Genomic DNA, 72,089 nt, shown 5'->3' on the forward strand with positions numbered 1-72,089 from the left:
GTCTCGGCTCACAGCAACCTCCACCTCCCGGGTTCAAGCGATTCTCCTGCCTCAGTTTCCCGAGTAGTTGGAAATGCAGGTGTGCACCACCACATCTGGCTAATTTTTGTGTTTTTAGTAGAGAAGGGATTTCACCATGTTGGCCAGGATGGTCTCGATTTTTTGACCTCATGATCCACCCACCTCAGCCTCCCAAAGTGCTGGGATTACCCGTGTGAGCCACCATGCCTGGCCCTTGTTACAGCTTTTCTAATATATGAAACCAAAAGACACCTCTTTACTACTTGTATTCTTGGGTTCCTTGGAAAAATCCACAAGTGGATTGCCTTCTCCATGTCTGGTGGCGCCAGTGTATTCCTTCTGTGTTCTTTCCTAAAGACTTAACATTGTGTATACAGTTTCTTAGTTTCTTTAACTATTTCTCATAGGACATTGTTTTTAAATATTTTGGAATTCTAGTCACCCTCCAGCTTGTACCAGTTTGTTTGTTTGTTTGTTTGTTTTTTGAGACGGAGTTTCGCTCTTGTTACCCAGGCTGGAGTGCAATGGTGCGATCTCGGCTCACCGCAGCCTCCACCTCCTGGGTTCAGGCAATTCTCCTGCCTCAGCCTCCTGAGTAGCTGGGATTACAGGCACGTGCCACCATGCCCAGCTGATTTTTTGTATTTTTAGTAGAGACAGGGTTTCACCATGTTGGCCAGGATGGTCTCGATCTCTTGACCTCGTGATCCACCTGCCTCGGCCTCCCAAAGTTTTGGGATTACAGGCATGAGCCACCGCACCCGGCCCTTGTTTGTTTTTTTTAATGCTTTCTAGAAATGAACACAACAGCCAGGTAAGTCCAGCCAGGACATGGTAAACTCGGATGACTTAGCTTAATCTAAGGAATGTCATCAAATATCTAAATCATGCTTTCAAGTCTGTAATCTGGTGAGTTCCTTCCTCTCTTGTACTCATGAAACAGACACTGTACTTTTAAACTTAAATGCAATTTTTTTCCAGATAAAATTTGTTTGGTTTTCATTCATGCTCTAGCCTTTGAAATCTTTGTGAGCCTTGCTTCTGTTAATCCATCATATCATCCCTCCCAGCTTTTTGACACTAACTTATTAAATAAGCATGTCTAATTGCACTTCTTCCAAGTCCTTGATTAAAACATAAAACAAGGGCCCCAAGGTATATCATCGGAAACCTGTCTTCGGTTTGACACGAATCAGTTAATATTCTTTGGTACAATTAAGAATTTAGGGGACTGTTGGGAAGGCACGATTGTGTTTTGAAGTGTGAGAAGGACACGAGATTTGGGAGAGGCCAGGGGTGGAATGATATGGTGTGGCTGTGTCCCCAGTCAAATCTCATGCTGAATTGTAATTCTCGTTATTGGAGGTAGAGCCTGGTGGGAAGTGATGGGATCATGGGAGTAGTTTCTAATGGTTTAGCACTATCCCCCTAGCGCTGTCTCATGATAGAGCTCTCACCAGATCTGCTTGCTAAAAGGTATGTAGCACCTCTTCCCTCTCCCTCTCTTTCCTCCCAACCATGTGAAGATGTGTCTGTTTCCCCTTCACCTTCCACCATGATTGTAGGTTTCCTGAGGCATGCCCAGAAGCAGAAGCCTGAACAGCTTGAAGAACCATGAGCCAATTAAACCTCTTTTCTTCATACATTAAAAATATATATATTTGATACAATCAGCTGAAGTAACATAGAGGATCATTAGCTGAGTGTAATTAGCACTAAAAAAAGGTCACAAAAAATTCATTGAAAACAGAAAAATGTCTAGTAAATATTAGAAATAATGTTTGATTGGAGCTCATTGGAAAAATAAAACAAAAAAATTTGCAAATGAATTTATTTTGCCCCAAAGTTAGCAAAATTTCAACTGTGATTTTAATCATACATCAATCCTAAGAATAAAAAAGAATAAATAAAGTTCTCTTGTTTTGGGGTGGGGGAAGAATTTTTCTGGCAAAACTGTACAATGGTAAGATACAACAGTCTTCATCTTACTTTTGAGTTTCAGATCGTAATCATAGAGTGTCACTTCTGCAAAAATTTTAGAAGACTTTATTAATTTTCTCAAGGTCCTCATTATGGCTTTTATACTCAAATAATTCACTTTTGTGGTCCTTTGATGTCTTCATCAATTTTGTTTTCTTTCTCATTTAACGAGTCTACTTCCAGATCCTCTTTTCTTTCTGATTTTGGGTCTCATTCAAGCAATTCTCTGAAAGACTTCTTGAACTTCTACACATTTTTCAAGACTTATAATTTTACTTTTCTATTGATTTGAATTCCTGCAAATAAGATCACTATTAAAATGAGTTCTAGATCCAGATTGTCCAGGTCCAAATCCTACTTCATTGCTCACTTAATCTTGAGCCTCAATTTCCTTATCTGTAGAATGTGTTAATAATAATATTTACCTCATAGGGTTATAATGAGGATTAATAGGTTCATATGGGTAAAGCACATGGAAAAGTGCCTGGCACATAGAAAATGTTCAATAATATGGTACCCATTTTTATTATTGTATTGTACATCAGTATCAGCAAGCAGCTAACAAAGAAACTGACACCTCGGGTTGGCACAGGTGCTGGTATTAAGTGATGGCATGGGCTGAATTGTGTTCCTTCCAAAATTCATATGGTGAAGCCTTAACCTCCAGTACTTCAGAATATGACTGTATTTGGAGACAGGGTCTTTAAACCTGCAATTAAAATAAAATGCAGTTATTAAGGTGGGCTCTAATTCAATATGACTAATGTCCTTAAAGAAGAGGAGAACAGGACACACACGGCCACAGAGGGAAGTCCATGCAAAGACAAAGGAAGAAGACAGCCATCTGTAAGCCAAAGAGGGAGGCCTCAGGAGAAATCGACCCTGCTGACACCTTGATCTTGAACTTCCAGCCTCCAGAACTATGAGAAAATAAACGTTTGTTGTGTAAGCCACCCAACTGGTGTTATTTTGTTATGGCTGCCCTAACAAATTAATACATACACAAATGAATATTTAAGTGTTAATATCTTACTTTTTTTTTTTTTTTGAGATGGAGTTTCGCTCTTGTTACCCAGGCTGGAGTGCAATGGTGCGATCTCGGCTCACCGCAACCTCCGCCTCCTGGGTTCAGGCAATTCTCCTGCCTCAACCTTCTCAGTAGCTGGGATTACAGGCACGCGCCACCATGCCCAGCTAATGTTTTTGTATTTTTAGTAGAGACGGGGTTTCACCATGTTGGCCAGGATGGTCTCGATCTCTTGACCTCGTGATCCACCCGCCTCGGCCTCCCAAAGTGCTGGGATTACAGGCTTGAGCCACCGCGCCCGGCCTAATATCTTACTTTAAAAAGCCATTAGTAATTAGGAAGTTAAACCAAAGAAGTGAAAGATCTGTACACAGAAAACTATAAAACATTGATGAAAGAAACCGAAGACACAATAAATAGAAAAATATCTCATGTCTACGAATGGAAAGATTTAATATTATTAAAATAGCCCTACTGCCCAAAGTGATCTATAGATTCAGTGCCGTCTCTATCAAAATTCCAATGACTTTTTTTTTTTTAACAGATATTGAAAAAAAATCCTAAAATGCATATAGAACCATCAAAGACCGTAGATAGCCTTGGCAAGCCTGAGCAAAAAGATGCTGGAGGCATCACAAACTGTATGGTACTTCCATAAAAAACAGACACATAGATCAATGGAACGCAATACAGAGCCCAGAAATAAACTGAAGCACACACAGTCAACACATTTTCAACAAAGGCAGAAGAAGACACCATGAGGAAGGCACTGTCTCTTTAATAAATGGTGTTGAGAAAAACCGGGTGTCTACATGCAAAATAAATTGGACCCTTATCCTACACCATCTACAAAAATCAACTCGAAATGGATTAAATATTTAAACAGAAGCTCTGAAACCGTAAAAACTCCTACAAAACGATTTGTAGAAAATCTCCTTGACATTGATCTTGACAACGATTTTTTTGATAGGATACAAAAAGCATAGGACATAAAAGCAAAAATAAGACTGCATCAAACTGAAAAGCTTCTGCATAGCAAAGGAAACAGCGTACGAAATGAAAAGTCAGTCTACAGATTGTGAAAAAATATTTGTGACCCACATATCTGATAAGGGGTTAATATCCAAAATGCATAAGAACTCACACAACTCTGGGCAAAAGACTTGAATGGAGATTTCTCCAAAGAATATATAGAAACAGCCAACAGGTGAACTGAAAAGTGCTCAGTATCACTAGTCATTAGGGAAATACAAATCGAAACCACAATGAGATATTATCTCACACCTGTTAGGATGGCTTTTACCAAAAAATCATTATTCCTCATTACAAAGAAATGGTAAAGGTGTGGAGAAAAGAGAACTCTTGTACACTGTTGGTGGGAATGTAGATTGGTATAGCCACTGTGGAAAACAGTATGGGGGTTTCCTAAAGCAAGTAAAAGTATAATTACCATATAACCCAACAAATCCCTCTTCTGGGTATATACCCAGAAGGAAATGAAATCACTACCTAGTAAAAATATCTGCACTTCTGTGTTTATTGCAGCATTATTCACAATTACCAAGATATAGAAACAGTCGAAGAGTCAATTGACAGATGACTAGATGAAGAAATTGTGGCATAGATACACAATGGAATACTATTCAGCCTTAGAAAAGCAGATCCTGCCGTCTGTGACAACATGGATGAGCTTAGAGGACATCATGCTAACTGAAATAAGCCATACACAGACAGAAAAATACTGCACGATCTTACTTGTAAGTGGCATCTAAAAAACTAAATTCAATAAATTGAATATATAGAACAAAAGACTAAAAGAGTGGATACCAGAGGTGAAGGGGGCCCAGATGGGGAGGTAGAAATGGGAAAATATAGGTCCAAAGGTACAAAGTTGCATAACTGTTGGATGAGTAAGTCTAGAAATCTGATGTACAACATGAGGACTACAGTTAATAATATTCTATTTCATGTTGGTAATTTGATAAGAGAGTAGATTTTAGGTACTCTGAACACACACACACACACACACACACACACACACACACACACACAGAGGAAAAGTAGCTCAATGAGATAATGTACTAGTACATCAATTTACTTGATTATAGTGACCACCTCATCTTGCATCTGCATATCAAGATAAGTCTGTTGGCCAAGCACAGTGGCTCATGCCTGAAATCCCAGCATTTTGGGAGGCAAAGGCAGAGGATTGTTTGAGCCCAGGAGCTCAAGACTACTCTGGGAAATATAGTGAGACCCCATCTCTAAAAAAAAATTAAAAATTAGCTGAGCATGGTGGTGCGTGCCTGTCGTCCCAGCTACTTGGGAAGCTGAGGCAGCACTAAGGCAGGAGGATCACTTGAGCCCAGGAGTTGGAGGCAGCGGTAAGCCATGGTTGCCCCACAGGGCTCCAGCCTGGGCAACAGAGTGAGGCTCTGTCTCTCATGAAAAAAAAAGATAAGTATGTGAAAATATGCTGTACACCTTAAATATATTCCATAAAAAAGGAGTAAGAAAGTAAGAAGTAGCGATTTTTTCCATTTTGCATAGTTAAAACATTGAGAATAAATTTAGTTCTATTGAGAAAAAAAGAAACACTTTTTAAAAATAAGTCATTCGTTTTTTAAAATTTCATTACCAATTGTCTCTGTGACAGTCATTTTATTTCACTTGTACCTTTGTGGCTGAGCTTTTGTGTAGTGACACGGGCATAAGGTGGGCCCTGCGTGGGTCCCCTGAAACTTAGACACAAAGCAACCACCAGGCCACATTCCTCAGTCCACAAGGATGTCACGTGAGACTTTTGCTAAGTGTGTTGCTAAAATAAGTCATTGCTTACTATGATATGCTCCTGCTTGTCCAGTGGAGTGCTACGGCATGGCATGGAAACAAGCTTGTCTGGCGCGAGCTCAGATTTCAGGGAACTCATGAGAGTGCCTAGCAGTCATTACTTTTTTTAATAAATACGCACAAAGCCCCTTTAATCATCTGTTCCAGAGTTTTGCTGAAGCTCGACATTAAATTTAACCAGCATACAGACCCAAAAGTCACCTTTCCTGTTGTGTTGGAAAATCTGGAAGTCATTTACTCATCTCCGGTCTTTTGCCGGCTCTCCATTCCCCCGCTTTCTCCGGTTCAGATGGTCCGTGATCACATCTGCAAGTTCTTTCGGGACCCTGGGGTGCCATCTATCTAAGCCAACAGCCATCCCTGCTCTCATTTTAAGCAGTTAGATGCTCTCTTTGCCGGTGTCTTTGGTTGAAGGTGTCTCATGCTCTGCTTGAGAGAGAACACAAAAGCTTTACCTTTTGTGCTGTTTTATCGTATACTTTACAATTTTTTCATTTACATTGATGATCTTTCTTTTTGTCTCACCTGGTTCTATCAGGGCAAAATTTTATTTGCTGTCCCAAATATCCTTGACACTACAAAATCTCATTAAATAGATATCAGGTTAATTCAAGATATACTATTCAGAGCTGGAAGGGTTCGCTTGCTGACTATAGGATCCATTAATATGATAGATTATTTTGTATTATGATAAATATACTAAAAGATTCCACGTGTAGTTCTATTTTTTCCTATTCCTTTGAGTTTTGAATTAATCTTGAGTCTTTGTCATATACTACAAACAATAATGAGTAAGTATCAAAAGTAACACACATCATGTACTGAATCACACCATCCTGTTCTCCATAAATGATGTCAGTATCGGAAGGTACATAATTCCTTCTCTCCATGCTTCCTGTCCAGTGAACATGTTTACATGCTCATTCACAGCTGATCTATCAGATCTCTAGACACCAGAGAAGGTCTGAAAAACCTTACACATTGGCCTCTTCGAGGACCAAACCAACTGAAAACCTGTACTGGCCGCGTGAGTCCCAATTCCCATAAGAGATGCCATCCAATCACTTGGTTCTATCAGGGCAAAATTTTATTCGCTGCCCTTTACACTGCAAAATCTCATTAAGTAGATAGCAATTTAATTCAAGATATTCTATCCAGAGCTGCTAGGATTCACATCAGGTGCCGATGGTGTGAATCCTTGCAGGGGAGGCCCCTGCTTCCCCAAAGCTGGTCAACACTCACTGTAGGATTTCCACTGAGGGGCATGGCAGGACTCCTAGAGGGTTACAGAAATAACCCAAGAAACTCCCCCCTTTCCTCACATTGCAGCATGTTCTTCAGTGCATTTTACATTTGGCTGTGGCGTCTCAGCCATTGCAGGAAAGGGAGTCTGGGAGAAGGTTAATGGGAGAGAGGTCCCTTATAGTGGCTTCAACTTGAGCAGATTTATTCCTGTTTTCAAAACGTATATTTGTTTTGAAAAATATATGTTTCTCAGAGTTGCTCAGGGAAACAAAATTAATAGATGATAGCTAGGTAGATGGATAGAGAGATAGATAGATGAGAAAGGACATGTTAGAGGAGTTGGCTCACTGGATGATGGAGGCTAAGGAGTCCCTTGACAGCCATCTGCAAGCTGGAGAATTTGGGGTCCCAGTCACATGGCTCAGTCCAAGTCCAAAGGCCTCAGGACCCAAGGGCCACTGGTATAAGTCCTGGAGTACAAAGGCCAGAGAGCCTGGAGTTCTGTCTAAAAGCAGAAGAGCGTTTCCCAGCTCCAGAAGACACAGAGAGACCAATTTGCCTTTCCTCTGTTTTTGTTTTATCTAGGACCCCAGCCAATTGATGGTGCAAATCTTCCCCACTTAGTTCACTCAGACTGACACGCCAGTCTCCTCCGGAAACACCCTCACTGACACACCCCAGAATAATGCTTTACCAGTTCCTTAACTTGACACCTAAAATTAGCCATCATATTTGGCATCCTTGAAAGATTCTGCTTCAAAAAAAAAAATTCTTCAAAAAGGGTTATAGTAATAACTATCTCTGGAGGCTACTCATATCTGCCCCCCGCACACTTAAGGGTGGCAAGTTTAGCAAATAAAAATACATGATGTTCAACTAAATTTGAATTTTGGATATGTAATAACTTTTTTTAGTATAAGTATGTCCTATATTTTGCATGGGACATATCTACACTGAAGAATAATCAGTTGTTTACATGAAATTCCAAGTCAACTGGGTGTCCTGTACTTTAGCTAGAAGCCCTTCCCTATCCCAGTGAGCCAGCAGCCCTTTGTCCCACTCCAGATCCTGACAAAGCGCCGCTTGTTCACTGACCCCTGTTGGTGATGAGCCCTGAGGCCTTCGGCAGCAGAAGTAGGGCCACGCCCCTCAGGCCTGGCCTCTGTCAAGCTCTCTTCTCACTCCTGCCCCAGGCCTCGTGGACCCAGCTCACCTTAACTTTGATTATCAGAACCAGTGCCCCTTTTAGCCTTCCGGGGCAAGCTGACTTTCATTTATCTTTATCGCTGGAAATGACTGCACATCAGCCTTTCCAGCTCTCAGCTGGAAAACAAAATCCCGAAATGGTTTCCCCAGTAGAGGCTTTTAGCCGAGATTGTCGGATCTACAGCTGGCCGGGGTTAGGGGTGAGGATGGCGGGGAGGGGGGCTGACAGATCCTGAGGAAGTGCCCAGAGATTGAGGGAGGTGGGAAGGAGGGAATGTCTTCTGCCATGGCTGTAAAAGGAAAGGAAGGATCTAGAAGATGGCTTCAACAAGGATCCTGTCTAAGACAGCAAAGACGTCTGACTGTGTGCTTCTGGTGTTTCCCGTCTTTTAACTCCTCTCTCAGCAAAGAACGAGGCGCCTCAGAGGTGGAGCTTGAGTGCATTCACGGATCTGCCATTCAGGGGCATCGCGCAGCCCTGGGCCAGCGTGGAACCTTCCTGACGGTTTCCCCCATGGAACAGGTGCTAGCACCTGTCCTGCTGGGGTTGCGTGGGCGTTAAATGAACTAACTCTCACACTTGGATTCCTTTCACTTCCCCTCTCCATTTTCCAAAATGAAATTTCTTTTCTCGCACCAAATAAAAATGAAGTTAAGTCCAGGCGCGGTGGCTCACACCTGTAATCCCAGCATTTTGGAAGACCAAGGCAGGCGGACAACTTGAGGTCAGTAGTTTGAGACCAGCCTGGCCAGCGTGGTGAAACCCCATCTCTACTAAAAATACAAAAATTAGCTGAGGTGGTAGGGCGTGCCTGTAATTCTAGCTACTCGGGAGGCTGAGACACGAGAATCGCATGAACCCAGGAGGCAGAGGTTGCAGTGAGCCGACATCGCGCCCCTGCACTCCAGCCTGGGAGACAGAGCGAGACTCTGACTCATAAAAATAAAAATGAAGTTAAAATAAGATGATGCTTTGGAGAGAATAAAGTCAGGAGAAAAAGGAAAATCATAATCTACAAATATTGATCTTAAAGCAAATTGTGCAACTTAATTTGAAAATATTCCAATCGGCCAGGAGGATATGAGGATTTGTTGATGGACATCGGATTGAACACGCGCATTTACTGCTTCTCCTTCCAGAAACATGACTGAAATTACGGCAACGGGACGAACAAAAGCCATAAACAAAGAGTACAGAGCAAAGAGTACAGGAGGGAAGACGACAGCAAAGGCCGAAAGCAGAAAGAGAGGGGAGCTGACTCAACACCCACCCCGCGACCATAAGGCAGCTCGGATTCCCGCGGGAAGCTCTAGGCAGCCAGGGAGATGGCGCGGCAGTTCCTTCTGGAAGAGAGAGAACGGAGGGAGTGGAACAGAGGGGTTACATCCTTAGGACGCTCCCTCCAAACCTTCAGCTGAGTGAGTCCCACCCTGGTGGTGGGGCGGGGGGGAGAGGGCAAGTTAGTTGCTTCCTGAATGTTGGCTGTCAGGTGTAAACTTCGCAGGCAGGAAATAGAAATTTTTTTTCTTCTGGGGAAGCTGATCAACATGAGAGAAAAATACCTAAAAATTCTGAAACTGAAGTCATGGAATGGTCCTCATTGAAGAAGCTCAGCCTCCAAGCAAGCCCAAGCCCCCTCTATCCCCTTCCATATATACGAAGTATTCAAACAGCTTTTTAGTACTTAAATTGTAGGCAACGGCAGGAAGCCAAGGATGATCAGACATCTGAGTGGGAGTTCCTTATATGAAAGGTGTAGTTTTAAACGTCGGGGGGCGGGGGGAGGTGAAGCAACTCAGAGAAAACCTAGACTATACATAGAAATGAAAAGTTAAAAAAAATCAGGAACATTCCCATAGAGGTGAATAAATATTTTATCCATGAAATAAAAACATGTCACCAAAAAAATTTTCAGGAAAAACCCAACTCTATTTTTTTTTTTTTTTTTTGACAAAGTCTTGCTCTGTTGCCCAGGCTGGAGTGCAGTGGTGCTATCTCAGCTCACTACAACCTCTGCCTCCTGGGTTCAAGCAATTCTCCTGCCTCAGCCTCCCCAATAGCTGGGATTACAGGTGTGTGCCACCACACCCGGCTAATTTTTGTATGTTTTTAGTAGAGATGGGGTTTCACCATGTTGATGAGGCTGGTCTCCAACTCCTGACCTCATGATCTGCCCTCTTCAGCCTCTCAAAATGCTGGGATTACAGGCGTGAGCCACTGCAACCCGGCCAAAACTCAACTCTTAAAAAATTAAAGTACCCACATTTAAGATGACTCTAGCCATAAGACACCCCATTATTTTCTGTACCATTTAAAAAGGAAGGCCAGGCATGGTGGCTCACTCCTATAATCCTAGGATTTTGGGAGGCCAAGGCAGGAGGATTACTTGAGCCTGGGAGTTCAAGACCAGCCTGGGCAACAGAGAAAGAGAAAGACCCCCATCCCATCTCTACAAAAAATAAATAAATAAATAAATAAAAATTAGCCTTGTGTGGTGGTAAACACTTGTAGTGAGCTACGACCATGCCGCTGCATTCCAGCCTGAGCAACAAAGCAAGATCTTGAAAAAAAAGAAAGAAGGAAAGAAAGAAAGAAAGGGAAAAGAGAAAGGAAAAAAATGATAACCAATGTATAACACTGCTTAACATTTACAAATTTTGCCTATTGAAAATGTCTTTTAATGTCAGAGATAAATGTATTAAAAATCACCATTGGCCGGGCGCGGTGGCTCAAGCCTGTAATCCCAGCACTTTGGGAGGCCGAGGCGGGTGGATCACGAGGTTAAGAGATCGAGACCATCCTGGTCAACACGGTGAAACCCCGTCTCTACTAAAGCTACAAAAAATTAGCTGGGCATGGTGGCGCGTGCCTGTAATCCCAGCTGCTCAGGAGGCTGAGGCAGGAGAATTGCCTGAACCCAGGAGGCGGAGGTTGCAGTGAGCCGAGATTGCGCCATTGCACTCCAGCCTGGGAAACAAGAGCGAAACTCCGTCTCAAAAAAAAAAAAAAAAATCACCATTGTGTGTATATATAAAGGAAAAAACTTAGCAAAACATGTTACTTAAGAAATTCATAAACATCTTCACATTTAAAGTGGAGTCCTCTGAAACCAGTTCCCAGCTCAGAATCATGGACATTCTGTTTAATATCTTCCCTGTTTAATATCTTTCTCCACGGCATTAAGAGTATCGATGATATTTTATATTTTAGGCAATCGTTCCACTGGTGTGTCACGGATTTTTTTCTAAGCTATTGATACCAATTTTTTAATTTTGAAGCTAGCACCTAATTTGACTTTATTTAACTTAAATCATCATTTCATCTTTTCTCCATTGAATCACATCACTGAATGCCATGCTGCTTCAGTCCAAGGTCTGTGGAAGCTTCTGACAAACTAAGTTTTGATGCTTCAATGATAAACCTGTACAATGCACAAATCGGTTGTACCAACTCCTTGTTGCTTTGAAAGTTTTCTCATTTATTCCAAAGGCTTTGACATGTTTACTGCCTTCAGGTGTGTTTTCTGACATGTAGTATCAACATGCGTGGCATCAACCATGCATGTAACTCAACTGAGGAGACAGCACGTTTCTGCATACAAAGGCAATGGCAGTAATGCTGTGACTGCTGCTTGGACAATGGTCGTTGTCACGGGTCACGGGTCATTATTTATGCAATACATTCTGGTCACAGAGGCTATAAACTGTGAAAAATATACACCTTAGAATCAATTAAGAATATTTTAAAATAACACTCACAGGCAGGGCACAGTGGCTCACGCCTGTAATCCCAGCACTTTGGGAGACCGAGGTGGGTGGATCACGAGGTCAGGAGATCAAGATCAAACTGGCTAAAACGGTGAAACCCTGTCTCTACTAAAAACACAAAAATTAGCCAGATGTGCTGGCACACGCCTGTAGTCCCAGCTACTTGGGAGGCTGAGGCACAAGAATCGCTTGAACCCAGGAGGCAGAGGTTGCAGTGAGCTGAGATTGTGCCACTGCACCCCAGCCTGGGTGACAGAGTGAGAGACTCCATTTGAACAACAACAACAAAAGGCACTCACTAGAACAGATGAAAGATAAAATTTAAGAAATCTCTCAGAGAGTAGGGAAAAAAAGACACAGAAAAGGAAAACAAAAGAGGAAACATAAGAAAATTAGAGACTCAAACCAGAAAGTCCAACAAATCAATAGCAAGAGTTTGAAAAAGAAGAGCGAACGGAACATAATGGAGAGAGAAAACAACAAAGAAATAATTTGAGAACATTTCCTGAAACTGAACTATAAGAGTTTTCAGGCTTAGCACTGGCTCACACCTGTAATCCCAACACTTTGGGAAGCCAGAGGATCACATCAGCCCAGGAATTTGAGACCAGCCTGAGCAACATAGGGAGACCTCATCTCTGCAAAAAATTTAAAAATTAGCTCGACGTGGTGGCGCATACCTGTAGTCCCAACTACTTGGGAAGCTGAGGTGGGATGATCACTTGAGCCCAAGAGTTTGAGGCCACAGTGAGCCATGACTGCACCACTGCACTCCAGCCTGGGTGACAGAGAAGAGCCTGTCTCAATTAAAAAAAAAAAGAACTTTCAGATGGTAAGAGCACACAAAGTGCCAAGCATAATGGATAGTAATACTAAGACTTTAGGGTATACCATTGTGAAGAATGAAGAACCTAAAAGATCTTAAAAACTTCCAAAGGGGGCTGGGCATGGTGACTCACACCTGTAATCCCAGCATTTTGAGAAGCCAGTGCAGGAGAATTGCTTGAGGCCAGATTTTGAGACCAGCCTAGGCAGCATAGAGAGATCCCATCTCCACAAAAAGATTTTAAGGTGTGCACCTATAGTTGCAGCTACTTGGGAGGCTGTGGTGGGAGGATCACTTGAGCCCAGGAGTTTAAGGCTGCCTCTAGCCTGGGTGACAGAGTAAGACATCATTGCTAAAAACAAAAATGAAACAAAGATACTTCCAAAAAAAAAATCTGATTTCTTAAAAAGGAACAGGTCTTAGAATGGTTCTGGACTTCTTAATGACTACATTGTATGCAAATAAAATAAAATGATATAAAAATTCACAGGAAAATGATATTTGCATTTAGACTTCTCTTTCCAGTCAAATTTTTATTAAATATGAGACTGGAATGAAGCTATCTCCAGATATTCAAGGTCTCAAAAAATCGATCTCTGAGTACCTTCCCCAGGAAGATACTAGAGAAAGTACTCCACCAAAATGAGTGAAAGAACCTAGAAAGAAGACACGGAGTTTAGGGAATCAACAAAAGAGGGATGTGAACAGAATCCTCAGGGAAACAATAAGGAAGACCCAGGAGGACAGCTCTGTTGCAAGCCCAGAGTCACCAGTCCATTGAGGGGCAGGGTGGAACATTCAGGTAGGGACAATTCCATGAAGAGACTAAGAGAAAATCAGATATATTGAGAGGAGATTTAGACCATGGTAAAATTTAGAAATACGCCAATTATTGTATGTTGCTTAGAAAACTAAGCCAAGGAAAACACTTGACATTTACTAACTCCAGCGAAAATACAAAGTTAGCAGTAGTGGAAAAGTAATCATAGTATACTGTATGGCTCAGCTACACAGCAGTAGCTAGCATTTGGAGTCATGGTAATCAGTGAATACTGATAGAGCCAAAACTGGGATATGTAATGGGAGTATGGGAGGAGGTCAAGTAATATGTGTAGGAGATGGGGACGTGGAAGGAGGCAGCGAAGAACTAAGTCCTTACTTTCTGATGTGGGAAGTCAGCAGATGGTACCTAAAAGTGAAAAATCAAGAAATAGCAGTGTAAGTGTGCTACTAGAGATAGGACGATAAAGACCAAAAGGTGTCGCTAAAAGTTTGAGAGTACTTTCCTCCTGCTATGATTCACAGGTTTTTCCTCTCTAAAGCTCATGTTAAAGTTTAATTGTCATTGTAACAGTATTAAGAGGTGGGATCATTAAGAAGTGTTTAGGTCATGAGGTCATGAGGGCTCCAGCCTCATGCATGGACTCATGCTGCACTATTTTGGGAGTGGGTTTACTTGTTTTTGGGCTCTCTTTCTCACCGTCTTTTGACCCTTCCAGTGCGTGGCACCTTCCATCATGTTATGAGGCAACAAGGAGAACATCACCAGATGCTGACATCTGATATTGGACTTTCCAGCTTCCAGAACTGTGAGCCAATAAATGTCTGTTCATTAAAAATTACCCAGTCTGTGGTATTCTATTATTGCCACAGAAAAGAGACTAAGACATTTCTAGACATTTGATAGCCAGAACTAGAATGAAAGGGCAGGGCAAGGGACAGCTCTTTTTCACAGTAAACCTTATAGAATCATTTCATTTATTAAAGTGATATAAATAATAAATAAATAGCAACGAAATATTTGGAGAGTAGAAATAATAAAAGGGGTATTGTAATGAGGTAACTACCAGAATTACCAGAATAGGAGGCTGGGGCCCAAGTCTTTTAACCTCTGTAAGACTCAGTTTCCTCACATATAAAATACAAATTATAGTAGGGAACATAATTTTCTGGGCTGATTGCAAGAGGTAAATAAACTAAGCTATATATAAAGGTTTTGTAAATTTAAAACACCACAGAAATGCAGGAAAGTGTATTTGCTAAATGTATAAGGCAAAAGGCAGAGTAATAAAACTAGTTTAATACAAAGAAACATCTGGCTCTTTGATACTTATTTGCAGTCCTCAGAAATTTGAACTGAAAAATCACTGCCATTCATAGTAGATGACACGGCTAATGTTTATGGAAAAGAAAATGATACCACCTTCCAAGGACACTGAGGCTGCTCTTATGAAACAAAACACTAATGGAGTCTGCAACCAAACTAATGTTTCATGTGTGTTGAGCACATGTCTAATGTGCATCATAAGATGCTTCCCAAGTTTGCTCCTGAGCCATCTTGCCTGCATGCCACAGAAACATGATTGCTTTAGTCCATTCTGGCTGCCATAACAAAATACCTTATAAACAGATATCTATTTCTCACAGTCCTAGAGGCTGAGGAGTCCAAGATCAACGTGCCAACAGACTGAGTGTTGAGTGAGGGCCGTTCCTCAGGCCTTCTTGCTGTGTCCTCACATGATGAAAGAGGAGAAGAAAGGACCTCTTTCATTAAGGGCACTAATCCCATTCACGAGGGCTCCACCTTCATGACTTAATCAACTCATAAAGATCCCATCTAGTCATACTAATGCATTGGAGAAAGATTTCAACATATGAATTTTGGGGGTGACACAAACATTCAGACTACAACAAGGACCATGTCTGTGGTATGGGTAATAATATTGCCCATATTTCAAATTCCTGGTTTTGAAAATATGCTTTGGCTATGTAAGATGTTATCACGGGGGGAAGCAGAGTGATGGGAACACACTGTACTATTTTTACGACTTCTCAAAAGTCTAAAATTAATTCAAAACAAAAAGTTAAAAAATAAGTGTTTTGATCCAACCAATGCCCCAAATTAATGAAAATCCAAACTACAACTGGACCCCACAGGAGCTCTGAACCCTCCGAGAACACCGGACTGTGCTGCAGCAAGTGAAAGGCTGTATCAACACCTAACAGGCTGATCTGTTCTCACCAAGGAAGGGGCTTTACCCGATTTCATTTTCCTGAACCATTTGTTCAATACTTCCTTTCAAGCCACAGTTTCATTTATGCCATTAAGAAAAATTATCAGGTATATTCACCAACCTTGGGGAAAAAAAAGTAATCATTTTGTTTTCTTTCAGACAGCAAAGTAGGAAATCAGAAGCCCTGGGTAACTTGAAATCCCAACTTTGTTTTATTCAAGGGATGCCAAGACTCCTTGTGCCCCTGGCACTGTGGGTGGGGGGATTTCCTGCATGCCAAATTGCTAATGCAACATGCATTAGCCCATAGCTTTAGAAGTTCCAGATTTCTTGGCACCAAAGGGTTATGAATAATCCTCTCCACTCCCCTTGACTGTTGGAGGACTTTCAAAATATTTTCTAGTCCTTGCTTCTACTGTCCTTTGATCTTGTCAGGGAAAATGCAAGAGACCAACTTGTTTATTTCCTAGACTAGCAGCAATGCTTCTCCCTCTTTAATGAACATAGGAATTACCTGGTAAAAATACAGACTCACAGGCCACACTCCTTGAAATTCTGGGGTGGGGCAAGTTGTACCCAATATTGACAATGATTCCAGGTGATCTTATGTGGGGTTGACTGTATATCACACTGTGAAAATCACTGGCAGACAGATATAAAAGATAAAGAACATGCTAAAAAAGGTGCTTTGAAGGTTGGGCACGGTGGCTCATGCCTGTAATCCCAGAACTTTGGGAGGCTGAGGTAGGCAGATCACCTGAGGTCAGGAGTTCAAGACCAGTCTGGCCAACATGGCAAAATCTGGTCTCTATTAAAAATACAAAAATTAGCCAGGTATGGTTGCTGGCACCTGTAATCCCAGCTACTCGGGAGGCTGAGGCAGAAGAATCACTTGAACCCAGGAGGTTGCAGTGAGCTGAGATCATACCACTGTACTCCAAACTCCCGCCTGGGCGACAGAGAGAGACTCTGTCTCAAAAAAAAAAAAAAGCTTTGATGTGGTTTGGATGTCTGTCTGTCCCTTCCAAATCTCATGTTGAAATGGGATTCCCAATGTTGAAAGTGGAGTCTAGTGGGAGGTACTGGATGATGGAGATGGATCTCTCATGAACGACTTAGCGCCATCCCCTTAGTGATGAGTGATTTCTTTCTTACTTAGTTCATACGGGATCTGGTTGTCTAACAGTCTGGGACTTCCCCCTTCTCTCTCTCACTTCCTCTCTCACCATGTGATACAGCAGCTCCCGCTTCACCTTCCAGCATGATTGTAAGCTCCCTGGAGCCCTCACTAAAAGATGCCAGCACCACCCTTCCTCTACAGCCTGTAGAACTGTGAGCCAAAATAAACCACTTTTCTTTATAAATTACTCAGTCTCATATATTCCTTTATAGCAACACAAACAGACTAATACATCTTAAGAAAGAAAAGAAAGAAAGAAAGAAAATGGCTCACTATCCACAAGATTTAGTTAAAGATTATATGAAAATCAAAGGGTTTGGTGAGGTGTGGTGGCTCACACTTATCCCAGCACTTTGGGAGGCCAAGATGGGAGGACTGTTTGGGCCCAGGAGTTTGAGACCAGTCTGGGCAACACAGTGAGACTGTCTCTACAAAAAAATTAAAAATTAGCTGGGGATGGTGGTGTGTGCCTGTGCTTCCAGCTACTCAGAGTGAGGACTCTGCTCACTGACTTAAAGCTTCTATTCTGTCCTATTACATTTTGTGAGGCAAAGTCAGTCATAGGGCCACACCTAATGGTCAATGGGAGTAGAGTAGAGAATTGCATTCCTACCATGTGTCTGGATGGTGGAGAGCAAGAAATATTTGATGAATATCATGAAGGAATCATGCAGAGGGTATTTCAGAACGATCATTCAATTGGGAGGATCAACTGAATCCAGAAGGTTGAGGCTGGGGTGAGCAGTGATCATGCCCCTGCACTCCAGCCTGGGAGACAGAATGAGACCCTATTTCAAAAAAAAAGAAAGAAAAAGAAAGAAAATCAGAGGATTTGACATGAGCATTGAATCATTAGAAATAAAAATGTGATATTGGTTCCTCAACTCATATTTTAGATACAATTGTCCCTTTAGTAATTAATTATTGGCCGGGCGCGATATAATCCCAGCACTTTGGGAGGCCGAGGCGGGTGGATCACAAGGTCAAGAGATCGAGACCATCCTGGTCAACATGGTGAAACCCCATCTCTACTAAAAAACTACAAAAAATTAGCTGGGCATGGTGGCGCGTGCCTGTAATCCCAGCTACTCAGGAGGCTGAGGCAGGAGAATTGCCTGAACCCAGGAGGCGGAGGTTGCGGTGAGCCGAGATCGCGCCATTGCACTCCAGCCTGGGTAACAAGAGCGAAACTCCGTCTCAAAAACAAAACAAAACAAAACAAAAAGTAATTAATTATTGAAGAATAAAATACTAGAATTGTGCAGTTATTTTCACCTCTGAGATATGGCATTGATGTTATTATTTCAATAAGTCTAATTGGGACAAAATGAAGCTGAATTCCGTAGTGTTTTTCCCATGTGGTAAACACTTGCATCTAGAGTTCTTTTTAAAGTAACAAGTAGAGGGTAGAAATGGGTTAACGTATAGACTTGCTGAGGTTACATGAATTGTGATTATTTGCAGGAAAGTTCAAGGAGCAAATTGCATTTAGAGCTGGGATAGTATGGTCTTCAAATAGTCTTTTTTTAAACTACTCCAAGCCAGGTCAGATTTCCCTTTCCTCAACAGCATTCCTATTAGCATCTCATTTACGTTCAAACTTGGCCATTTATCAGCTCTTCTAGCACAAAACTTTTGTCCTCAGCAGGACTCTGGGTTCAGGGCAGAGCACAATCATACCACCCTCCTGCAGAGCTTTGCATACGGTAACCGTGCAATAAATATGAGTTGCATGAATCCATGAATAAATACATTTAGATGAGCAGCCAGTCAAACCACCATCACCAGATAAATTCCCTTTGAGAGGGGAGGAATCTATGCTCCAAAGAGCCCGGAATTTACATTCAGAACAACTAGTCTTTGCTTCCTCAGTCTATAACCAGTAAACCAGTGCTGTCCAAGAGAAATATAGCACAGATTACAAATGCAAGCTACCTATGTGCTTTTCCATTTTTAGTAGCTCTATTCTAAAAAGTAAAAATAAACGGGCAAAATCAATTGTAAGATTATGTTTTATTTAACTCACCCAATGTCTCTAAAATATTATTTCATCATGTAATTAACATATAAACTATTTTTTTAAACAACCAAGAGCAGGTAAAATATAAACTATTAATGAGTTTTTTTTTTTTTTTTTTTTTTTAAGGATACACACATATTTACTCAAACATCCTGGGAACACCTATCAAGTGCTTTATGCGTCCTGTGCCATCCGATAACATGCAGAAAAGTCATCGTTCACTCTCTCCTGGGGTGGAGGCTGAGGATCCCTTTCTGGAATCACTGGGAAGTGGTTTCTGATGTGTTTTCAGGTGACGTTTGAATGTTCCCAACTGACAGAAGACGTTTCCACACATGGGACACTTGTAGGGTTTCTCCCCAGAGTGGGTACGCAGGCGAACGTTCAGGTTCCCCTTGTGGCCGAAGACCTTGCCGCAGTATTTGCATTTGAACGGCTTCTCCCCACTGTGTGCAACTTCATGTGACCTTGCAAGGTGGACTCGTGGGTGAACCTCTTGTTGCAGACATCACACGTGTAGGGCTTCTCGCCAGTGTGGATTCGCTGGTGAACCCGGAGGTCTGAGGCCTGCAAGAAGCGCTTCCCACACTCACATTCAAAGGGTCTCTCTCCTGTGTGTGATCTCTTGTGGAGCTTTAGCTGGGAGAAATACTTAAATGCTTTACTGCACTTGTCACACACAACGGGCGGCAGTGCCACAGCTTCTTGGCCATCGGGGTGACTGCCTGCATCCGCAGGGCCTGGGTAATGAACTGGATTCGTCCCAGCTGGTCCCGGGGATTCTCTGTTGCCCACAGGTGTGGCTCCTCCTTGAGGCTCTTCTTGGGAAATGGAGGCGGCGTCTGGTTTGCTTCTTTTGGGACCTCTCAGATTCAGAGAGTATCCTCTGTCCTCACTGTGAGTCGAGGCTTCTGTCTTCACCGCGCAGGCAGAAGCTGTGTCAGCATCCACATTCTCCACAGAGGCTCTCTTTTGGGGTTCCTTCCCATCCTTTGCTCTCACCAGAGCACTGGGACCCTGTGGAAGCTGAGGCTCTGGGGATGTGAGTCCTGGGTTCTCTTTGCTGTTTTCCTTCAGATCCTTCTCCAGGTTCTGCTTGGGTCTCGGAAGCTTTGGGTCACCTTTCATGACAACACTCTTTTGTAGCAGGAAGTCTTCTCCCTGCCCCCTGGACAATGCAGGGACCTTGGGCAGGGTCTTCAGCTCTCGGCTCGCCTGGCCTTCCCCCAGGTACATGTTGTTCACAGAGGAGGCCTGCTGGCTGGACATGTCTCTCAGATCATCCCTGACGCTGGCGGGGGCTTCAGCCATCTCAGCATCTGAGTCCAGCATAAGATATTCCTTGCCAAGCAAGTTGACCACAGACCATTTCTTGGGTCTTTTGTTTTCCGTAGCAGGTCCTCCAGCTCTTTGCAGCTCTGCACACCGTTCACCTTGACTAAGACCTGGAGCTCCTGGGGCATGGAGATCATGAACTGCTCCATCACCAGCATGTCCAGGATCTGCTGTTTGGTGTGGAGGTCGGGCCTCAGCCACAGATGGCACAGCTCAGTGAGTTTCCTCAGAGCCTGGATGGGGTCCGACTGCTCCGGGCAGTTGAACATCCTGAAGTTCATGTGCCAAGTCTCAGGGTCCCCGTAGTCATTTCTAAGTTGAGTTCCTGGGGATGCCACGGACTGTGGCACCTGTAACCCAGGGCTGTTTTGGGGTTCTCCCTGACGCCATGGGAGTCTGAAATTTGCAGCCATATCTAGTGGAGAATTTTTCAATCAGTCTCTGAGCAAGCTCTTTCAGTAACTAGCATCTAATTGAGACCTGTCTACACGGGCCACCCTGGTTTTTCTCGGTAATGGATTCACTGTTTGTTCAGAAGTCTCCTTCCTGGCTTCTGCCTCCGACCTCCTCGCGTGTGGAATGTGCTCTCCACGTGGCCAGGAGCTGAGCTGCTCTATTATAGAGAACCAGAGGGGCTCCAGGCCGCTTTTCTGGTTCCCTGTGCTGCCCCATGATTCGAGATTTTTACATTCCTTTTTCTTGCCAGTTTTGAATCTGGTATCTGTTTTATTGGACCAGCCACATTTTAAATGCTCGACTGAGGCATGGGGCTGGTGGCCATGGTGTTGAAGGACAGACACAATTCCAGAGTCCTGTTGGTTGTGAATAAACCCTGATTTTTTGGGGGGGATGAACACTGGAATAATACCTACCTCACAGGACTTAAGCGAGGATTAAATGAAACCATGAAGTGTAAGGTGTAGGGTGGCTTCTAACAAGAAGGTTTATTTCTTGCTATCCATTCACTGAGTGGGGACTCTGCCCTCTGACTTAAAGTTTCTATACTATCCTATTACATTTTAGGAGGCAAAGTAAGCCACAGGGCCACACCCAAAGGTCAACGGGAGTAGAGTAGAGAACCGCAATCCTACCACGTGTCTGGAGGGTGGAGAGCAAGTAAAATTTGATGAATATCACAAAGGAGTCATGCAGAGGGTATTTCAAAACAATCATTCTAATAATCATTTTTACTAACTTCCTGAAGAGCTCATTTTTCTAGCCCATTTTAAACACAGTTTTCTTCTCCAAGCACGTTAGTGTAAAAGGGTAAAACGGATGAGGGGACCACATCAAACATCCCAAAATGGTTTTTGGGAGGGGTGTTAATTAATTAATTTATTTATTTTAGAGATGGAGGGGCTCCCGCTATGTTGCCCAGGCAGGTCTGTCTTGAACTCCTGGCCTCAAGCGATTTTCCTGCCTCAGCCTCCCAAGTTGCTGAATTATAGGTGTGAGCCACGGCATTGGGCCCAAAGTGTTCGCATACAGTTCACACAGAAGTCTTGATCCTGCTGTGTCTTTGCACATGCTGGCCCCACCTGGAGCACTGCTCATTTGTCCAGAGTCAAGTCAAATGCCACTTGCTTTATACATAATTTAAATAGATCTTTCCCATGTGCTCTATGAAGCTGTTCCAGGAGCTGGGGATTCCACAATGAAAAAACGTCAAATGTCTGTCCTCCTGGAGTTTACTTGCCTCAGTTTCCTCTACAGAGCTTCATCTTTCCCCTTTAAATGGCACAATTCTGTGACAGCCTATTACAGGACAGTCACTTTTCTGGATGTCTCTCTCTTTCACTTCTGTGGAGAAGGCCGAGAGTCTTACTCATAGTTAGAGCCAGGTTCCTCATATACTTTAGGTTTGGAGACAAGGTTGCTTAAAAGATTAGCCTCTAAAACAAAAATGCAGATGTCGACTAGTACGTCTGTCACAGAAGCAACTCACCCTGGGATAGGGCTGCTGGTGGGTGAATCTCTCCAGGAGAGATTATAAAATCAGCATAAGAGGTACCAGTGCATTTTATGCTTGATAAAAGTGGGACTGGAGAGTAAGAATTAATCATTGAAACACAGGCAAGAGAGCCATAGCATCTGACCGCTCCACTGACACTAGAGATGCGAAACCTATGGTGGAAGAGTTTTCTCTTCTATAAAATGGGGTAGCTACCTAATGGGCAATAGAGATTAAACCAGATAATCTTTGTAAAGGGCAGTGCCAGATACTAGGTAAGAATTCAATATATTATTATTGCTACTGAAATAATTATTTCAGTGATTCTGAATAGTATTTATTATTGTTTTAGATTATTGCTTTCATTGTCACTGGTTTGGGCCACTACCTTCTACACCATGTGTTAGGTGGGTCTGTTTTAGCCACTTGGGGCTCATCTGGCTGAAGGTACTTGTGTTTGTTCTTTTCTGCATTGCTATACAGAAATAGCTGAGACTGGGTAATATATAAAGAAAAGAGGTTGAATTGGTTCATGGTTCTGTGGATATACAGGAAGCATGACACCAGCATCTGCCTGGCTTCCAGTGAGGCCGCAGGGAGCTTTTACTCATGATAGAAAGTGAAATGGGATCAGGCATATCACATGGTGAGAGCAGGAGCAAGAGGGAGAGGAGGTCCCAGACTCTAAATAACCAGATCTCTGAACTCAGTGAGAGAACTCACTTATCACCAAGGGGTTGACTAAACCATTCAGGAGGCATCCACCACCATGATCCAAACACCTTCCACCAGGCCCCACCTCCAACACTGGGAATTGCATTTCAACGTGAGACTTGGAGGGGACAAAATATATCAGTACTTCAGCTGGGCTGAATTGGGATTTTATTCTGTTCTGGTCCCCAAACTGAGAGAAAGTGAATCTGAGGATGTTGGCAGTTGACTTCCCAACCTCATGAGGAGACTATCTACAAGCAGAGGCCCAAGATGGGAGGCATTAAAAACACAAAGACACACGTACACAAACAAAAACACACAAACAAGCAAACAACACATGATGACACTGCCAGGCTCCCAACGTCCAGATTTGCCTGAAGCTGGATCCACTTTTGGATGTTTGAGTTCCAGGAAGTTTTTTTTTTGATAAAATTTGTGTGACTTTAAACCATGGTTTTAAAGCATGTTTGGAGTCATTCCTGCTGCCTGCTGTCCAGGGGTCGGTCACTGGACTTCCTGAATCGTGTTGGTGTCTCCTTGAAACAAAGACCCATCGAGCTGTCCTTGTCCAGGCTCCTTCTTTACCCCTTCAAGCCCTCCCTGAGGACACAGGTATTACCTTTCTCGGGAGTGTTCCTGTGGTTGTAGCTGCTCCAACAGCTCAGCTGGGCAATGAGGAGAGACAGGTGACTCACTCTTGCCTTCTCCAGCTGGGAATGCAGGCTGGGTGGGGGAATACCTGGGGCGCAGAGCTCTGTGTGTGTGTGTGTGTGTGTGTGTGTGTGTGTGTGTGTGTGTGTGGTTGGGGGGGGATACCTTGATGCTGAATTGCTCCCTGCTGGCTCAGAGGTTACACTCCTGTAGCTGTCAGGGCTACACCATGGTCCCCTTCCAAGCCAGGGCTCCTCATTAGGGGGCTATGTCGGACACCAGACATTTACCCTAAAATTCATCTTTTATGACACCTCCTTATCATAGCTGGAGATCCCCAAATGACAAACATAAAATTTGTTATGCCTCTAATTTTAATTTATTGTTGAGGTAGGGGTGGGACGTTTTTTGGAATAAGACAAGGGCATGTAGTCGCCTCTGAGGCTGACTTCATGACAGTCGTCAGATTTAAAGATTGATGCATGTTAGATACCAACTTTTCAAAGTGAGCTTAGACTTTTGATCATTCTTTTACCAATGAGAAAATGTAAAGAGATTTGTTCAAGTTCACAACAGTTTACTTACCTTGAATTTATTTACTTGAATGCTACGATGGGAGCACTGATTTTCCTCTGCCAAGCACCCCTTCCTTTGAAGAAAAGATTTCTCCCTTTACTCAGTGCAGTGATTCTGGGGGTGCCTCAATTGCAGCACCAGATGCTTCCCAGTTGACGCCAGGAGTGGGAAGTGCTCCAATCAGGGTGTCTACCCATCAATAATAGTGACTGCAAAGGGTGGGCATGAGACCATGTCATAGCAGAACTGGGCATAGAAGTAGCTGAACTGAGTTTTAAAGTTTGTTTCTAGTACTTGCCTCTTGCTGTGTTTTAAATCCACATTTCTCTGGTTACCATGAGGCTGAGTATCTTTTTGGGGGAACAATTCATTGTTATTAATATAAAATAAATATCTATTCTAGTTTCAAAATCGTAATACCTGAAGTTGCTAATTTTAAAAATGAATTTAAAATAATTACTTAATAATTCTGCCTTGACTAGGACAATGAAGTGTGACTTTAAGAAGCCATATTTAAATTCAGCATCATTTGCTCACAGATCTTTCCGAATTTGTTCTTAAAGTTTCTGGAACTTTCTCGTCTGTAAACTACAGGAATTACTGAGCCACATGAGAGAGCTTCTCTGGGACAGGCAATGGGAAATTAACAAGGATTTTAACTCTTGAAAGTGAAGGCAGACTTTTCATCACTGTTTTACTAATGAGAAAATCCAGCCCAAAGTTCTAAAGGGATTTGTGTGAATTCAGCACAATTACTTGGACCACATAACAACTCCTTCCCCTCCAGTTTAGCTCAGAAGAAACAGGCTTCTGAGCACTGAGGTATGAGGAGTCAGACTGTTAGTTGCTGTTAGAATTGGTCTTTGCAGCTACTAAAAGTAAACGTCTGGCACAGATGCTATTGGTCCTTAATATCCTGTGATTTTAGGAAAATTCCAAAAATAATTTGAATTTTGTTCAATGTATTCAGAAATTAAGCATGTTTAATAGAGTTTATTACTTTGGCAGAGTAAGGGTCTGCTGATTTAGTATCCCTATAAAATATATATAACATGTGTCGGTAAATCATTGCCTGTTCTTTTTGGAACAGGGTCTCACTCTGTGGTCTAGGCTGGAGTGCAGTGGTGCGATCATATGGCCTCAAACTCCTGGGTTCAAGTGATCATCCCAGCTCAGCCTTGTAGCTGGGACTACAAGTGTAGGCCACCATACCCAGCTATTTTTTAATTTTTTGTAGAGACAGGGTCTCACTATATTGCCCAAACTGGACTCAAGCTCCCGGCCTCAAGCAATTGGCCCATTCTGGCCTTCCAAAGTATTGGGCTAAATCATAGCCTTAAAGCATACTTAGCATGCTACATTATTGGCCAGGCATGGTGGTTCATGCCTGTAATCCCAGCAGTTCGGGAGGCCAAGGCAGGCAGATGACTTGAGGTCAGGAGTTTGAGACCAGCCCGGCCAACATGGTGAAACCCTGTCTCTACTAAAACTCCAAAAATTAGCTGGGTGAGGTGGCACATGCCTGTCATCCCAGCTACTTGGGAGGCTGAGGCAGGAGAATCACTTGAACCCAGGAGGCGGAGTTTGTAGTGAGCCATGATCTGGACTCCAGCCTTGGTGACAAAGCGAGACTGTCTCAACAACAACAACAAAAGAATACTACATTATTTAAACTGATATCTATTTTAACAAAATGTCTATAATTAGAAGCAGCTGATGAAACTAAATCCAAAGTTATGACAAGAGAGACTCGTTCTCAATTGCAGCTGTGTTGCCTAGAGAACTTTTAAAAACATGTTACCAGAAAGTCATTCCAGGAGAGGTAAGGAGGTCCCCTTCTCATTCTTACTGTAGGATTCTTGCAGGGGCTGGGCCAGAAATTAGCACTCCTAAATATTTCAGAAAGGCCAAAAGTGTTAAAAAGTATTTTGTGCCAAAGAATACCTGTTTTCCCAGGTGTGGTGACTCGTGCCTATAATCCCAGCACTTTGGGAGACCGAGGCAGGCAGATCACATGAGGTCAGGAGTTTGAGACTAGCACGGTCAACATGGCAAAACCCCATGTCTACTGAAAACACAAAAATTAGGCAGGCGTGATGGTGTGCACCTGTAATCAGGAGGCTGAGGCAGGAGAATCGCTTGAACTTGGGAGGTGGAGGTTGCAATGAGCTGAAATCGCGCTGCTGCACTGCTGCCTGGGCAACAGAGTGAGACTCTGTCTCAAAAAAAAAAAAAAAAAAAGCGAATGCCCGTCTTTGCATCAGTGAGTGGAACTGCATCATTAGTGGGAAAAACTCAGGACGTTGCATGCATCTTTTGCCTTCAGGAAGGAGCTACAGTAAAGAAACAAACACAGCTGAAGGAAAAGAAGGAAGAAAACATAGCTTTCCTTAGAGATCTTTTTACTTCAGAGAAGTATATCTGGTTGTCTGAAGCCAACCAGAATTTGAAAAGCCATATTATTTGTCAAACTAGGAATAGTATTAGTGGAGGAAGGAAAATGAAGGATTCAGCAGAAGATAAAGTTGGAACTCAGAGCTCAAACCATCTTCCTGCCCATCCTCTTCCCTCTCTTCAGGATCTGCCATGCCCTCCCCACCTCCCACTAGAGTGGCCAGGCTCACTTTAAAGACTCAGTTGAGATGCAGCCAAGAAACAGGAAGTAAATTTTTGATACCTTCCCACCCGAGATTATTGCATTCGTTTTCTATTGTTACTGTGACAAATTACTGTACATTTTCTGACTTAAAACAACACTAATTGGCTGAGTATGGTGGTTCATACCTGTAATCTCGGCACTTTGGGAGGCCGAGGAGTGAGGATCAGTTGAGCCCAGGAGTTTAAGACCAGCCCGGGCAACATAGTGAGACCCCATTTCTACAAAAATAAAAAGATTAGCTCAGAAGGATGAGGTGGGAGGATTGCTCTAGTCCAGGAAATCGAAGCTGCAGTGAGTGGAGATCACACACCAGCCTGGGCGACAGAGCTGGACTTTGCTAACACAAATTTAATATGTTTCAGTTCTGGAGGTTAGAAGTCTCGAATGGGTCTTCTTGAGCTAAAATCAAGAGGCTGGAGGGGCTGCATTCCTTTCTAGATGCTCCAGGAAGAATCTGCTTCCTCACCTCTTCTGGGTTCTAGAGGCTGCCGAGACTCCTTGGCTCATGGTCCCTTCCTCCATCTTCACAGCCAGCTGTGGCCGATCAAGTCTTCTCCCAATGCATCACCCAATATTGGGTCCTCTGCCTCTCTCTTTTACATTAAAGACCCTTGTAATTACATCGGGCCTATCCCTGTAATCCAGGATAATCTCTCTATTTTAAGGTCAGCTCATCAGCAGCCTTAACTCCCTCCTGACACATAACCTGACATACTCACAGGTTCTGGGGATTAGGATGTGGCTATCTTCAGGAGGACATTCATCTGCCTGCTACAATTATTATTTTGAATGTCCTTATTGCTACAAAACACCACTTTTTTTTTTCAATTTTGATTTTTGAGAGGGAGTCTCATTCTGTCACCCAGGCTGGAGTGCAGTGGTATAATCTCTGCTCACTGCAGCCTCCCGGGTTCAAGTGATTCTCCTGCCTCAGCCTCCCGAGTAGCTGGGATTACAGGCGTGTGCCATCATACCCAGCTAATTTTTGTATTTTTAGTACAGACAGGGTTTCACCTTGTTGGCCAGGCCAGTCTTGAACTCCTGACCTCAGGTGATCCGCCCACCTCGGCCTCCCAAAGTGTTGGGATTACAGGCGTGAACCACTGCACTCAGTCCAAAACACTACTTTAAGTAGCTACATCATACTTTATTTAAAATTTTCTTGATACACTCCTGGCATCAGTTTTTCTTTTCCTGTAACAAGTGATACTACAACAGACACCTTTTAGACATCATTTTATCTTTTGGATTTCTCACTGGGATTGTTGGAATAAATCATATAATATTTTATGACTTAACACCTGTAGCTATATTGTTTTCTAAAATAGCTATAGTAATTTCATACTCATTTCCTGTATATTAGAATATTACCTTCTGTAAACCTATGTTGATACTGCCTTTTAGCATTTAACACCATTTTCATTTCTTTGGATATCATTGAGGCTGAACAATGTCCATAGTGTAAGTTTTAGTGACAGAGATTTTTTGGCCTTTTTTTGGTGACTTTGTAACTTTATTTAATGTATTCAGTGATCAGTGCTTACCTCTCATCCACTTTAACTGTCTGTAGATTTTTGAAAGTGATCAAAGTATAGAGCTTGTTTGGTGAATCTTCATCCTAATTATGTTTTCTGGACACCACATACGGCTATGGTAGGGCATATTTCTTATTCCTTTAGCCCAGACAACTTTGTTGAGTCTGGCATCAATGCGCACATCTGGAGTTCCCATCTCCTTCATGGCAAGTTTTTGGATCTCTCTGAGTGCCCAAGGGGCATGCTTCTTGAAACCCCCACTCTATATATATGCTTGTGAATATTGATGGTAGAATGGCCTTTCTTCTTGCCACCCTTGTTTGCTGGAGTCCTTCTGCTGGGCCCAAGTTGGAAGCTGTTTTTGGCTTTCTTCATCACTACTAACTCAGCACCTAGCATGGTGCCTCACATGGCAGTAAATACTCAGTGAATATTTGTGGAATGAATGGATGACTGAAAGAGCATATTAAAGTGAGTAAAAGCTGTATTTTTTATTTTTATTTTTCTAGAGACAAGGTCTCCCTCGGCCTCGCAGGCTAGAGTGCAGCGGTGCGATCATAGCTCTCTGCAGACTCCCAGCCTCAAGCCATCCTCCAGGTGTAAGCCACTTAGCTTGGCCAAGAGCTTTAAAGTCAAAGGAATCTGGCTCAAGTTTCCCAATGTTTACACACAGTGATTTCTTTAATCTTCAAAACAATCTTTTAAAAAAAAAAAAACAAATGGAGTTTCATTCTTGTTGCCCAGGCTGGTGTGCAATGGCGTGATCTCGGCTCACTGCAACTTCCACCTCCCAGGTTTTAAGCAATTCTCCTGCCTCAGCCTCCCGAGTAGCTGGAATTACAGGCATGTGCCACCATGCCTGGCTAATTTTTGTATTTTTAGTAGAGACGGACAGGGTTTCTCCATATTGGTCAGGCTGGTCTTGAACTCCTGATCTCAGGTGATCCACCCACCTTGGCCTCCCAAAGTGCCGGGATTACAGGCCTGAGCCACTGCACCCGGCCCACAACAATCTTATAAGGTAGGTACTATTTTTGATATAGTCTCCGTCTTTCAGACAAGAAAACTAAAGTATGGAGAAGTTAAGTAACTCTCCCAAAGCCACACAGCACGCGGAGGACAAGGACTTAAGCCCAGGTGATGAACTGTGGCTGCAGTAGCTAAGTTCTTTTTACTTTACTTTTATTTTATTTTATTTTATTATTTTATTTTGTTTTGTTTGAGACAGAGTCTCACTCTGTCTCCCTGGCTGGAGTGCAGTGGAACGATCTTGGCTCACTGCTACCTCCACCTCCCAGGTTCATGCGATTCTCTTGTCTCAGCCTCCTGAGCAGCTGGGATTACAGGCTTGTACCACCGCACCCAGCTAAGTTTTGTATTTTCAGTAGAGATGGGGTTTCACCATGTTGGTCAGGTTGGTCTTGAACTGCTGATCTTGTGATCCGCCTGCCTCAGCTTCCCAAAGTGCTGGGATTACAGGCATGAGCCACTGTACTGGCCTTTTTATTTTTATTTTTGAGACAGAATCTCACTCTGTCACCCAGGCTGGAGTGCAGTGATGTGATTTCGGCTCACTGCACCTCTGCCTCCCCATTTCAAGTATTTCTCCTGCCTCAGCCACACAAGCAGCTGGGACTATAGGCGCAGGCCACCGCACGTGGCTAATTTCTGTATTTGTAGTAGAGACAAGGTTTCCCGATGTTGGCCGAGCTGATCTCAAACTCCTGATCTCAAGTGATCCACCCACCTCAGCCTCCCAAAGTGCTGGGATTACAGGCGTGAGGCACCACGCCCGGCCAGTAACTATGTTCTTAACCCGGCACAGCTTCTCCAATGTACCAGTGTCTACCTAATAGGATTGTTACTGGGATTAAAAACAGAATAGAACCAAATGCTTTTATGCCAAAACAGTGCTTGACCTATAATAAAGCACAATACAGTTTTGTTCCTGGTCATTCATAGCACTATCTTATTATTATTGTTATATTTTGTGGCTTGTCTATAGCATTTTCCCTTTGTATATTAGTTTCCAAAAGCTTTAGTTGTCTATTTTTAAGTGGTTTATATAATAAAAAGTTATTTCTCTTTAAAGTGTTCTTATTTTATATATGAAGTATTTGTCATCACTAGATGAAATGTTATGTATGTTGATTCCTGTTTCTGTTTCTATTCCAAGAGATTTCCCCCTGTGATTGACGCAAATGAAAACAGACCTCCACGGGGAAATACCTGCCACTTACAACCATGCCTTTTTCATTGCATAACAGTGTGAATGTACTTGCTGCAAATTACCAAACTGTCACACCTAAAAATGGTTAAAACAATATTTTACCACACCGCAATAATGGCAACAAAGCAAAAACACCTATTTTTCACGTTTAATTGAATCTTAAAAGAGCAGGACTCTAGATCTATAAACATCTCTAGCAGAGATAAATTTTCTAAAGAGCTTAAACTGTTGGCCAGGCTCAGTGGCTCACACCTGTAATCCCAATACTTTGAGAGGCCAAGGCAGGCTGATCACCTGAGGTCAGAAGTTCAAGACCAACATGGTGAAACCCCATCTCTACTAAAAATAAAAAATTAGCCAGGTGTCATGGCACGCGCCTGTAGTCCCAGCTACTTGGGAGGCTGAGGCAGGAGAATCACTTGAACCCGGGAGGCGGAGGTTGCAGTGAGCCGAAATTGTGCCACTGTATTCTAGCCTGAATGACAGAATGAGACTCCATCCCCTCTACCAAAAAAAAAAAAAAAAAGCTTAAAATGTTTTTGTACTGAAAAGATGCCAATATTATGCATACCCAGAAATTCTGTCCGTTAATATTCTCTTGATAATACTTTATCTTTTCCTATTTTTTTCCATGCATTAAGAAATCGATCCCCCCCAACACATACACAAAAGTAAAGTGGGTAAAGGGAAAATTCCTGAAATATTGCTATTAAATGTTTAAATATTTAGAAGTATTAAAATATACGCAAGAGTTTGCACAATTGTTCTCATGATTAAGCAAAGAAGGATTTCTTGGCCGGGCATGGTGGCTCACGTCTGTAATCCCAGCACTTTGGGAGGCCGAGGGAGGGGGATCACCTGAGGTCAGGAGTTCAAGACCAGCCTGGCCAACATGGTGAAACCCCATCTCTACTAAAAATACAAAAATTAGCTGGATGTAATCCCAGCTACTCAGAGGCTGAGGCAGGAGAATCTCTTGAATCTGGGAGGCAGAGATTGCAGTGAGCCGAGATGGCGCCACTGCACTCCAGCCCAGGCAACAGAGAGAGAATCTGTCTGGAAAAAAAAAAAAAAAGGATTTCTCATGCATTGTGTTTAGCTAAACTACAACATTAGACAGACAATACCATAGTGTGACAGAAATAATTGTCTTATGTGTCATAGTCAGTGAATCATTAAATAAGCAATGACATGATCATTTCCAGTAGAAGCCGCCATTCATTTCAAAATCACATCACATTGCTTTAGAAGAAAACTTTAAGATGGTGTACTAAAATTATTCATTCAGAAGCCAAAAATTTTCAAATGCTTCCTCTCTATCTCATCACTTTTTTTTTTTTTTTTTTTTTTTTTTTTGAGACAGTGTCTTGCTCTGCTGCTCACGCTGGAATACAGCCGCATTATCATGACTCACTGTAACCTCGAACTCCTGGGCTCAAGCAATCCTGCCACCTCGGCTTCCTGAGTAGCTGGGACGATGGGCATATGCCCCCACACCCAACTGATTTTTACATTTATTGTAGAGGCAAGTTCTCGCTATGTTACATAGGCTGGTCTTGAACTCCCAGCTTCAAGTGATACTCCTTCTCTGCCCCCTAAAGTACTGGGATTACAGGTGTGAGCCATCGCACCCGGTCTTATCACTTTGAATAATACATTTTAAATCTGTGAACCATTATTTTATAAAAGTTATACAGACTGCTCTAGGGAAAACTAAATACTATTCCTACTTTAAGGAAAAGTATTTGCTAATGATAAACGTTTTTTTAAAAATTATAATTAGCCAGGCATGCTGACATAGCCCTGTACTCCTACCTACTCGGGAGGCTGAGGCATGAGAATTGCTTGAACCCAGGAGGTGGAGGTTGCAGTGAGCCAGGATGGTGCCATTGTACTCCAGCCTGGGTGACCAGTGAGGCTCTGTTTAAAAAAAGAAGAAAGAAAGGAAATTATCAGAAATTATTGCCATAATTAGCAAGTACATAGTCATTGATGTATGATGGAAAAGATAGATTCTAAGGTAAATTATCACAATTCTGCAAACTATCCAAAGTAATTTTTTACAATATAAAAATATTATATATTAAAGCACATTAATCTAAATAGCATTCCCACTAAAACGAACCAGGCTGCCTAGAAAAATGTCTAATTTCAGTTTTGGAGCAGGGAAAGTACAACAAGGTAGGCCTGAATCATTTTGTTCCAGACGATAAGAAAGTGCTCAAAACACAGAGACAAGTCCAAAAGACACAGGAGCCGAGTGCAGTGGCTCACACCTGTATTCCCAACACTTTGGGTGGCCCAGGTGGGAGGGTCGCCTGCAGCCAAGAGTTCAAAACCAGCCTGGACAACATAGTAAGACCTTATCTCTATAAATTTTTTTTTTAATTGACTGGGCATCATGGTCCACACCTGTTGTCCCAGCTTCTTGAGAGGCTAGGGTAGGAGGATCCCTTGATCCCAGGAGTTGGAGGCTGCAGTGAGTGAACCACTGCACTTTAGCATGAGTGACAGAGTAAGACTCTGTCTCCATTTAATTAAAAAAAAAAAAAAAAAAAAAAAGACACAGGAGTCTACTAGAATAGGCTTCTGCTGGCCAAATTTGGAAAATTTTGAGCATCCAAAAAAAAAAAAGTGTTGGCAACAGATTAAAGCAAATTGAATTAAAACAGGAGTCTAGGATTCTCCAACAAAAGGTGGGGAAAGGAGAGGCTCTTATTTACAGAAGAATCTCAGCTAAGAAATACAGAAGGAATCATAGATTTTGAAAATCCCTATTACTTCACCAATTTGATGACTGATTCCAGCAAGTATCAACGACGGATGCTAAACCTATAGGTAAAAATTGCGGGGACCCAGTGGATACACGCTAATCCAGATATCACAGGTTATTGATTAATTGCAAAGAGGAGAGGAAGATATCTGGCACACAATATCTTAGCCAAATGATCAACTATGACATCCCTGATGTTACGGCAAACTGGCATAACGCACCTGCTGGTACAGGAAGAACACACTACCGCCTGGGCCAGCGTGAATAATCTGAATTTAATTCTGAGACAATCTACAAAACAACTGACCTGGACATGGACACTTTACAGGTTGTATCTCAAAAGAAAAAAAAAAGGCAGCAGAGCTGCTTAAAATTAAAGGAGATGAAAGCTACATGACATTAAATGCAATACTTGATCCTAGACTGAATTCCTGATTTTTTTAAAAAAGAAGAATTTATGAATGGCATTATTGGGACAACTGGGAAAACTTGGTTATTGGTGGTTACTTTAACTATTTCAATAGTAAGTAACATTTTTTTTTTTTTTAAGACGGGGTTTCACCATGTTGGTCAGGCTGGTCTTGAACTCCCGACCTCAGGTGATCCGCTCACCTTGGCCTCCAAAGTGCTTGGATTACAGGCGTGAGCTACCATGTCCAGCCTGTAAATTTTTGATAATAGTATATCAATGTCAAATTTCTTGAATGTGATCAAGGTATAGTGGTTACATAGGAAGAGATCCTTTTTCTTAGGACTGAGGAATTAAATACGAATATGGTTTAACAATGGAAATTCTTTGTGCCATTTTTTTAACATGTCTATAGGTCCAAAATTTTTCAAAATAAGAAGGTTGGGAAAAATTACATTAACAAAACTCTAGTAAAAGTTTCTTTACTATGCTTGGTTTATTTATCCATATTTTTTTTTTTTTTTTTTTTTTTTTTGAGATGGAGTTTCACTCATGTTACCCAGGCTGGAGTGCAATGGCGCGATCTCGGCTCACCGCAACCTCCGCCTCCTGGGTTCAGGCAATTCTCCTGCCTCAGCCTCCTGAATAGCTGGGATTACAGGCACGCACCACCATGCCCAGCTAATTTTTTGTAGTTTTAGTAGAGACGGGGTTTCACCATGTTGACCAGGATGGTCTCGATCTCTTGACCTCGTGATCCACCCGCCTCGGCCTCCCAAAGTGCTGGGATTACAGGCTTGAGCCACCGCGCCCGGCCTATTTATCCATATTTTTGCTTAACGTTGTCTTACCTTTGTTGACATAAAAGGAGAAGACTGTGGCACAAAATATGATTTAAGGAGTTTCCCTGAGCCAAAGAGTAGACAGCTGCCCAGAAGACACAGACCCAAGAAACCTTGAATGTGAGCTCCCTTCAGCCTTTGTTACAAGCAAGCTTTTAAAGGCAAAAAAAGAGGGACAGAGAGTGAGCTGATACAAAGGTGTTGTCAAAAATTCTCATTGGTTTACAGAAATAACAGGGATTAGTGATTGGCTATACACTGTTAAACTATAGGGCCTGTGTTATACTGCCCAGTGTGGCATTATTAGGTTAATTTATAGGTACCTGTGGCAATAGCAAGCAGTTTCAAGAGATGAATACGTAGCTCAAGGGGCACATGCCTGTTGTCTCATTTTAATGGCTCTCTGGGCCTGATAATTTAAAAAGACTTGCATACCTCAGATAATAGATTTTTTTCTAAGCCAGGTATTATGGCTCAATCCTATAATCCCAGTGGCAAGCATGAGGCTGAGGTGGAAGGATTGCTTGTGTTCAATAGCAACCTGGGCAAAATAGGGAGGTCTCGTTCCCCATAACCTCAGAATTTGAAGAATTAGCCAGGCATGGTGGCTCACACCTGTAGTCCCAAGTTACTCAGGAAGCTGAGGCGGGAGGACCTTTTGAATCTGGCAGTTTGAGGCTGCAGCGAGCCATGATCAAACCACTGCACTCCAGCCTGAGTGGCAGAGTGAGACCTTGACTCTTGGAAAAAAATTCTTTTTTTTTTTTGAGACGGAGTCTTTGCTCTGTCGTCAGGCTAGAGTGCAGTGGCGCAATCTCAGCTCACTGCAACCTCCAACTCCTAGGTTCAAGCGATTCTTGTACCTCAGCCTCCTGAGTAGCTGGGATTACAAACACAGGTCACCACACCCAGCTAATGCTTGTATTTTTAGTAGAGATGGGGTTTCACTATGTTGGCCCAGATGGTCTCAATCTCCTGACCTTGTAATTCACTCGCCTTGGTCTCCCAAAGTGCTGGGATTATAGGCACGAGCTACCGCACCCAACTTTGCTTTTCTCGACCTTGTCTTTGTGAAATTTTATGTTGAGGCTTGTAAGTTATTTTCTAGTACTTTAAACATAGTAATTATTTTGGACCACATTAAATAGACAATTAATACAGTTAAATCCCATGGCCTGAAGTTTATTCTTTTGGTAAATCAAGGAAATTGTAAAGAGCAAGCCTTCCACCTTGTTGGAATGTGGCCATCACGGGCCATCATGTTGCATGGCTGGATGGTGAATGAGAAGATGAACTTGGGGTCAGGAATTTTAAAGCTGGAAGAGATCTTAAAGGTTACGGAGAAAGTGAAACACCTTGGCCAAATTAAATTTACCAGACTTTAATTGAGAAAAGAACAATTCGTGAACTGGGCAGCCTTCCGAGCTCAGAGGAGGCGCAAAGAGACTCCAGCACAGCCACATGTTGGAAAGAGATTAATAGAGAGAAAAAGGAAAGTGACAAACAGAAAATGGAAGTGACATACAGAGACGGTCAGACTGGTTACAGCTCCGTGTTTGCCTTATTTGAACACACTTTGAACAGTTGGCCCTCTTTAATTTGCCAAAACTTGGTGATTGACACAAGAGTAGGTTAGTCTGTTTACCCTTCCGTTTAAGTTATGGTTCACTATGTACAGAGAAACCTTTAGGCCAAAGTTAAAATATGTAAGCAGGCTGCTTTAGGCTAAGCTCGGTTTAACAGTTATGAATACAGCATGGGTTTTGCTGTTACGTGGCTCAGTATCTTCTGGGCCATTCTGACATGTACAACCTCTGGAAGTGACCTTTGATCTGAGGGGACTGGGAGATCCTTGATAAATAGTATCCCCTCTGTCCTGCCATGGGACTACTCTGGGGTGTTATATATGGCTCCTCAGAGACTTTTCAGCAGGATTAAGCTCCAGTTACCTAGAGCAATGAACAGTTTGAAAATGCACCCTTCCCCTATCTCATCCTTTCCAGTTCTTCCCACTATTAGAACCACCTCCCAACATCAACGATCTGCATTTGAGCAGATATCTCAGGCTCTGCTTGAAGACACTCACATTCCATAGAGCCTTCCTGGTGCCTCTGAGTCCTGGGCTTCTCCGTTTCTCTAGAGATAATTGTCTCACTTCTCATTGATGCCCTGGTCTGCCAGGGTTAGGAGCACATCCAAATTCCCTGCCAAGGTAGTGGAAACTCCTTCGTAAGCTTACCACCTTGCAAATATTTGTGGATATTTGCTGTGTCCTTTTCCCATTCTCTTTGCTCTTGTAAGTTTCAATGTTTTAATTTTGTATTGTTATTTTAGCTGGAGAGCAATGAAATATACAATAACCAAACAGTTTCAAAACTCATAGATGGACTGCTGAGTTTCAAAACTCAGCAGAATGGAAGTGACAAAGTGAAGATTTAGTGAATTTGAAGACAGAACAAAAGAAATGATTAACCTAATGACAGAGAGAGAGAAAAAAAAAACAAGCTTCAGGTTTCAGGTATTATTGGGACTATAACAAAAGATCAACCATTCATATCATTTGCCATTTTTTGGCTTCTTTTGAAATGTTTTTCATGGTATTTCTCCTTTTTGTGTTGTTATTTTGTTATTGTTGTTGCTAAAATAATGAATTGCATTGTTTTTTGTTGTTGTTGCTGCTGTTTTTTTTTTTTTTTTTTTTTTAGAGATGGAGTCTCACTCTGTCTCCCACACTGGAGTGCAGTGACATGATCTTGGCTCACTGGAACCTCCACCTCCTGGGTTCAAGCAATTCTTCTCCCTCAGCCTCCTGAGTAGCTGGGGTTACAGGCGTACACCACCATGCCTGGCTAATTTTTGTGTTTTTAGTAGAGATGGGGTTTCACCATGTTGGTCACGCTGATCTCAAACTCCTGATCTCATGATCCACCCTCCTCGGCCTTGCGAAGGTCTGGGTTTACAGGCATGAGCCATGGCACCCAGCAGATTGATTTTTTTAAAAACAGTAGGCCAAGCTTGCATTATCTTGGTGAGGATATATTACCCTTTTTGTTTATTGTTGAATGTTATTTGCTAATATTTTATTACAAATATTTCAGCTATATTCATGGAGTTGAAGGAAATCACATATAATAAAAAAATATGAAAGTAACAATAATCTAGATTTAAATGCATGTGTTATAGTAACAAAAACCAAGGAATACTTGGCTTTTAAGAAAGGCAGACATGTATTATGTCTCTTATCTTGAATGGGGGTAGAGAGTTGGGCATAGCACCATTTCACTTTTGGCTTTGTCATTTACAGAAATGCTGATTTATTTGAAAAGCTTTTTTTTTTTTGAGATGAAGTTTCACTTCTGTCGTCCAGGCTGGAGTGCAATGGCACAATCTCAGCTTACCACAACCTCCACCTTCTGGGTTCAAGAGACTCTTCCGCCTCAGCCTCCCAAGTAGCTGGGATTACAGGCATGTGCCACCACATCCGGTTAATTTTTGTATTTTTAGTAGAGACAGGGTTTCTTCATGTTGGTCAGGCTGGTCTCGAACTCCCGACCTCAGGTGATCCTCCCACCTCAGCCTCCCAAAGTGCTGGGATGACAGGCACAGGCCACCGTGCCCGGCTGAAAAGCTTAAAGGTAGTCGCTAGCAGAATTTAAAAATCAGTTATGAGATAAAATAACACAAGAAAGATCAGCTATCAATTATGAGTATAAATAAAGTCCTTATGAAAGGACAAAGACTCTCAGACTGACTAGAAAAAACAGCATCCAACTCCAAGTGTATGGTATTTTACCGGGATGTCATCAAAAATAAGTATCAGAGGCCAGGCACGGTGGCCCAAGCCTGTAATCTCAGCACTTTGGGAGGCCAAGGCAGACAAGGTGAAACCCCATTGCTACAAAAAATACAAAAATTAGCCGGCTATAGTGGCGCAGGCTTGTAATCCCAGCTACTCTGCAGACTGAGGTGGGGGGATCACTTGAGCCTGGGAGGCAGAGGTGGCTGTGAGCAGTGACTGTACCACTGCACTCCAGGCTGGGCAACAGCCTAAAAAAAAAAAATCAGAAAACATTAAAAGTGCTTTATTTCCTAATTTTCTAAAAACTTAAAAGTGAGACGCTGAATTTTTTTTATGCTTTCTTAAGTATGCTGCTTTAAAAACAACTGTGTTAGACTATTAATATAACACGTTATAGTAATACATTTTCTTTCTTTCTATTTTTGAGAAGGAGTCCCATTCTGTCGCCCAGGCTGGAGTGCAGTGGCTCAATCTTGCTCACCGCAACCTCCCCCTCCCACGTTCAAGCGATTCTTGTGCCTCAGCCTCCTGAGTAGCTGGAATCACAGGCACGCACCACCACGCCTGGCTAATTTTTGTACTTTTAGTAGAGATGGGGTTTCATCATGTTGGCCAGGCTGATCCTGAATTCCTGACCTCAAGTGATCCTCCCACCTTGGCCTCTCAACGTGCTGGGATTCCAGGTGTGAGTACCACGCCATGCCGGTAATAAATTTTCTACTATTGAATTGTTCTGTAGTTTCTGATAGAAATAAGAAAAGAAAAGATGGTCAAAGATTTATCAGACATGCCTAAACAAAAAGTAAATGCAGAAAGCAACGGTAACAATACTAATATATAGAGAAGAAATCAAGGCAAAAGCCTCAAAGGAGATACAAATGGTTATTTTATTTCACTTTATTTTTTGCTTCTTTAGAGAGAGAAACTGTACTCTAGGGAGCAACGATAATATATAACCTTATAAAATTTAAAGTTTAATTTTGCCTTTGCCACAGCCATAAGCCCAGATGTTCCTGAAAGGAAACCACTGTTCCATATTTTAATAAAGGTTACACTTTATGTACTTGAACACAGTGGATACTATTGTGTCCAAATATAAATGTGGAAGAAGAAATGAATAGAATGCTACAGGATTGATTTATTTTTTAGAGATGGGGGTCTCACTATGTTGCCCAGAGTGAAGTCCAGTGGCTATTCAGAGGCCTGATCTCCTGGGTTCACACAATCCTTGCACCTCAGCTTCCCAAGTAGCTGGGACTACAGTATGGAATATTTTAATTATCATTCTCAGTCTCTGACAAATTTCACAGGCAACAAATAAACTAGACTATGGATGTTACCATAAAATCAACAAACTTACTTTAATAGCTGCATGTTATGTTATACAATGGAGAATATACTTTTTTCCCAATGGAAATGAAATGTACTAGTCAACAAAGAATATACTGATAAAATTTAACAGCAGAAAATATATAGCATACATTATCCAACTACAATCTGCTAAAACAAAAAAACTAGTAATGAAATTTTAAACTCTAAATAATCAAGATACTTGGAATTTTAACTATAAATGTATTTAAACATTAATATGCATTACACAGAGGAAGAACTAGATTCTAGAATCAACTTCCTTCAAAATTTTTTTATTGTAGACATATATACACACAAAAAAAAAATGAATTAAGCTTCGGTTTTACAATGATACAAGAAAAACAATGATTTTTATCCCATGAAGGAAAGGCATATAAATTTTGTTTTTTAACCTTATGAAGTTATAGACTGCATGAAGTTACATATAAATGTACAGGGGACATAGTACTAATGGAAGAAAGTGACATTTTCCTTGAATGGATTTGTTTTTTGCTGATTTTTATCATCATGGCCATTGAAATTAATAAGAGAAAAAAGAAAAAAATGAAATAGCAAACACTTCAACAATTATCTGGCACATATTCCAGATAATCTATTAGCTATAAAGAAAGAGAAGTAAGACCAGGCGTGGTGGCTTACACTTATAATTCCAGCACTGTGGGAGGCCAAGGCAAGAGGATCACTTGAGGCCAGGAGTTTGAGGCCAGCCTGGGCCAACATAGCAAGACCCCGTCTCTAAAAAAAAAAAGCTGGCCAGGCACAGTGGCTCAGGCCTGCAATCTCAGCACTTGGGGAGGCCAAGGCAGGCATATCACAAGGTCAAGAGATCAAGACCATACTGGTCAACATGGTGAAAACCCATCTCTACTAAAAATACAAAAATTAGCCAGGCATGGTGGCACACACCCATAGTCCCAGCCATTCGGCAGGCTGAGGCAGGAGAATCACTTGAACCACAATACAGAGGTTGCAGTGAGCCAAGATCATGCCACTGCACGCCAGGCTGGGCAACAGAGTGAGACTCCATCTCAAAGAAAAAAAAAATTAACCTTTAAAAAAGAAGAAAAAATAGAAGTGATGGGAGACTGAATAAACAGAAAAACTTGTCAAGATGTGACTAAGCTAAATCATATTTTCCCAACATGATAATATTATTTTGACATCATATTCCACAGTAAGAAGTGGCAGAGCTTTTGTTTTTGAGTCAACACCTTTTGCTACTGCAAGATCACATCAATTGTGGCTTCCACATCCATTTCCAATGGTGCCTGCAAGGGTGTCTGATCAGTGGTGAATCAGAGGAGGATTTGCTCTTTCCCCATGACAAAGCCTGTTGCTCTAAGTCAGCTTTTATTAGTTTACAGCTGTGTGACTTCCAATCTTTTTCTTTTCTTTTAATTAATGAATTTTTTATTTTTGTAGAGACAGGGTCTTGCTATGTTACCCAGGCTTGTCTGGAACTTGTGGGCTCAAGCAACCCACCCATCTTGACCTCCCAAAGTGCTGAGATTACAGAATTGAGTCACCATGCCTGGCCATTTCTCTGCACCAGAGAAATACTCTGCCCTGAGGACTTCACATTAATATGATTGTTGTTTTAGTGGTTGACTCACTTCTCAGAATTTGCCTCTGTCAGGGTTGATGCCAGAGTTCCCTGTGTTGTGACTTCACAAATGAGACACCTGAAGAAATGGTGCTCTTGCTAGGAGTCACAGACTAATAAAGTGAAATGGAGGAGTCCATTTAGGTTTTCTCCTTTGTGGTTCTTTGTATATTTAGGCTTTCTCCACTGATTCCCATGACTAGTCTACATCTATTCTGTTTTATAGGATAGGTTCTGTTTTTGTTGGGTTTCAAGAACTGATTAGAGTTATTTAATGAGTCCTCTAATTCATTAATTTTTTTTTTGTTGCTATTCATTTATTTCTTTTAAAAAAGAATATTGCTGTCATCCTTTAAAAAAATTTTTTTTATTGCTGGGTGCAGTGGCTCATGCCTGTAATCTCAGCATTTTGGGAAGCTGAGGCAGGCAGATCACCTGAGGTCAGGAGTTCGAGACCAGCCTGACCGACATGGAGAAACCCTGTCTCTACTAAAAATACAAAATTAGCCAGGTGTAGTGGTGCATGCCTGTAGTCCCAGTGACTTGGGAGGCTGAGGCAGGAGAACTGCTTGAACTCGGGAGGTAGAGGTTGTGGTGAGCCAAGATCACACCATTGCACTCCAGCCTGCGCAACAGGAGTGAAACTCCATCTCAAAAAAAAAAAAATTATTTGCTTATTGAATTTTTTAAAAACACTAGGACCCCACTTTTAGTATAATAACCATATATACAACATTTTCCGTAGAATCAGAGAGATCTTTAGGGAGGAAACTGTCATTCTATGACACTAAAGCCTTCCCTGCCACTCAAAGGAAACTGTCTCCAGCACCACAGTTCCATAGATTCTCCTGGAACTTTTTTTTTTCCTGGACCCCCTTAAATCTGTCACTGCTTCAAAAGATTTCATATTGTTCGAATTTGATTTTTTTCCCCCTTTTCCTTTTACAGGAGCAAAGTTTTCATTAGGAGTTGCATAGTTTTTAAAATTCCTACATGTCAGAAGAAACCTTTTCCCCTTCTCCCACTTTGATGCCAGTAAGACTAGAACTAGAAATGTAGTTTCAAAAGCTCTCTGGAAGGGAAGAGAGAAGCAAAATGGAAGGAGAAAGGAGGGGAAAAAGAGATAGAGTTAAACTGGCTCAAAAATTCCAGTGACATTCTTAAATAACTTATGATTGCCCCATGGCCCTTGTTTTGGTTGTATATGCTATGTAATAATTCTAAAACTTAGTGGCATAAAGCAATGCCCATTTATTTTACTATCTCCAATGATTCTGTGGGTTAATTGGGTTCAGTTGGGCTGGTTTTCTGCTCCCAGTGATGTGGGCTGCTTCTGAACTCATCAGGGATTTCAAACGGACGGCTCCCTCCAATGCTGTCAGGGATGCTGGCTGTTAGCTGGAGGACCCTCACTTGGCCCTTCTATGTGGCTTCTACTTTCCACAGCATGACAGCTTGGGCTGAGAGTTTCAAGAGGAAGGAAGTGGAAACTGTCTGTCCTCTCCAAGGCCAGGCCTTGAACTGGGCTGCTGCCTCTCTCCAATGCTTTGAATTTGTTGACTGTAGAGCTTCTCCAGAGGCTTCTTCAGGAAAATTCTCTCTTCCATCTGATATTTTAGGCTGTGGTATTTCCCCTTTTTTTGTCCTGAAAACGTGTCTATATCTTCCATATTTACTTGTAGCTTTGCAGTCTGGTCTGCTTTGCTTTCTAGCACTCTGCCATTTTATTGTCTTTGGCATCTTTTTAAAAATTTGTCTTTCTTTGAGACAGGGTCTCACTCCGTCACCCAGACTGGAGTGCAGTGGCCCAATTAGGGATCACTGCAACCTCAACCTCCCAGGCCCAAGTGAGGTAATCTTTCCACCTCAGCCTCCTGAGTAGCTGGGACCACAGGCATGCACTGCCACAGCTGGCTAATGTTTTGATTTTTCATAAAAACAGCGTCTCTCTATGTTGCCCAGGCTAGTTTTGAACTCTTGGGCTCTACTTATCTTGCTGTTTTAACCTCCCAAAGTGCTGGAATTACAGGGATGAGCCACCATGCCTGGCCTCCATTTGTAAATTCTTAATTTGGTTATTCTTTCAGACAGCAGAGTTGCTGTTTCATGGACATTTTTTCAGGAAGATTTTATTAAGGCTAAAATTATAAGGTTCTTGCATATTTAAGAATGTATTTCCCATGCCTTTATAATTGACAGATATCCTGGCTACATAAGAATTCTTGTGTTCTATTTTTTCTTCTCAACATTTCCCATTATCTTGTTCATCTAGTGTTGCTGTGGAGTCTAAAGCCTCCCTGATATATATTCTTTCCCCTTAAAGGTGACAAGTTTCTTCTGCCTGGATGCTTCTAAAACTTTTCTTATCCTTGAAATTACTTCATCAGAAATGTCTTAATCTTGGTAGAACTCATGACTTTTTTCTCCGTAGATTGTTTTAACCTGAAGATTTAGATCTTTGCTTTCAGGAGAATCACCTATGAAATATTTGAATAATTTTCTGTTCCAAATTTTTGTTTGTTTTTCCCTGGGAATGTGTATTATGTGTGTGCTGAATCGTCCTTGTTTCTTTTCACATCTGTGATTCAGATGTTAGCTAAAGTCATGTGGCCCTTTGAGATCTAAATTACTGGTTAAGTCCCAGCCAGCTCCAAGACCTATAAAAAACCATAGGCCTCACAATTTCAACTAAATCCTGTCTCTGTTTCTCTTCATATTCCCACAGCCATAAAACTCATACCTAGGCTGGGTGCGGTGGCTCACACCTGTAATTCCAGCACTTTGGGAGGCTGAGGCAGGCAGATCACCATGTCAGGAGTTTGAGACCAACCTGGCCAATTTGGTGAAACCCCATCTCTACTAAAAATACAAAAATTAGCTGGGTGTGGTGGCAGGTGCCTGTAATCCTAGCTACTTGAGAGGCTGAGGCAGGAGAATCACTTGAACCCGGGAGGTAAAGGTTGCAGTGAGCCAAGATTGTGCCACTGCCCTCCAGGCCTGGGTGACAGAGCAAGACTCCGTCTCAAAAAAACCACAAAACAACAACAAAAAATCCTCATACCTTTTTTAAAAAATTGGTTTTCCCAAGAAATCAACTAATAGCAGCTTAGTTAAGCTTTGAGGGTTTGTGGCCTTCTGCTCCTTGTTTCCTCTATCATAGATGGTGGCCCCAGTCACAAATTCTGCCCCCGCTGTGTGTGCAGAGTAACTTCTCTCCTTAAAACCTTCTTACCAATTTACCAAGCCTTGAATTGGGTATGGGGTGGGGTTGGGGAACTTAGAACTCATTTCTACCCTTACAACCTGCTCAACTGAAGGCTTTAGTTACAGGTGAACTCAGGTGTTCAAATGATGTCATCAAGATTCTGTTTCCCACTCTTCCTCTCAGGTTATGTTTGTCTCTGCCTCTTTTTGCATTTGGCCTCACTCTCTTCCAACACAAATATGTTAATTACGTGTGGCAGGAGAGATGGCTTCTGGTAGTCCCAATCCTGTGTATAACCTTACAATTCATGGTATAAAAGTGAGACACTCCCTTCCTTTCCCAGTATTTTCTATATTAAATTTCTTGAAAGAAATATGACTGGACTTGATTGGGTCAATGCCCAATTGCATTGTGTAAATACGGCTGGGGTGGTGTGGTTGGACGGGGGTGGATTGTACACCCACTCCATAGCCAGTCCCATGAGAATCATACGGGATCTGTGAAGACCAATTCTCCAGTGTAAAGAGGAGCGTTTTGTTGAGAAGACAAAAGCAACAGATGTCTACTACACCTCATGGTGTTTGGTATGGAGATGTGCCCTAGCTGTATTCCCCTTCCTTGTTGTGGATCATCCTGCCTCTAGTTAGGAGTTATTTTCACAGCCTTTCAGAACCTTTTCATTTAAATATATATGTGTGTATCCTGTTAAAGATGTGGGGAACTTGCATGGGCTTGTGTTTTCATCTCTTTTGTGATTCTTTTTTCTTTTTCTGTCTTCCCAGCAGATTTCAGGGAGAGGAGTTAACAGTGGGAAGTTACTTTTATGAAAGGTCTTTTGTTTGTTTTTGTTTTGCTTGCCTGTGAAATATGGTGGAATAAATAAGAATGGGGGACGACTGAAGGGAAAATGACCTCATAAATGCCAATCTTTCCGAGGGAAATTAGAGTTGCTGCAGTGGGTTCACATACAAGGGGCTCAGTGAGTTACAACCAGGCAATTCCATGGGTAAAAATGCCCAATCAGCTATATATCTGAGTCAAAGAAAAATCTTGCTTTGAAGCTATACATTGAAAGCAATACACACCTATTAAGCACTTAAAGATTTGCCAGGCACTGAGCTAAATACTGAGTATAAACATGGGTGATTAAAACAGATAATGTTTTAAGAGCTTAAAATCTTGCTTTTGTGTTGAATATATCTTTTACTTCCTCTGTGCACTCTATTTGTTATTGTAAGTGATGATTTTAGATTTTACAGTATTTCTTTTCCTTTTTAAAAAATGCTTTTATGTGTAAAGTAGCCACCATTTAGTGAGGTCCTGTCGTGTTATATACACTTTATCTACCCTATCTCCAATCCTCCAAAAAACCCTATCAGGAAAGTGTGATTATCTCCAGTTTACAGATGAGAACAGAGGTTTAAGGGGCTATGTTGATTCCTCAAGGTCAAGTGGCAGAATTTAAAGGAAATAAATGCAGTTTCTTAGATATCTGCACTCCCGTGTTTATTGCAGCTTAAGTCACAATAGCCAAGGTACAGAAACACCCTATACAAATGTGGATGAATAAATGGGTGAAGAAAATGTGGTGTGTATGTGCGATGGAGTGTTATTGGGATTCAAGAAGGAAAGAAATCCTGCCGTTTGTGACAACCTGGAGGACATTATGCTAAGTTGAGTAAGACAGACACAGAAGTGTCCCCATAATCTCACTTATATGAAGAATCTAACAGAGTCAAACTCATAGGAGCCAGGGAGTAGAACAGTGGTTACCAGGGGCTGGGGGGTAAGAAAAATGGGAGATATTGGTTAAGAGGTATGAAGTTTCACTTAAAAAATGATTAAGTTCTGGAGATCTAATGTACAGCATGCTGACTATGGTTGACAATACTGTATTATATACTTGAAATTTGCAGAGAGTGGATCTTAAATGTTCTCATCATACCACATAAATGATAGCTATGTGAGGTAAGATCATATTGTTAATCAGCTTGATTATGGCAATCATTTCATGATGTATTTCATGGCGTATATCAAAACATCGCATTACATCTTTAATACATATAATTTTTCTTTGTCAATTATAGCTCAATAAAGCTGAGGGACAAAACCAACTGGCAGAGCCAGGTTGGAAGCTGTAATCTCCAGTCTTTCTCCAACTGTAGTTTCTTCCTCATGGCTTTTCTTTGCATGTTCTCATCTCTGGCTCCCTTGGGTAGCTGCTTCCTGCTCTCATATGGTTCCTCTTCATGACCCAGTTCACCTTTTCCCATTGGCCCACACCATAGTATCTGGCCTGCCTTAAGTCAGGTGTCCATCCTTGGTCCAATCACCTTTGAGTGGTGTGGGAGAGCTTATTAGAGGCAGAAGTCTCCTTAGAAGAGGATGTCAATGTTCATTCTCTCTCCTGATGCCATGTGAAGAAGGACGTGTTTGTTTCCCTTCCGCCATGATTGTTTCTACTCCAGCCCGGCTCTTGGACTGGCCCCAGGTTCTGGCCCTGGGGGTTTCAATCCAAAGCATCATTCACTGTGTGGCATGTTTGGCAGCTGGACCCAGCTCACTGTCCTAGGTAAGCCCAAGGCTCCCCACTTGGTCACTCTGTTCCTGCCCTCCTCAGAGGTGCTCCAAGCTAACAAGGCCACCCTAGTGTGTCTCATGAGTGACTTCTATCTGAGCACCATGACAGTGGCTTGGAAGGCAGATGGCATCATCATCACCCAGGACATGGAGACCATCAAATCTTTTAAACAGAGCAACAAGTATGCAGCCAGAAGCTACCTGAGCCTGATGCCTGACAGTGGAGATCCCGCAGCAGCTACAGCTGCCGGGCCATGCAGGAAGGGAGCACCATGGAGAAGACGATAGCCCCTTCAGAATGCCCTGGTCCTCACGCCAACCATGGGGGCCTGGAGCTGTAGGATCCCAGGGGAGAGGTCTCTCCTCTCAACCCAAGTCATCCAGCACTTCTCCCTGCACCCAATAAACCCTCAATAAGTATCCTCACTGTCAACCAGAAAAAAAAATAAAATGAAATAAGAAGATGTGAACACTGGTGAAGATCATTGGCCTTCAACACAGACATACCTAAATGCATGATCTCATTAATTTGTTAATATGACTTTATTGAATTTTGTGTGACAGCTGGCAGAGGACTTGCTGAGAGTCATCTCATGCTGGTGACAAAGCTAGTCAACATCTGAATGAGCTCAGTATCGAAAAGTGACAGGCCAGGCTTGGTGGCATGCACCTGTACTCCCAGCTACTCAGGAAGCTAGAAGGGGGGATTGCTTGAGCCCAGGAGCTGGAGTCCAGCCTGGGAAACATAGTGAAACCTGACTCTGTTTTTTTTAATTTTTAATTTTAATTTTTGTGGGTAAGTGTGGGTATATATACATTTATGGGATACATGAAATGTTTTGATACAGGCAGGGAAAGACTTTAACTCTTTAAAAAAAAGTGACAATCTAAATGTCAGAAAAAGGAGTGGTTAAGCAATTATGTTACATGTTTTGATACTAAATAATCATCAAGAGTTATATTTTCAGAAGGTTTTGATTACATGGAGAAATCCCCAAAATATACTAAGTGGAAAAAAAAAAAGAAAAGCATAATTAAACTCTAAATGCATCATATATTAAATGAGCATAATGTGCATTTTAAAATGATTAGAAGGTAATATGAAGTTAAAACTAAAAAACAGATAAAAGACTGGGCACAGTGTAATTCCAGCACTGTGGGAGGTCAAGGCAGGAGGACTGCTTTTGCCCAGGAGTTCAAGACCAGCCTGGGCAACATGGCAAAACCTCGTATATACCAAATAATACAAAATTAGCTGGGTGTATGGTGTGTATCTATAGTCCCAGCTACTCAGGACTGGGAGGTTGAGGCTGCAGTAAGCTGAGATTGTGCCACTGCACTCCAGCCTGAGTAACAGGGCAAGACAGTACCTAAAAAGAAGAAAAAAGAATCAGAAAAACGAAAAAAAAGGGAAAAAGAGATAATCAAAAGAATTCTAGAAACAGGAAAGAAAGGCAAGAAAATATAGACTTCTCTGCATCAGTGTCAAGAACCAGAGGTAGAGAGATCCCAGAGCAGACAGACACATGATAGATTCCTCTATTTCGGTAAAAATATTTGGTAGCAGAGTTAGCTGCCTTTGTTGGGTACGGCAGAGCTGGCTTATGATTCCGAAGCTTATCAAGTACCTTGGCATAGGGAAGGGGATGCTTTTCTGAGTATCTCTGACTTTTGCAGAACTTGCCCCTCTCGGCTGGAATACTACTAGGCTGATCGTCTGGCTTACAAAGTAGCCCCCTGTTTAGACAAAGTGAAATGTTGATCTCAGTTACCTCGTTCACCTCCAAGTTTACCACGGAAGCTCTGAAACTTCAGAGCAGAGAAACCAAACCCTAAACTGTGCTCGTCTTGCTCAGCGAAAAGAAACCAAACAGGTTCAACCTGTAACTGCCTATCAACCTTTCCCATTTCCTCAGCCCAGAGAGTTTTGAGAGCATTCCACAAAGATACCAGCTTTTCGTTTTTTGGGCCTAAACGAAATGCCCAGGTCCCAGGACCTCCTACAGCTTATAAGTTGGATCCAAGACACAACGCCTCTACTGTTTGCTTCAGACAGTCACAGCCACATACACTTTGAGTTTGTGGAGGTAAATTTTTTTGGATAAGGAAGGAATACATTCCATAAACACAAACTGGAAAGCCATTGATTAGATGAAACAGGGAAGGAAGTCTGGGAAAGAAAGCAGGCCACAAGCTGGATATGAGTCAACAAAGCAACAGAAACAGGCACACACAGTGTTTGAGGATGTTCAATGAAAGCATTGTCTGTAACACAATTCTATCTCTTTTTCTGGTCCTCTCTAGTGAAGACACAAGTCGAGTATTGTTGCAGACAGAACCACAATTATAGCAGAGTCAGGAAAACAAATTGTGAGGAGAGAGTGAATAAAAACTAAGATGTTTTGTACAAGTGCAATAGTAATCAGTAAATACGTGAATGCTTGCATTTAAAGAAGTAGGAAGGTAGTGAGAAGGAAATTATTGTGGGGATTAGTTCCCACCATTTGCCGGCAGAAGCATAAGGGCCAATGATCAAATTCAAAGGTTTAAGTTAAGCATTCTGAACTTAACTGGGAAGGGAAAAGTCTCCTCCAGTCTGGGATAAGCTCTGTCTTCCAGCTGTTCCGATACAATAGTGGTTAACATTTGTTGCATTATCCCATTGTCATGCACCCTCTCAAAGCCTTAGATATATTAGCTTTTTGACTCCTCACAGAAACACTATGAAATAGGTGTGCTTGGATACACATTTTACAAATGATGAGACTGAGACACAAAGTTTAAGTAGCTTGGCCAAGGTCTTGCTGCTAGAGTCATGGCAAGATTTTGAATCCAGGAAGCCCAGCAGTTACCCAGGAGACTGGAGCTCCTGTTTTCTCTCTTTCTTTTTTTTTTTTTTTTTTTTTTTAGACAGGGTCTCACTCTGTGGCCCAGGCTGGACTGCACTGGTGAGATCACAACACACTGTAGCCTCCACCTTCTGGGTTCAAGCAATTCTCATGTCTCAGCCTTCTGAGTAGCTGGGATTACACACGTGGGCCACCATGCACGGATAGTTTTTTCTATTTTTAGTAGAGATGGGATTTCACTGTGTTACCCAGGTTGATCCTGAACTTCTGGCCTCAAGTGATCCACCCTCCTGGACCTCCCGCAGTGCTGGGATCACAGGCATGAGCCACCACCACCAGCTGGAGCTCCAGTTTTCATACAATGCACACACTTGAAAGCTTGTTCTTTGGCCTCCCTTTTTAGTTTATTATTGTGACAGTTAATTTTACATATCTTAAAATTACTTAATTGAGCCAGGAATGCTCAGATTAAACATTGTTCTGGGGGGCCAGGTGCAGTGCCTCATGCCTGTAATCCTAGCACTTTAGGAGGCCCAGGAGGGTGGATCACCTGAGGTCAGGAGTTCAAGACCAGCCTGGCCAACATGGTGAAACTCTGTCTCTACTAAGGATACAAAAATTAGCCGGGCATAGATGTAGGTGCTGCAATCTCAGCTACTTGGGAGGCTGAGGCAGGAGAATTGCTTGAACCCAGGAGGCAGAGGTTGCAGTGAGCTGAGATTGCACTATTGCACTCCAGCCTGGGCAACAAGAGCAAAATTCCATCTCAAAAAAAAAAAAAAAAAGCCATAAACAAATAAATAAATATTGTTCTAGGTATGCCTGTGAGGGTGTTTCTGGATAAGGTCAGCATTGGGATCAGTGGACTTGGTAAAGTAGATCGCTCTCTTCAATGTGGGTGGGCACCATCAATTCATTTCCAGCCTGAAAAGAACAAATGGTGGAGGAAGGAAGAATTTGCCCTCTTTTGCTTCCAGCCTGGCTACTTGAGTTGGGGGAGATCTTCTCTTGCTGTTGGACTGGGATTTACATCAGGGACTTCCCTGGTTCTCAGGCCTTCAGACTAGGACTGGAATTCACCACCCACTTTCCTAGGTCTCCAGCTTACAGATGGCAAGGACTTCCTGGCCTTCTAATCATGCGAACAAATTCCTTATAGTAAATCTCTGTATCCTATCTATATCTATAGCTGCATCTTTATGTATATCTACCTCCTATTGGTTCTGTTTCTCTGGAGAATCCTGACTAACACAATTACAGTGCTCCAATCTGCCCAGGAGTCTGACATAACGTTGGGGAAGCCGGCAGAGATATTATGAGTGACTCTGCACTCAAAAAGTCCCCCTTTCTTCTGTCCAGCTTCTAAACAGCTTCAAGAAACATCCTGGAATCCATAAAAAATACTTTTCACAATGTCTGTTCATCACAAGAACCTCTTAAAATAAACCAAGATTTAGTACTTATAACTGTATATTTGCAGTTTTTTTTTTTTTTTTTTGAGACGGAGTTTCGCTTTTGTTGCCCAGGGTGGAGTGCAATGGCGCGATCTCGGCTCACCGCAACCTCCGCCTCCTGGGTTCAGGCAATTCTCCTGCCTCAGCCTCCTGAGTAGCTGGGACTACAGGCACACGCCACCATGCCCAGCTGAATTTTTGTATTTTTAGTAGAGACGGGGTTTCACCATTTTGACCAGGATGGTCTCGATCTCTTGACCTCGTGATCCACCCGCCTCGGCCTCCCAAAGTGCTGGGATTACAGGCGTGAGCCACCGCGCCCGGCTGCACACAGTTTTATAAGTCCTTCCTTACTTTTTTCTTTCTTTTTTTTTTTTGAGACAGAATCTTGCTCTTGTTGCCCAGGCTGGAGTGCAGTGGCACGATCTTGGCTCACTGCAACCTCCGCCTCCTGGATTCAAGCAATTTTCCTGATTCAGTCTTTGGAGTAGCTGGGACTACAGGCGCATGCCATCACACCTAGCTAATTTTTGTTTTGTTTTGGTAGAGACAGGTTTTCACCATGTTGGGCAGGATGGTCTCAATCTCTTGACCTTGTGATCCACCCGCCTCAGCTTCCCAAAGTGCTGGGATTACAAGTGTGAGCCACCGTGCCCAGCCCAAGTCCTTTTTTTTTAAACAAATGTACTCACTTATTCCTTACAAAACTCCAAAAGCATTTTGAGGCTGGTATTATTCTCCTTATTCTATAGGTGAGATACCTAAAGTTCTGAGAGCTTAGGTGACTTGTCCAAGGTCATTTAGCCAACACATAACACAGCCAGGACTAGAATCGAAATTCAGTGAGTGGTCTCATGTGATGGAACCTCTGGAGGCCAGAAAAAGTCCCTATTCTTTGGGATCACTCATGTCACTAATATGGTAATACATAACCCATAAGAGAACTTTAATAGATATCATTGAAAGATTTCAGTAACAGAGACCAGGCACAGTGGCTCACGCATGTAATCCCAGAACTTTGGGAGGCTGAGGCGGGTAGGTCACCTAAGGTCAGAAGTTTGAGATCAGCCTGGCCAACATGGTGAAACCCTGTCTCTCTAAAAATAGAAAAATTAGCCAGGCATGATGGCAGGTGCCTGTAATCCCAGCTACTCGGGAGGCTGAGGCAAGAGAATCACTCAACCCAGGAGGTGGAGGTTGCAGTGAGTTGAGATCACACAATTGCACTCTAGCCTGGGTGACATGAGTGAAACTCCATATCAAAAAAAAAAAAAAAAAAAAAAAAAACTAAAAAAGATTTCAGTAGCAGAAAGAATTTTAAAGAGGTGGTTTAAAACTGGAGCGGTGTCTGCATTCTGAAGTAGAAGGGCTTGGAAGAGGTTTTTATTTTGTTCTAGAAGGGACCTTTTCTGAGCCCTTTCAGTTCATTTTTCTTAAGGACAGCTAGCAATTGAATAATCTAAATGCATATATTTCAGACTGAGATAGTAGGTGTTGTTTAATAATATAATGCTGTCATTAATATGACTTTCCATAATGAAAAGGTCCAGAATGTTGTGTTTTGAATGTGCCCCTTCATGTGCTGGAAACTTAATCCCCAATTCATATGTTGATTTGGAGATGAGGCCTTAGGAGGCAACTAGGATCAGGTGAGGTCATCAGGGTGGGAGCCCCACGATAGGACGGGTGACTACACAAGAAGAGGAGGAGAAGCCTCAGATGACACTTACCCTCTTGCCCTCTCACCATGTGATATTCTCTTCCATGTTATCAAGTAGCAAGAAGGCCCTCACCAGACATTGGTGCAATGCTCTTGGACTTCCCAGTCTCTGGAACTATAAGAAATAAATATCTTGGCCGGGCGCGGTGGCTCAAGCCTGTAATCCCAGCACTTTGGGAGGCCGAGGCGGGTGGATCACGAGGTCAAGAGATCAAGACCATCCTGGTCAACATGGTGAAACCCCGTCTCTACTAAAAATACAAAAAATTAGCTGGGCATGGTGGTGCGTGCCTGTAATCCCAGCTACTCAGGAGGCTGAGGCAGGAGAATTGCCTGAACCCAGGAGGCGGAGGTTGCGGTGAGCCGAGATCGCGCCATTGCACTCCAGCCTGGGTAACATGAGTGAAACTCCGTCTCAAAAAAAAAAAAGAAATAAATATCTTTTCTTTACAAATTACCAGTCTTAGGTATTCAGTTAAAGCAACAACAACAACAAAACAGACTAAGACAGGGGTCTTTGTCTTGAGCAGAGATTTTCTTGGTAATTTCTGCAAGACTTTTGCTTCTTGTACCTGAAAGTGGTAGAAGTGAGGGAGATAAAGAGGAGGAACTGAGCCTGAACAACAAAGTGGCAGGCTGGAGATGGAAAACAGATGGCCCAAGGGGACTTCAACGAAGGAGTGTGGCCAATGGGTGCCACTAGCAGTGGTAACAGATACCCAGACTTAAGGTTCCCTTTTCTGCAGAACAGTTCCCTTGTATCCATCCCTACCCATGTAAAGTCTTAAACACGGTAGCTTTGCCTTTTATCCTTTGAGAATAAGGCACCTAGTGTGGGAGGGGAAGAGTTAAGGGAGAAGGGTAGCAGGCTGAGAAACGGTTATGAAACAGTCAGAGGTGAATGGCAGAGAAGACTTGACATATGGGAAAATATAAGATCTGAGACAAGATAACCAGAATAAAAGTGTGAAAAGAATGGCCAGGCGCTGTGGCTCACACCTATAATCCCAGCACCTGGGGAGGCTGAGGCAGGTGGATCATCTGAGGTCAGGAGTCCAAGATCTGTCTGACCAACATGGTGAAATCCCGTCTCTACTAAAAAGACAAAAATTAGCCAGCCATGGTGGTGGGCACCTGTAATCCCAGCTATTCGGGAGGCTGAGGCAGGAGAATCACTTGAACCTGGGAGGCAGAGGTTGCACTGAGCTGAGATTATGCCACTGCACTCCAGCCTGGGCAACAGAGTGAGACTCTGTCTCAAAAAAAAAAAAAAAAAAGAAAGTGTGAAAAAGAGAAGCAACCCTCACCCACCCCGAAGGAGATTCAGAAAAGGCTGGGGAGGAAACTGGACTTGCTGCAGACAAGCAGGGTGGGAGTTTCAGGTGCTTTGTATAGGCTTTAAATAGAAGTGTTCCCTTGCCCACCATACACACACCAAGTGCATACGTACGCGCACAAGCATGTTGAAAGCTGGAGGACCTGGGGAAGATTCAGTTTACTTTTGTTAAATACATGAACTATCACATATCCTGAATCTTAGAAGAGAAATATATAAAACCAGAAAATGATATTACCTCATACTCACACTTTGTGGAAGATGGGGGACGGTGATTGATAGTAAGTGAAGGGAAATGAAACCATAGAAGTAACAGAACTGCAACTAAGGGGGAAATTATTTATGCAAGCCATATGTAAATATGTGCCTTTTTGAAAGTACAACTTTGTCACTCCTAATAGTTTTAGACATCTGAGAGGGGCCCTGTGCTATAGCCCAGATAGATCACTGTTTCAACTCAGTGAATTCAGGTTCTGTTGACATTCATATTTATAAGGAATACAGTAGATATCTGAATAACAAAAAACAGCCTGTAATTATTTACATATATGAAATAATCCTGTTTATTTATTTGAAATAATCTACTACCTATTAAAAGAAAGAAAATATTAGTATACAGTAGGTACATACAGTCATAATGGGCAGCTTGACATTTCTGGAAGAGCCATCTGCAATAAAACAATAGTATTGCAGATATTTGCAAGACAATAATTAGACTCAGCATTGAGGTGCGTTCCACACTGATTTTAGTTATTGTTTTTCTTCAGATTCTACAAAGAAGGAAGTACTCCAAAGAAATCTTTACGTTCTAAAAAAGACCTAGTTTTTATCATAATGCATTGTTTAATACCCTAAAACTACTTGTCTGTGAGATTATGTTTTTTAGGAATTAATGTAATTCTGTTACTTCTAATGTGGTAGCAGTAACTCCTGGGTACATTTCATCTTTGCAAAATGTTAACTCAAAATAAAAACCATCTACTGGTGTGAAATATTTCAATGATAGGATTCCAATACAGATTCAAGATTAAAACATCAGGTTTCCTTCAAAAGGAAGTTTACCCTCCTTTTAGGAAATAGTGTAGGCATTTATGTAAATTAATTTTGAGAATGTATAGCTAATCATACATTTATTCATCAGTAAGTGACTGAAATCAAGTCCTTTTAGAGAAGGAAACCCAGTTAAGACAGTGTTGCGGTTGAATTGTGTCCCCAAAAAAATATATGTTGAAATATTAATCCCTAGAACCTCAGAATGTGACCTTATTTGAATAAGGGGTCATTGAAGATCTAATGAGGTAACATGAGATCATACTGGAACGCGAAGGCCTCCTAATCCACTATAACTGGTACGGGAAGGTAACCATGTGAAAACAGACACACACAGGGAGAATGTCATGTGACTTCAGAGGCAGAGACTACAGTTATGCAGCAACAAGCCAGGCACTGCTGTGACATCAGAGGCTAAGAGAAAGGCACAGAACAGATTCTCCCTAGAGCCTTTGAGAGAGTGTGGCCCTACCAACGCCTTAATTTCAGACTTCTAGCCTCTGGAACTATGAGATGATAAATTTGTGTTCTGAAGTCACTCAGCTGTGATATTTTGCTACTACAATTCTGGGGAATAATAACAGATGGGAATAGATGTATCCACCTGTCTTTGGGTCTATGAAGTAGTACAAAGGGCACAGATTTTGGGGTCCAGCAGAAGTGGAAATTAACTCCAACCCAGTCAATTCCTTCCCATGTGACTTTACACAGGGTAATTAACGTAGCCCATTTCCTCAGCAACATGATAGAAATAAGATCTTCACAAGATAGTTAGCTGGGCATGGTGGTGAATGCCTGTAATGCCAGCTACTCAGGAGGCTGAGGCAGGAGGATCATTTTGGCCCAGAGTTAGAGATCAGCCTGGGCAACATAGCAAGATTCCATCTCACAAAAAAAAAAAAAAAAAAAAAATTAGTGAGGGTATCAACTGGTGACTGGTAAATATACAAAAGTTATGGGGCACGTAGGTTCTCAAAAAATACTAGTTTACAACCTTTATACATGAGCTCATTTAAGCCATCTCTTAATATTATTTTATGTGGCCATAGAAATTAAGAGCTTTTTTATTTTGAATAATTAAAAAATATATAGTATCTATAAATCTGAACTTCTAGTGATCTGGATGTTCAGTACCAATTTTGGCAGTAATGATAAAAAATGAATTATTCATAGTTAATGGGAAATAGCCAACCACTTTAAGTGCTCTACAGTTTTGTTCAGTCATAGAAACTCTAGTCTCCTAGTTTAAAAAACATTCTTAAACGGGAGTATCCCACACAAGAGATGTGGTGGATAAAAACTCCCAGGCAAATAAAGTTTATTCCTCTAATTATATGTTGAATATGCTAAAATACACACATTTTTTTAGAAATAGTAAGATGATAGTCTTTCCAAGAGTACTGTAATATGAATTATCCAATCTAATGACTCAGTTTCAAAGTCTGAATTATGTATTAGTCTCATTAGAAAGGGATAAAACTTGTCATTCAATATGGGGGAATGACATATTACTTACGTAATTATCCTTCTGAGACCCCATTAAAATGATAGTAAAGAAATTAAAAGGGCATAATCAAAGGCCAAAGGGCAATTAAGAGAATCATTGGTGATCTAAATCTTACAATAAACTTGTAGAAGACAGAGAAGGAAGTGATAACTAGAGAAACACAGTGGAGGTGAAGGAACTCAAAATATGCCACTCTGGCAAATTGACTATTTTGAGTTAAGGATCTTGAAAAAAAACAGCAAGGACAAGATCACTCTGACCTTCCTATGTTGCTTAAGAGCAGAAGATTTTCCTGTGTGACAAATGTCTCCCTGTACCAGAATGAAAATGTCACTCTTATCATCATCAAAGACAAGAAGTTGAGGCCAAGGAAAATCTGTACCAACAAACTGTGTTAGACTAATCCTTATATCCTAGCCACTTCTCTATCCAATGAAACACCCTAGCTCAAGTTCCTTTGCCTTGTCACATTTCCACAATTTACTTCACGGTGTCTAATTCAGTATCTCTGTGTTTATCTCTAACTGCATCCTTGAGTCTCCATTTCCTTTTGAAGGCTCCCGCCGTGTAAAACTTGCATTAAATAAATGTGCACGCTTTTCTTCCATTGCTACAGCTTACATCAATTTAATTCTCAGGCTCAGTCATTTTATCTCTACCTAAAAGGGTGGAGACAAAATGTTGCTTACTCTATAAAGGGAATTCCAACCAGAAGGACGCATGGAGAGACCACACCTGAGAAGGAAACCAATCTGCCCGCAGGACCCAACGTGCAAGGGTTCAGAAAACTCACTTCCCACATTTCTTTTCTTTGCAAGTTACTTAGCAATATGCCTCAACAATACAAAAGAGTAAGCCAAGGAAAAGACACCAGGATCCAGGAAACAGTGGTTTCAAATGAGGTAGGCAATTAAGGGAAGTCCCTGGGTGACAGTTGTGCAGCAGATCAAGGCAGCAAGTAACAAAGGCCTTAGGAGGAAGTTATCTCGGGGAAAAAGGAGAGTTGAGTATTTTTCAAAATCTCATACTAACTTGGAGATTTTGTAATAATAGAAAGAGACCAACAATGCAAAAATAAAAAGAAAGGAAGACAAGTAGAAAGCCACCTTATTAGTTAGGATAATTTGACTGCAAGCAGCAGGAAAACCAGACCAAGGAGGATTAAAAATAAGACATTTACTATCTGACATAACAAGGGGTTTATAGGCAGGGAAGCTTCAGTTGACTGGTTAATTCAGTATCTGATTCTTCAAATGCACAGGTTATTTACATCTGCCTTTTTTTTTTTTTTTTTTTTTTTTTTTTTTTTCAGTCTAGAGGTCTTTTACAACACCCATTACACATGAATTCATAGGAAAGAGTTACCAGTAGCTCTGGCTCCCTCCCATTGGTTCTCAGGAAGTGTGCTTCTCTGGGTGGAGCAGGCTGGCGCTTCACTTAAACGCAGGTACCTTTCTCTTTGACTTCTCTTTGGCTCAATAGGCACATTAATTCTCTTGGCAACAATCTTGCCCTTAACTTCTTTGTTTACAACATGCCAACGGCATGCTCGGTAACATTGTAGACTCTTCCAGTTTTGCCATGGAAAAATTTGTAAATTTTTCTCTAAAAGAAGTTGTGTGCTCTCCACTGGCTCAATTCCTCAGTTCTGTCTAGTATGAAGATTTGGTGGTAGTGGGTCAGCTTCAAACATGATGATGAGGGCAATTCCCAAGGGTATTGGGAATTGCCCTCAGAGCCATGGGTAGAAGAATCCTGAGGACCCAGGACATTCTCTTGATACTCAGCCCCTCTGTCCTCTTACATTGTCTGCTAGTTAGGAATTCTAACTAGCAGTTAGTTAGGCTGAGGCAGGCAGATAACTTGAGATCAGGAGTTCGAGACCAGCCTGGCCAACATGGCGAAACCCCATCTCTACTAAAAATACAAAAATTAGCCAGATGTGATGGTGGTTGCCTGTAATCACAGCTACTCAAGAGGTTGAGGCATGAAAATCGCTTGAACCTGAAAGATGGAGGTTGCAGTGAGCTGAGACTGTACCACTGCACTCCATCTTGAGTGACACAGTGAGACTCTGTCTCATAAATAAATAAATAAAGTAGTTGGGGGTGCTGTGGCTCATGTCTGTAATCGCAACACTTTGGGAGGCTGAGGTCGGTGGATCACCTGAGGTCGGGAGTTCAAGATCAGCCTGGCCAAAATGTTGAAATCCTGTCTCTACTAAAAATACAAAAATTAGCTGGGTGTGGTGACACACACCTGTAATCCCAGCTACTTGGGAGGCTGAGGCACAAGAATAGCTTCAATCCAGGATGTGGAGGTTGCAGTGAGCCAAGATCGCACCATTGCACTCCAGCCTGGGTAACACAGTGAAACTCTGTCTCAAAAAATAAAATAAAAATAAAAAATAAAAGAAGAAACTTCCTAAAGTAGCCAAAGCAATATCCTCATTACTTCAATGGCCATGCTTCACTTAGACCAGTGGTTCTCAAAGTATGGTTCCCATACTGAGAGCACCAGCATCACCCCGGAACTTGTTGGAAATTTATATTCTTGTGCCTCGACCCAGACCTGCTGAATCAAAATGTGTGTGAATGTATCCCAGCAACCTGTTTTGTTTTGATTTTTTGAGACAAAGTGAGACTCTGTCTCAAAAAAAGAAACTTAAAAAGAGGAGAGATGAAAGAATATGGGAAGAGATAATGTTAATAGGTGACATCATGAAAAATGAAGCTGCTAATTTAAAATCATAAATGCAAGGAAAGAGGAATTCAAAATAAGAATATAATTCTATTGGTAGAAGGGGCTGGGTAAAGGTGCACTAAATTTTCATTTTGCATAGAAGAAAAGTCAGTAGATAGTTTCCAAAAATATTATAGTAAGGCCAGACAAGGTGGTGTGTGCCTGTAATCCCAAGGCTTTGGGAGGCTTGAGGCTAAAGGACTGCTTAAGGCCTGGAGGCAACATAACAAGCCCCTTATCTCTACAAAAATAATAATTAATTAATTAATTAATTTGAGATGGAGTCTTACTCTGTCACCCAGGCTGGAGCATAGTGGCGCAGTATCAGCTCATAGTAACCTCCGCCTCCGAGGCTCAAGCAATTCTCCTGCCTCAGCTGCCTGAGTAGCTGGGACTAAAGGCATTCGGTCACCACTCCCGGGTAGTTTTTTTTTTTTTTTTCCATTATTTTTTCAGTAGAGATAGAGTTTCACCATGCTGGCCAGGTTGGTCTCGAACTCCTGACCTCAGGTGATCTACCCACCTCAGCCTCTCAAAGTGCTGGAATTATAGGCTTGAGCCACTGTGCCCAGCCAAAAAAATTATTATTATTTTTCAAATTAACTGGGCGTGATGATGCATGCTTGTAATCTCCCATCAGGCTGAGGTGGGAAAATGGATTGAGCTCAAGAATTTCAGTCACATAGTGAGCTCTGATTGTGCCACTGCACTCCGGCCTGCGTGACAGAATAAGATCCTGTCTCTAAAAACAAAACGAAACAAACAAAACTGTAATATACTGTATCAAGAAACAACTGCCAGGCACAGTGACTCATACCTGTAATCCCAACATTCTGGAAGGCTGAAGCAGGTGGATCACTTGAGCTCAGGAGTTTGAGACCAACCTGGGCAATATGATGAAATCTGATCTCTACAAAAAATTACAAAACTTAGCTGGGCAGGGTGGCACGCGGCTGTAGTCCCAGCTACGCAGGAGGCTGAGGTGGGAAGACTGTTTGAGCCAGAGAGGCTGATGCTGCAATGAGCCAAGATCATGCCACTTCACTTCAGCCTGGGTGATAGAGCAAGACCCTGACACAAAAACAAAAACCAAAGCAAAACAACACCTGCGATAGCATATTATTTAAGGATATAAGGCAATCACCATAAGAATGAAAACGGAGACAATTAAACTAAGTTAAAAAAATTTTTCCCTTTTGGGATGAGGACGGTGAGGAGAGCTGTTGATTTTCATTACGAATCCTTCTGTACTCCTAGGGCATGCATGCTTATAATGGATAATTTAAAAATTATGCTTTCAGAGAGGCTATACACAAGGTGGAGCAGAGTCCTCCCACTCTGAGAGTCTCTTTGTGAAGCTCTGCTTTGTCCAGGAAGGAGTCACCAGAATGTTTGCAGAACCTCCACCAGCCTGTCTTGTGAGGCAGCTTTACAAATGGTTGGATGGGACAGGGTTTCTGACAAAAGGCCCTCTCCTCATTGGCATAATCCTCTGGACAGCTGTACTGGGTGAATGGGAACAGCTCAGAGCGTCTGTTGGCAGGCTTGCTGCTGTCACCTCTTGCAGAATTCCCTCTCGACCACCCTGCTCTCTCATTCAGATGTCGAACACACAGCCTTAATGGGTAATGGATGTTCTCATCCGGGGAATCCTCCTCATCAGCCTCTCAGTTCTGACCAGGCAGCTGAATGTTCGCATCCTGGAAAGTCATAATATTTCAATAATCATTGGCCCCAAAGCACTTGTTCAAACAGTAATAGTAGTTAGTATGTTGTAAGATGGTCAATTAAACCATGTCTATGTCTTCACATTTAGCTGGTATGTTTCCTCTTACCATACTGTCCAGTTTGTGATTTACTCTGTACCCAAAAGCTGATGTCAGACTCTCTGCTTTCAACACCAAGTAATTATGGGTGGAAATGGGGCAGGTTGAAGTGGTTTGGGAGTGGAGTGACATGCAGGGCAGCAGTTTTCAGATCATTTCCGGTGGCACCTTTGGGTGCTGTGAAGATACTTTCATGGAGGTGTCCCAGGGAGTGGTCAGGACCCTGGATCCTACCTCATTTGAATCAAGAGTAGCCTTTTGTTTTTTTTTTTGAGACAGAGTCTCACTCTGTTGTCCAGGCTGGTGTGCAGTGGCACAATCTCGGCTCACTGCAAACTCTGCCTCTTGGGTTCAAGCAATCCTCCTGCCTCAGCCTCCAGAGCAGCTGGGATTACAGGCATATGCCACCACCCTAAGCTAATTTTTGTATTTTTAGAGACGGGGTTTCACCATGTTGGCCAGGCTGGTCTTGAACTCCTGATCACAAGTGATCCACCAGTCTTGGCCTCCCAAAATGTTGGGATTACAGGTGTGAGCCACCAGGCCCGGCCTGGAATAGCTCATTGTTTAAATGGTCTTATACATTAAGGATCCATTAAACAGTTAGTTTTTGGGGGGGAGAAGGTTCTCATAGTAAACTCCTTGAAAACCACTGGTATTGTGAAATAAACACTGGGCTAGGACTCAGAAGCCTTGAGTTTGATCATTATTTTTCTCATGTATTTGGTGGCTCTACAACCATGAACAAGTCATATTACTTCTTTGACTGAGTTTCCTCGCTTACAAAATGGAGATAACGGTACCTTTTTCACCTGTCACAAGATTAACTTTGTGAATAAGATAAAAAAGGTAAATTCTAGACCAGGCACAGTGGCTCATGCCTGTAATCGCAGCACTTTCAGAGGCTGAGGCGGGCGGATCAGCTGAGGTCAGAAGTTAGAGACTAGCCTTAACAACATGGAGAAACCAGGTCTCTTCTAAAAATACAAAATTAGCCAGGTGTGGTGGCACATGCCTATAATCTATATACTCAGAGGCTGAGGCAGGAGAATCGTTTGAACCTGGGAGGCGGAGGTTGCAGTGAGCCGAGATCGTGCCATTGTACTCCAGCCTGGGCAACAAGAGCAAAACTCCATCTCAAAAAAAAAAAAAAAAAGATAAATTCTAAATTACTATAAAAACATAACACAAAAGATTATTACCTAGGATAGAAAAGTCTCAGATGAGTTTATCTTGGTTAAATATCAATGAAGGACTACACAGACATATTTTTATAGATTGACCAGAAAAGCGATGAACAGTTGACATCACGTGGGGGTAGCCTTTTTTTTTCCTTTTTGAATTCTCTTTTCTTCCAGTGTGTATTACACTGCATACATAAACGAAACTTGTAGTAATCCCCTGATAGTAATGACTATTTTTTTTTTTTTGAGACAGAGTCTCATTCTGTCACCAGGCCGGAGTGCAGTGGTGTGATCTTGGCTCACCACAACCTCTGCCTCCTGGTGTGTAACCACTATTCTTTTTGCTACAATTAATTTCTTTAAAGACAGTGACAGATTGGAATGCCATGGCTCATGCATATAATCCCAACACTTTGAGAGGCCAAGGCAGGAGGATCGCTTGAGGCCAGGAGTTCAAGACCAGCCTGGATAACAGAGCGAGACTTCATCTCTACTAAAAATATAAAAATTAGCCGGGCATGGTGGTGTGGACCTGTAGTAGCAGCTACTCCGGAGGCTGAGGTGGGAGGATCACTTGAGCCCAGGAAGTTGATGATACAGTGAACTATGGTCACACCACTGCACTCCAACCTGTGTGACAGAGCAAGACACTGTCTTAAAAAAAAAAAAAAAAAAATAAACAGGCCGGGCGCGGTGGCTCAAGCCTGTAATCCCAGCACTGTGGGAGGCCGAGGCAGGTGGATCACGAGGTCAAGAGATTGAGACCATCCTGGTCAACATGGTGAAACCCCGTCTCTACTAAAAATACAAAAAATTAGCTGGGCATGGTGGCGTGTGCCTGTAATCCCAGCGACTCAGGAGGCTGAGGCAGGAGAATTGCCTGAACCCAGGAGGCGGAGGTTGCGGTGAGCCAAGATCGTGCCATTGCACTCCAGCCTGAATAACAAGAGTGAAACTCCGTCTCAAAAAAAAAAAAAAAAGACAGTGATAAGCAATCTAAAATCCACGGGCTGTGTGTGTACCCCCAGTTCCCAAAGGCCCGCTTAATTTTTTCTTTTTTTTTTTTGAGACAGGGTCTTGCTGTGTTGCCCAGGCTGGAGTACAGTGGCACGATCTCAGCTCACTGAAACCTCTGCCTCTTGGGTTCAAACTATTCTCATGCCTCAGCCCTCTGAGAATCTGGGATTACAGGGACCCACCACCATGTCAGGCTAACTTTTTTTTGTAGTTTTAGTAGAGACAGGGTTTCACCATGTTGGCCAAGCTGGTCTGAAACTCCCGACCTCAAGTGATCTGTCCCCCTCAGCCTCCCAAACTGCTGGGATTACAGGTGTGAGCCTCCACCCGTGGCCAGCCCACTTAATCTTAAATGCAGTCTTTCACTTCATACAACACATGGGACACAGGATATAGCAAGTTGGAAAAATTATTCCTACCACCACCCAGATGTGCAAAGAATTTAAGAGTGCATTTTCCCTGTGCTTGCTCATTTACAAGCACACCTGCTTCCCTTCACCTTCCAGGTAGCAGGGGAAAGGCTAGATTTAATCTCAGCACAATATTTTCATTTCTTCCCATTTACACAGGCTTGTTTCAGTGTAAACATCTGGTCCATTCGAAGTTCAGCTTCTCACTGGGACTAATGAAAATCTTTATCTGGTTGAGTAAATGTTTTCAGGCAAAATACTCTATCTCTCAAATTTGGCCTCCTCCTCCTCTTCCTTGACTTGGTAGAAAGGGCAGGACTTATTACATCCTTGTGATGCCTGTGGGATAAAAGGTTCCTGAGTGGTATGTTGTCTGGGGCCTCCTCTGGTCTCAGAGGCAATGCCCCATGTCTACTTGGTTACTGCTCGCCCTGCTGCTGTTGGGGGTGAAATCTGCTGCTAGGATAAGCCGTGGCTTGGTCAGTGCCCAGTGGGTTGTCTCCAGTAAAGTCACTCCCTCTGAGCCTATACCACATCCCCCACCAAAACTCTCCCCTATTGGATCCACCCAAGCCATTGCTGTCAAGCCCTCTCGCCCTTGTTCCCTGGGTACCCACAGGACCCTGGTCCTCAAGTCAGCCACCTGTGTCTTTCCCCATCCATAAGACCTGCAGGAGCTTCCGAGCCTGGTGACACTTGTTGGGGACCAAGAACAGCTTGCACAATGATACTCCATCCTCCTCCGTCTCAGCCCCAGACAGACGATGGGAACACCTAACCATCCATCCCTTTCCCCCGATCTTTTTGGCTACCTGCAGTGACCCCAGCAGCAGAGGTGGGCGTTGCTTCTCGTCTTGCAGTCTGGAAGAGCATCCAACCTACGCTCCTCCGACCGAGGGTGACTCCCGCCCGCACCTCGGGGTGGGGAGCGTTCAGGAAACACAGACCAGCTTATCTTGAGGAAGCACGGTCAGGAATCCTTCAAAAACATATCTATTACAAGGGGGGAAAGAATCCTTCAGGACAACAGTGATTTGTCTCAGCGGGACAAAGGCCAGGCCTGATCGAAGAGACCGGCCTTCCCCGAGGGCTGCACGGAGCCGGAGACTCGAGCCTGCGCTTCCGGTCCCGCCGGATACCGAGGCCTGCGCATGCTCCGTGCTGGGCGGGGTGTCTCCTTGCAGCAGCAGCCACTCACCAAGAAACCCAGGTAGGAGGACGTGGCCGCATTTTACTCGTCGCTGTATCCCCAGCACCCGGCACAGGATGTAGTTCCTTATATTGAGTGGCTTGAACGCATTCCGGCCTTTGCTGTTGCCTCACTCTTTGGCCTTGTCAAGTTTCCTTGCCTAAGTCTGTTTTTCCCTCTCTTGATAGAGCTGATAAACAGACTTTCCCAGCCCGGGCAACATAGGGAGACCCTGTCTCTACAAAAAATAAGGGAATAAAATATTAGCTGAGTGTGGCGTCACATGCCTGTAGTCCTATCTGCTTGGGAGGCTGAGACAGGAGGATTACTTGAGCCCAGGAGTTCAAGGCTGCAGTGAGCTGTGATGACATCACTGCACTCCAGCCTGCGCAACATAACAAGACCCTGTCCCTCAAAACCAAAAACCTCACAGTGCTCTTCCAAGTATGACTAAGATAATGTATTGAATGTCCCTTGGAGAAATCAGAAATGCTGGGGATAAAATATATGTAACTCTCAAATACATTCGGTTATTAATAGTGTAATGTCTGCAAAGAAATACTAATTTTCTTGTTAGCATTATTTTATTTAATAGAGTAAAAAGGAATGATTTTTTTTGTTTTTTGTTTTTTGTTTTTTTGACGGAGTCTCGCTCTGTCTTCCAGGCTAGAGTGCAGTGGCGCAATCTGGACTCTGCACCCTCCGCCTCCCGGGTTCAAGCAATTCTCCTGCCTCCCCATCCTGAGTCGCTGGGATTAAAGTTGCACACCACATGCTCACCTGATTTTTGTCTTTTTAATAGAGACGGGGTTTCACCATGTTAGTCAAGATGGTCTTGATCTCCTAACCTCATGATCCGCACGGCTCGGCCTCCCAAAGTCCTGGGATTACAGGCATGAGCCAATGCGCCCGGCCAAATATTTTTTATTTTTTAATTAAATTCTTGGAACTTAAAGGAGGGAAATGTGGCTTATGAACATTTTTATTCTTCTTGACCTGGCCCTTGCACAATAAAGTTTGCTAACTACCATTATCTCATTTGCACTCATTAATGCAGAGCTTTAACATCATTAAAGTTCCTCCCCCAAAGTTTGGTTGAGATTTGATTCAAATTTTGTTAAACTTGACATCTTTATAATATTGAAACTTTCCAGAAGATGGTAGTTTCCTTTGCTTATTTATTTTTTCTAAGTAGATTTGGAGTTCTTTCTCTCTTTCTTCCTTCCTTCCTTCCTTCCTTCCTTCCTTCCTTCCTTCCTTCCTTCTTTCTTTCTTTCTTTCTTTCTTCTTTCTTTATTGTGAAAAGATACACATATATTTAGAATTCACCAGATCGACTCAGTTAAGATGATCCCAGTTTTGTTGGCAACATCCAAAGCATCATAATCAGGAGCCAGTGGAACATAAGCTGTCTTCTCTCCACCAGGCTGAATGAGGGTGCTGACCTTGGCCACCACCATGTCATAGAGCTTCTTCACAGACTGTTTGACCTGGCGCTTGCTGGCTTTAACATGCACAGTGAGCACAAGTGTGTTGTTGTCTTCTATCTTCTTCATGGCCGACTCAGTGGTCAGCGGAAATTTGATGATAGCATAGTGGCCAAGCTTGTTTCTCCCGGGCACGCTCTTCTGGGGATCTTGGGCTGCCGGAAGGTGGGTGACGTGAGGATCTTTTTTTTGTTGTTGTTGCTGTGGACACCTATCAACGCTGCCTTCTTGGCCTTTGAAGCCTTCACTTTGGCTTTGGTGTTAGGAGGGGCAGGAGCTTCCTTCTTCACTTTCACGGCCATCTTGTGAAAAAGGATTTTGATTTTCATAGAGTCTAGTATTTTTTATAAAAATTATTCTTGAAAATTTCATAAGACTTTTTTTTGGCCTGGACGGTGGCTCACGCCTGTAATCTTAGCACTTTGGGAGGCCACGGTGGGAGGATCCTTTGAACTCAGGAGTTCAAGACCAGTGTGGGCAACACAGGGAGACCTCATCTCTATGATTTTTTCAATTAAAAAAAAATTTTTTTTTCTGACTACAAGTGAGACTATTCTCTCCATCATAGTTTAACCGTTTATAGAAGATATATAGTTAAGGTAATGATTTTTACAAATTCACCCTATAGCTGCCATAATAAAAATAACAAAAGTGATGAAAAAGCACAGTTGTATCCTATAGTGTTGAGCAGTTGTCAAATGGCAGGCACTATGTCGTGGGTTTTAAATGTATTTTCTCAGCAAATCTTCACAATGATCCTATAAGTTAATTATAGTTATTATCCTAATGTATGGATGGAAAAACAAGCCCAGTGAGATGACATAATTTGCCCAAGGTCACACAGTTCATTACTAAACACTAATTAATTCTCTTAGGCTTTCTAGATACACAATCATATCATTTAGACAAAATAGCAATTTTATCACCTCTTCCCGAGGGTTGTATGTTCAATTTTTGTTTTACACTTTAGTGAACTGGTCATAATTATATAAAAATGTTAAGCAATTATTCTCCCTTAAGTACTTCTAAACCCTTTTTCACTCAGTGGATATGAGCATAGGATGCTGTCGTCAGTGGAGATCATGATCGCAGTAATCCCTAACACTTACCGTGCACCCAGGCAGTCTGAGTCTAGAATTGATATTCTCAATTGCACAACTAATTCAAGAGCTACTGCACCTTGCTCTAGCACGTTCCAGGTCACTCTAGCATGGTCCACGTGCTTCAGACCTTCTCTACCACCTCCCTTCAGTTTTCTGGCTTTGCAGCCAGAGTTCATCTCTAAGTATAGCCCCGGTTGGGTTGGTGATCCTGTTTACCATGAATCTAATCTGGTATTTTCTTATGACATGCTCTCAGTAGTGGTCCCTTGGCTCTACCCAGTGAACTTAAATAAAGAGTTGGCCCATCTGTGTCCTCTCTAGACCTCAGAACCCCATCCTATTTATGTCCAGTTTCCTTTTATCAACAGATCCCGATGAAGTCTCTCTCAACATCCCTTTCAAATATCTCTGAAAACGGAAAATAAAGAATTTCAAGCATTTTTATTCATCAAAACCTTGTAATATCTATGCCAGCATGGTGGTGCACAGCTGTCGTCCAAGCTACTCTGAAGCTGAGATGAGAAGATCACTTGAGCCCAAGAGTTCAAGGCCAGCTTGGGCAAAGTAAAGAGACCTCTTCTTCCCACATCTCTAAAAAATAAAAATATTGAAAGCCCCAATAGCTAATGTCAGGAAAATCAAGGAGAAAGTGATATTCTTGTACACTACACTTTTAAATACTATCTAAAGGGCAATTTGACAGTACATGTAAGAAATTTTGCATATTCCTTGACTCACAAATCTCACTTGTTGGCCTCCTTCTCCTTCACCCCTGTCACCACCTCTGTCCTGGAGAAGAAGCCATATTTGGTCTCCCTCAATGGGTGAGACAGAGGCAACGCAGGCACCATGATCCCGGCTCTGCCTTCCGGCCACCCGCAGCTCACTGCTCGCATCCTGGAGCAGCTCAAGAGCCAGGCCCATTCGGCAGCTTCCGTTGATGCTACCTGGCCCCTGTGGACACCAAGCCAACTTAGCCAAACCCAAGGCGGAAAGCTGAGCGTTTGGTGTCCACACACCTGGATGAGCAGGACTGGAATCTTCTGATGCACAAAAGCCTATTGCGAAATGGTCTGAGGCAAAGTGTGGTTCAGTCAGGGACACTGGAGGCTGGAGTAGACAGGGTTATTTCTCAGGTACTGAATCCAGAATTAAACCACATCCTCAGACCACCAATAGAATGAGGAATTCATGAGTTCCTGGGTGCCCAGAAGACAGCAATGGTGCCAGAGCCCCCTCCAGAGCCCCCTAGACCAGGACCCTCCAGCTCCATCCCAGGGTGCTTCCCAGGAACATGCCCAGTCCCTTTTGAAAGCTCCTTTTAATTGTTGGTGAAGAAGTGACTTTGGTTACATGAGAGTGCAACTTCAGAATGAAGACAGGCCAAGGTCTCATTGATTTCAAGATTTCAGCCTTGGCTATGGGCAGTGTCCAGTTTGAATGGGGAGCAAGTTTGGCAGTGGAGAAGTTAACAGTGCTGTCCCCTGCATTGTGCTGCCTTTTGACCAGCCTGTTCAAGGATAGGACACCCAGTAGACACAACAGAGAGAGAAAAAAAAAACACTACAGTAGCCTGGGATTGCCCCAAAACAGACTTTTATATTTGAACATGGAGACTGTGTGGACTTTAGGGTATGTGGAATACACAAAAACTACAGTGAGAGAACATAACCAGTCCCAAAGATAATTTCAAAGAACAATAACAACATAAAGGGTAGCTGGGAGTAGGTATTTGACAGTGTTTATTTGATATTGTTTCTCAGGGTTGCAAACTAGAATGTAGAAACCACTAGCGTCAGATATCTTGAAAGTTGTTATGACCTTCTTGTACATGAATCTTTTAGCTGGTTTCCTTTCCTTTGTAAGAGGTGACAAAACACGGAACCCTAGAATGTGTGAGGAGGCTTGACATTAGGTATAAAGAAAAACATTTGCAGCTGGGCATGGTGGCTCATGCCTGTGATCCCAGAACTTTGGGAGGCCAAGGTGGGTGGATCACCAGAGGTCAGGAGTTTGAGACCAGCCTGGAAAACATGATGAAACTCCGTCTCCACTAAAAATACAAAAATCAGCAGGGTGTTGTGGCACACGCCTGTAGTCCCAGGTACTCGGAAGGCTGAGGCAGGAGAATGGCTTGAACCCAGGAGGTGGAGGTTGCAGTGAACCAAGATTGCGCCACTGCACTCCAGCCTGGGAGACAGAGTGAGGCTCCATCTCAAAAAAAGAAAAAAGGGGGGAAAAAAAAGAAAGAAAAGAAAAGCATTTGCAGGCTCGCTGTCCAGGCCCTCTTCCTGTCCTGCAAGGGCTACTGAGTCTGGGGTATGTTTAGTTTATCACATTTGTGTTTTTTAAGAAAAACTAATGGTCAATAAATGGCTTAAGATTTATAAGGCTAGGCTGGTTGGCTCTCACCTGTAATCCCAGCACTTTGGGAGGCCAAGGTGGGAGGATTACCTGAAGTCAGGCGTTCGAGACCAGCCTGCCCAACATGATGAAAACCCGGTCTCTACTGAAAGTACAAAAATTAGCTGGGCATGGCGGTGCACCCCTGTAATCCAACTACTGAGGAGAATGAGGCAGGAGAATCGCTTGAATCCGGGAGGCAGTGAGCCGAGATCATGCCATAGCACTCCAGCCTGAGCGACAGAGTGAAAATTATTTAAAAACAACAGCAACAACAAAAAGATTTGTAATAAAATTATTTGATATTCTTTTTAAAACAAGAAATCTCACTCGGAATTTATCCTAAGTAAATCATCATGGATAAGCACAAATATATTTTTACAAAGATGTTTAATACTATTTATAGTGGTTAAAATTTTGTAGCACTGTAGATGTCCAATAGGTGTTGTTTTTTGTTTGTGTGCTTGTTTGTTTGTTTTGAGACAGTGTCTCACTCTGTTACCTGGTCTGGAGTGCAGTGGCGCGATCTCAGCTCACCGCAACCTCCACCTCCTGGGTTCAAGCTATTCTCCAACCTCAGCCTCCTGAGTAGCTGGGATCACAGGCGTGTGCTACCATATCCTGCTAATTTTTGTATTTTTAGGAGATGGGGTTTCACCACGTTGGCCAGGCTGATCTTGAACTGTTGACCTCAGGTAACCTGCCCACTTTGGCCTCCCAAAATGCTGAGATTACAGGCGTGAGCCACCATACCCAGCCTGTTAAATAAACTCTATTATATCCAGAAAAATATTTCATTACATGGAAACATTCATGGTGCACTGTTAGATTTAAAAAGTATATCACAACTCAACATGTAAAGTATAATCCCATTTGTGTTTATATAACTGTATTTATTTTGTCTATACAACTGTTTTTGTAAATTTATTTAGCTACCTATTCACATATATATCTATCATTATTGAGATCACACAAAACAAAAATAGATACTTCCAAATATTCATTTCTCAATAATGGAATTATTAAAAAATATATTATATTTCTTCTTTTTGTTCACTGTTTTCTGAATTTTCTACAATTGACATATACCACTTTCGGAATAGAAAAACAGTTATTCTGGCCAGGTGCAGTGCTCACACCTGTAATCCCAGCACTTTGGGAGGCCGAGGTAGGAAGATTGCATGAGCCCAGGAGTTCAAGATCAACCTGGGCAACATAGCAAGACCCTGTCTCTACAAAAAAAGTGGGGAGTTATTCTTAACAGCTTTTTGTTAGTTAAGCTAAAGGCAGAGAAACACAAAATATAGGGCTTACATATGATAGAAGTTGTTTTTCTCTTTCCTCTCCCCAAATTATCTAGCGGTGAATGGGTCCAGTGTTACAATGAAGCTGTACTCCACAAAATTATTCAGGGGTCCTGATTTTTTCTATCTTGTGCTGCT

General features: G+C 42.4%; 1 protein-coding gene and 1 pseudogene across 1 annotated transcript; one reads left to right on the top strand and one right to left on the bottom strand.

Moving 5' to 3' along the window:
- Positions 1-19,348: 19,348 nt before the first annotated feature.
- On the bottom strand, positions 19,349-20,887 carry LOC116561349 (zinc finger and SCAN domain-containing protein 5B-like). The gene is given in 3 exon segments (XM_032293098.1): positions 19,349-19,582; positions 19,585-20,525; positions 20,528-20,887. Coding segments are annotated over 3 exon segments (1,533 nt in total). The 5' UTR covers positions 20,886-20,887.
- Positions 20,888-23,587: 2,700 nt separating this feature from the next.
- Positions 23,588-47,711, top strand: LOC116561350 (annotated as a pseudogene).
- The last annotated feature ends 24,378 nt before the right edge of the window (positions 47,712-72,089 follow it).

This window comes from Sapajus apella, unplaced genomic scaffold (genome assembly GCF_009761245.1).
Source record: "Sapajus apella isolate SASKATOON/1434 unplaced genomic scaffold, GSC_monkey_1.0 scaffold29, whole genome shotgun sequence".
Lineage (NCBI taxonomy): Eukaryota > Metazoa > Chordata > Mammalia > Primates > Cebidae > Sapajus > Sapajus apella.